The sequence below is a fragment of the Mauremys reevesii genome, linkage group 5 (assembly GCF_016161935.1).
Source record: "Mauremys reevesii isolate NIE-2019 linkage group 5, ASM1616193v1, whole genome shotgun sequence".
Classification (NCBI taxonomy): Eukaryota; Metazoa; Chordata; order Testudines; family Geoemydidae; genus Mauremys; species Mauremys reevesii.
In genome coordinates this window covers 96,888,244-96,960,332 of record NC_052627.1, presented here as the reverse complement: position 1 = coordinate 96,960,332, position 72,089 = coordinate 96,888,244, and positions in this window count along the sequence as shown.

Here is a 72,089-nt window from a genome sequence, read left to right as displayed (position 1 = left end):
CCATCCACATCTCCACCCCCTGCCCTGATCCCCCCGCACCCCAACCCACTGCTCTGAGTGCTCCCACACACACATCCCAGCCCCTGAGCTCCTCCCCCCCGAGGGGGGTTGTAATACGACAGTACCTGTAAGAAATTTAAGTTACTTTTACCCTTGCTGGAACCCCAGACCCACAGTGGACTGAGCGGGGCCAGTGGAAGGCTGAGAGGCTCAGCCCGCTGCTGGTCTGGGGTTCTGGCTGCCAGCCCCCTTGCCAGCCGGTGTCCAGACTTCCGGCCCCACTCAGCCCACTGCTGGCCTGGGGTACCAGCAGCCAGCCCAGGGCTCTGCTCCTGGCCTCAGCCACTCCCTGCTGTGGTGCACATTGAAAAACTCAGCAAGGAAAAGGATCACACTAAACTGATAAGACTGGCATTTTAATTTTATTTTAAATGAAGCTTCTTAAATATTTTAAAAATCCTTATTTACTTTAAATACAACAATAGTTTATTTATATAATATAGACTTATAGAGAGACCTTCTGAAAACGTTAAAATGTATTGCCAGCACGCGAAACCTTAAATTAGAGTGAATAAATGAAGACTCGGCACACCACTTCTGAAAGGCTGCTGACCCCTGGCCTAGACCATCCCCGACAGGTGTTTGTCCAACCTTTTTCTTACACCTCCAATGATGGGGATTCTACATCCTTCCTTGGAAGCCTATTCCAGTGGCTCAACTATCCGCATAGATTTTAGGAAAGACTTTCTAACTAGCCTAAATGTCCCTTGCTGCCGATTAAGCCCATTACTTTTTGTCCCATCTTCAGCAGACATGGAGAGCACCTGATTATCCTCTTTATAACAGCTCTTCATGTATTTGAAGACTATCATGTCCCCGCACCACCAGTCTTCTTTTCTCAAGACGGAACATGCCCAGTTTTCTTTTTGGTTTTAAAATTTTCCTCAGAGGTCAGGTTTTCTAAACCTTTTATCATTTTTGTTGCTCTCCTTGGACTCTCTCCAGTTTGTCCACATCTTTTCTACAGTATAGTATGGCACCCAGAATTGGACACAATACTCCAGCTGAGGCCTCATCAGTTCCAGGTAAGGTGGGACAATGACTTCCTGTGTCTTACATACAACAATCCTGTTAACACACTCCGGAATATTAGTATTTTTTTTGCAATTTCATCACATGTTGACTCATTCAATTTGCCATCCAGGGTAACCCCCAGATCCCATAGGGGGAGGGATAGCTCAGTGGTTTGAGCATTGGCCTGCTAAACCCAGGGTTGTGAGTTCAATCCTTGAGGGGGCCACTTAGGGATCTGGGGCAAAAATTGGTCCTGCTAATGAAGGCAGGGGGCTGGACTCGATGACCTTTCAAGGTCCCTTCCAGTTCTAGGAGATTGGTATATCTCCAATTATTACCTAGTACTGCCACCAGTTTGATGGTAGTACAGTTGAAAAAGATCTGGGGGTTATAGTGGATCACAAATTTGAATATGAGTTGACAATGTGGTGATAACCAATTATACAAGTGACTCATGGGGAAGTTTGGCACAGGACCTGCACCTCCTAAAAGAACTCCTGGGGCAATAAGGAGGAAAGGAGATACCTGTTGGTTCCCAAACTTCCTGTGAATGCTGTTGTTGCCAGAGTGAAGAAGGAGGCCTGCATACAATAAAAGCAGAGTGCTGGTGGGGAGGGCATTGAGGAGAGTGTTGTCTTAAGTTCAGATGACTTGGATAAATGGTCCATTGCTTGGATGCTTATGTAAACCAGAACCCTCAAGAGATTCAGAGTTTATCCCTCTGTGCGGTTTATCTGGACCCATTATCCTTTGTACAACTGACTTTTTTTTAAGGAGTTAAAATGAAGGAACAAGGTAAGTCTGCTCCAGATGTGAGCCATGGAAAGGTTGGATGCTGGAGGCAGGGGCGGCTCTACAAATTTGGCCGCCCCAAGCAGTCATGCCCGGGAGGCGCCCCGAGCCGCGGAAGCAGCGGACCTCCCGCGGGCATGACTGCGGAGGGTCCGCTGGTCGCGCGGCTCAGCTGGACCTCCCGCAGCTGCGGGCGGTTCGCTGGTCCGGCGGCTCCGGTTGAGCTGCCGCAGTCATGCCTGCGGGAGGTCCAGCCGAGCCGCGGGACCAGCGAACCGTCCGCAGTCATGCCTGCGGCAGGTCCGGTCGTCCCCGGGCTCCGGTAGACCTCCCGCAGGCATGACTGCGGCAGGTCCGCCGGCCCAGCCTGCCGCCCCCCTGGGAAAGGGCCGCCCCAGGCGGGTGCTTGCCCCGCTGGGCTCTAGAGCCGCCCCTGGCTGGAGGTAGAGCAGAGATCCAAAACATGGCACCACAGAAGCTGCTTCTCTATTTTAGATATTTTTCCTTTCTGAAATATTGATGGTAAGTGACTTTTAAGCAGCTGGGGTCCAATGGCTTGAGGTTCTAAAGCACACCTCAATTTGTTTTAACTTGTTCTTTTGGATGTCTATGGCGATTAGTCTGTTTACAAATTGTGTGTTTTAATAAAAAGGATCTTGCCATCTTGCCAACTTGATTGGCAGTTGTGCTCTATGACTATGAATGGGAGCAAGAGGAGTGGAAAGGTCTGCAGTAATTGTCCTTGTCTATTACTTCTACATCTTCTTTTTGTATCAGAGGATTATAAAATTGAAATCTGTCTCTCTGCTCACTTCATATGGGAGTGGAGTTCAGTGAGGTAACCTGTAGAAAGCATTTTATTTTTTTAGCAAACTAAAGGATTCATCAATGAAATCACTGACATTCCCTTCAGCAGAAGAATCCATTTGTGTTGGCAACCTTTGTGGATAGGTTAAAAGTGAGAAGATTTGGGGAAAGGAGGCGGTTTTTTTTTTTTTCCTTTACAATTTCTAAGAGAAATTAATTTGTCAACTTGCTTTGGATCCCATTGACACCATGTTTTTGATTTATACAATGAAATCTGTTAACAGCCACTAAAGAAATTAATATTTTTCAGGCCACTATAACAGGTGGCTGCATAATGCAGCGTCATTAATATTCTCCCAGCTTCTGAACATTATAGACTTAACGTGTGGGTTGATTCATCATTTGGCTTTCAACAGGGTTGAAATTCACCCCTGTGCAAAGGATCAGCCCTAGGCCTAGGAGTCCTTAAGGCCTCAATCTAATGAGATTTTAAGTAGCTTGTGGTAGGCCTTGTACTTACTTCCTCTGCATGGGTGGCAAATTTCACCCTAGGAGAGTAGTAAATAGACACAGATCCAGGAAACTGTATTCTTGGTTTATTTCACTGACAAGTATGTTATAGTGTTTTAGTGACCCCTCCCCCCCACCTCTTTCAGTACACAGGATGACTGTTTTTCCAGAGTAAGTCCTTGTTGGATGCATTGCAGAAAGAGGTAAGGGTTGGGATTTAAGAGGGGTTTAAAAGAAAAGGACATAGTGTCAGGGAGGCTATTCCAGGTGTAAGGAGCAGCACGGGGAGGCTTTGCAACTCAAAGACCCCAAGAAGGAACGTGAGGCCCTTCTTCCACATTCCACATCAATACAGAAAATTAAGATCAAAGGGGCTCTTTACCCTTAAACTCAAAGGGAGGTTTCTCTTGTGCATTTGAAGACAGCAATTTACTTTGCTTTTCAATTAAATTTAATTAGCTATTGTTGAAACTTAAGCATTCTGTCTGACTGTAAGCAAGCAAATGAGTCTAAACCTCTTCTTGCCTTGTCTGGTGGCTACTGATGTGGCTTTGGTTTAGCAAACTGAAGAGCCTACACGTGTCAAATTGCCACTTGTTTTCAAGCCAGACTAAAGTATAATTAGATAAAAGAAACACCAAAGGGGACTAATTCCTTGGGTGACTGCAGACAAATCCAGGCAAGCCTCTGATTCAAACTGTGTAGTGCCTACTTCTCCACCCCACTCAGAAACTTCACGTTTCTGTAACCAGTGCAGGGTTCACCATTCATAGAGGTGTATTTTGCGGCACTTAATATAATGTTGTAATAAACAAAGAAGTACTTCATTAGATGCCACAAGTGGTTGCTGTAGGTGTTTTACTTTCAGGATTTTTGCACTGGACAGCAGAAACAAACAAATGGCTGTGCTGTCTCTTTACGGGCCCTAATGTGAAAAAACAGACTGCATGAAAGCAATTACCTGTGGCTTCATTCACTAGTAGAGGAAAAGCATCTGATATTTAGGAATTAAAAATATATTGCCTAGTTCTTACCACACTGCTTTTTTTTTTTTCCAACTTCCTTGGCTAAAACGTGACAAAATTGGGTTGACCCATAAATATTTGCCCGCAGAGCAAATAAGTTTGGTTAGTTGCAGTTTTTCCAAGGATTCCTGCAGAATGGAAAAGGGAGCCAACTGAGAGGGAGATTCTTGGGTTTTCCCTTTACCTTTGGGAGGGTCCCCAGACTCTTAACCTAAGAGGAAAACCTGTAGGCAAGATTGACTGTCTTCCTGGCCTGATGTATGTTGTGTCTGTCTGACTTGTGACACCCAGTAATACTGTATGCCATGAGCAGAGCTGAGCAAATAATCCACAACAAATGCAGCTAGTTGGAAAATTTCTTCCACGATGACTTTGAAGCAAAAATGAAACTCAAATTTTGTGAGTACCTCAACCCATTCTGTTACCAGAGCTAGCAAAAAAATGTTTTGCAATTTTTGTCTCACTTTGTGGTTCTAGAAAAACTGTGGATAGAAGACAGTCATGGCAAGCTTATTCCTAATTTGGAATGATCTAGCAGCAATTATTTTGAATTTTTTTAAATTAAAGGCCAGCTATTTGAAATTTGAGATGTGGTGTTTTGTTGTGACTGGGAAAACAAATCACGTTATGCTGTTTTCTGTTTACTGATTGAATTCTTCCAGGGAAGTATCTCATGTAAATGCTTATGAAAAGCAAACTTAAAATTCACTTTCAGCACGTATTCAAGTGTATAAGCTTAAATTCACTTTCCACAAATGTTAATACCCAATTGTACTGGCTTAACTGAAAAGTAAATACAAAAGTAAATACAAAAAATACAAAATACAAATACCAGTCAAGGGAATTCAGACAAATATTGGTGTACATCTATTTTTGAACTATTTAGCCAGTTCTCATCACAAATGTGGGACACTGTCTGTAAATGGGAATAGGGAAGGGCTAAATTTTCTCCTTTGCTCTGTTGGCTGTGGCCAAAACTCAATCTGTCTTCCAAAGTCTTTAAAACATGATTTGAGGACTTCAGTAACTCATCCAGACATTAGGGGTCTATTACAGGAGTTGGGTGGGTAAGCTTCTGTGGCCTGTAATGTGCAGGAGGTCAGACTAGATAATCATGATCGTCCCTTCTGACCTTAAATTCTGAGTCAAAGTACTATGCAGAATTTTTTTTGTTTTGTTTTGTTTTTTGGCTGTGCAGCAATTGAACTGCCAAGGAATATTTTTTTTTTTGAATCCCTGAATTTATCTCCAAATATTTATATGATCTAGCAAGAGTAGGATGAACACTCATTCATCTTAAAGCTATAGCCCTACCAATGACTGGAGGGATTGATGAGCCACTGCAGTTGGTTCAAACTGTCCAGATGCTTGAGAAAGAACATTTAAAAGCATTCCAGTTTTCACATGGTTCAGTTGGCCCGTAAGACACATGAATCCCTATGTTTTTAATGCTGACTTTGGGTAGAAGAAAATCCAAATGTACTGTGTGCTACCTAAGCTATGTGTAAGCTTTGAAGTCATTGTTTAGCCCAGGGGTAGGCATAGCAACCTCTGCCACGCGTGCCGAAGGTGGCATGCAAGCTGATTTTCAGTGCCACTCATGCTTGCGCGGGTCCTGGCCAACAGTCCGGGGGACTCGGCATTTTAATTTAATTTTAAATGAAGCTTCTTAAACATTTTAAAAATCTTATTTACTTTACATACAGCAATAGTTTAGTTATATATTATAGACTTATAGACCTTCTAAAAATGTTAAATTGTATTACTGGCATGCAAAACCTTAAATTAGAGTGAAAAAATGAAGACTCGGCACACCACTTCTGAAAGGTTGCTGAGCCCGGTATAGCCCATGAAAAATCCTAGAATCATAGGCCTGGTGGGGACCTCAAGAAGTCATCTTGTCCAGTCCCCTGCATTCATGGCAGGACTAAGTATTATCTAGACTGATAATTCTCAACCCACGGCCCACTTCCCAGGGCCGGCTCCAGGCACCAGCTCAGCAAGCAGGTGCTTGGGGCGGCCAACGGAGAGGGGTGGCATGTCCAGCTCTTCGGCAGCAATTCAGCGACGGGTCCCTCACTCCCTCTCCAAGCGAAGGACCTGCCGCCGAATAATGAAGCAGCGGCAGTAGTGCCGCAGATCACGATCGTGGCTTTTTTTTTTTTTCTTTTCTTTTTCTTTTTTTTGCTGCTTGGGGCGGCAAAAACCCTGGATCCAGCTCTGCCGCTTGCAGCCCAATCAACACACAGCTGTGGCTCATGTGACATCCTCAGGGCCATACAGGTTGTATATATATTGTGTGTGGATGCAGCCCACATAACACACAGAGAGCTGTATTTGCGGCCCACAATGGTAAATAGGTTGAGAATCCCTGACAGGTGTTTGTTTAACCTGCTCTTAAAATCTCCAATGATGGAGATTCCACAACCTCCCTTGGCAATTTATTCCAGTGCTTAACTACCCCGACAGTTAGGAAGTTTTTCCTAATGTCCAACCTAAACCGCTCTTGCAGCAATTTAAGCCCATGGCTTCTTGGCCTATCCTCAAAGGCTAAGGAGAATAATTTTTCTCCCTCCTCCTTGTAACAACCATTTATGTACTTGAAAACTGTTATCATGTCTTCCCTCAGTCGTCTCTTCTCCAGACTAAACAAATCCAGCTACAATTCCTAGCTTCTGATTTAATATTCATTACTATCAGCTTCCTGTTTCTTCCACTTGTTATATATGATTTTATTTATCAATTATAGATGCCTTCAATTCCTTTCTAAACCAGGTCAGTTTTTTAACCAATAGTGCCTTCTTCCTTGACTGTGGGATGATGGTGGCTTTTTGGACTTCTAGTAAAGTGTTATTAAACAATACCCAATTATTTACATTCTTCTGATTAAATTCTTCCTTCCACTGATTTGACTCAGAATTGTTTTCAGCTTTGTGAAATTAGTCCTTTTAAAAGAGGTTTATGTGTGTGTATTTGTGTACACATACAAATTGTTTCTATCTTCTTCGTGTTATGAGACTACAGATTAAGGGTTTTAAGAATAAGATTTTATTCAGGCAAAATTCCCCTTCGCTTTCTTGGGATTCTAGCCTAAGTGTGGATTTGAGAGTTGGGCCTTATTTTGGTGGTCTTTATAATATGGTATCAACAGGAGTCTGAGGGCATGACTGATAAATGAAGTACTTTCCCAATATGTACAGTACCACTGAGTACAATACCTAAAGAAACGCAACTACTTGTTGACATTCTGTGCACTGCATAGCACAGAAAGCACAAAGGGTACTGAAAGATTATTGTAGCATGAGTTGACTTTGGGTAATCTCCAGATGTTTAGATTATAGAATAAAACATTCTTTTATAAAAATGACCTTATAATATACTATGTTTAATCTACTGATGCCACAAATCATGTTTGATTTGATATACACAGTTGCATTAGGCCTGGTCGAAATTTTCCATCACAACTCTTTTTTGATAAAGTGAGTTTTCACCACCAAAGTTTTTCACCAAGAAGTCTTTCTTCAGGATATTGACTTTACAGGGTTTTGGTGTGTTGAAAAGTTTTTGGTTTTCAGATAAGATCTTAAAAGTTTAAATTCAAGCGTACTGACGCACTGTCTCATGGGAGTTGTAGTTCATGTCCCTCGTCTCTCTTACAGTTTGGGTTCCCAAGTTGGACTACGTCTTCCTTGTTGCATTATGGCCAAGGACATCTATGATGCACTGCGGTGGCTCAGCCAGAGGGGAAACTATTATGCACCCGGGAGATATATGCACCTGGCCAGAGAGCCTGGTCTACAGAGGAGAATGGCAACATGGTGTAACCAAATTACAACTTCCATGAGCCAGCACCATAGCATTTCCAAATGGTCATTTTCAGTTTTCAGCCAACTCCTTGGTTTGGGGCCAGAAAATTTTGATTTTTAGATTATTTGCCAACAGTCAAAATTGTCCATGGAAAATTTCAAAAGATTAAATTTTCAGCAGAAAAAACCCTCCCTTTTCTGATCAACTGTAGAATGAACTCTTGTAACATAAAAACACTTGTTTTTCTAAGAGACAAACATCAAATCAGTTCGCCATTACTTTGCTTTACCTGCTAAATATGTAAGTAAATCTGGCTAGAAAATGCAAAGCCATTTAATAGTAATTATGGGATGTATTTGCAAAAAAAACAAATATCAGAAACTTAAAATTTAGGAAGAAAGGATAACAGCATTAACTTAAGAGGATGTGTGGAAAGCACTGTGACATTAATGTCCTCAGATCAAATTGTACATTATTCAGCTTCCTTTAAAAAAAACTACTGCAATATAGCCTACTCCGTGTGGACATGTCTAGATCCATTAAGGTCAATGGAGTTACATGAAAATGCACTTGGCCCATGTGTTTACATACACATTTTCATTTTATGACACTTAATTTCTTTGATAAATTGGTCTTTAGGTTGGATAGGTTAGTAGATTCCCTTTTTCCATCTGGGAGGGCTTTGTAGACATTTGTCCCTGTTACCACCTTTAATAAAATACTGGCATGTACTATTGCCGCTGCATGCCTCAGACAATTGCTTAAATCACTTTTGTCTTACCTCATGACAGTGATTAAGCTGAATGCAGGATCTGTTCCAGCCTTCATTTGCAAGAAAATGCTTCTGAAGGAAAAAAGTCTTCTTGATACACCCGACCAACCAACCTGTGATGCCTTGCTTGGGATACTCAGAATTGTGAGCTCCTGTTTCACTCCTCTCAGCCTCAGCATGGCTGGTGCTAAGCTAGACCTTAGCTCGATGACCCACTGACTTGTCTGCCTTGCTTGTCAACTGTTCAGGATTCTGTCAGCCCAAACCTTGCCTTGCAGGTAACAGTGAACCCCAGTTCCTGGGTTCCCCAGAGATACCTCTATGCAATGTCCAGTCCCTCTCACGGGATGCTCACAAACATGACAAAATTTGCTGCCTTTAAAGAGACAGAGCACACATCAGTCTGTTTGGCGAGCTGAAGACTCGCTCTCCAGATGGCTTTGTAATGAAACAAGAATAAGTTTATTAACAAAGAATAGAGATTTAAGTGATACTAAGCAAGAGTAAAGGAGACAGGTCTGATTACAAACAAAACGAAACGCTTTCTAGTGACTAAAATTTAATTTCAGCAAGTTACTTTTTTTGTTTGTTTGTTTTTATTTTGTTTGTTTAAGTAGGTTTCTCATTGACATTGTCTCAAGAAACTCTTACCTTCCAGGCAAAGAGGATTCAGCTTTCAAAGGGTGCTGTACCTTATCATTCCCCTCAATGATGAATAACTAAAATGTTTCCCTCCCCACCCTTTAAACTACCCAAAAAGTGTCTCTGTTTCAAGAGCCAGGAAAGTTTCCTGGGGTGTAGATTCTGTCCCCCGGTTTGATTAAGTGGTTTTCTCCCCCACTCACTTAACTTTGTTCACCTTCTGTGTTAATGTATTTGCTTTGTCCTCTGGCTTACAATGCTTGACCCAGACAGGTGAATACGCAGTCCCTTGTCAAGCCAAACTTGTTTATTGAGTCTGCCCCCAAAACATATTTTATGAACATATCTCCAGTATGTATGCATAACTCTCTACAGATCATGCATACATGCTTCACATAATATTCATGACCAGCATGTTGCCAGTTTACATATGATATTTGACATGACACCTTTGAGTTATATATTATGACAACAGCCTGGCAATGAGTGGGAGTTACAATATTGGTGGGGGTTGAGGGGGAGACCTTCTACCAGTTGTCATTGGTGGGCTCCCAGGGTCACACAACAATCCCATTTCAACTTCCAACACAACTTTCTTCAATTCCAGCATTATTTCCAGATTTAGAAACACACACACGGTGATTGGCAATATTTAAAATGTGCTAAAAGCCATCCAAGAAGCCTGAAAAGTGGCATCAGACTGTATGATCATACGCTAATCCACTAATCTTTTTGAACATTCTTTTATTTGGGCAATCTTCAGTTATTAAGTTTGACACATATTACAAAACTGATTATTACTGTGTAGTCAGCTAATCCTCAACTTGAGGAAGGATTGGTTTTTCCACTTTATTAAAACCTGTCTACATAAGAACTAAAGCTCTTTGTTTCTAAGAAATGTAGGCTGTACTGTGTTTCAGTGTTGATACAGATCTGATATTAAAAGACGGATAGACTTACAAAACTAAATACTGCATACTCTGGGCCCAAGCATGAAAAACAACCAGAGATTTTAGCAGAAGCAGGATCAACCTCTCTGTTTTAACATTAATATGGTTTGGTTAAAAATGGTTGATTCATAAAAAGAATGAAATATAAACAATTAGATTAACATGTCAAAATCAGGCCTGAAATCTCAGGGTAAGAAGTTCTCATTTAAGACTGGCAGAGAAGCTTTATTTTGATACACATATACCTAAAAAATTGAGCTATACAACAATACAGGAATAACTGAGGCCTGGGCTAGCCTTTCTTTCATTTAATTAACAACTTCATAGGCTGTGGGTTTAGACTAGAGCTTGTGAAAGGTGCTTGATCTGAAAGGACCAAGAATGAAGAACTCCCTTCATCCAGGTATTGCATAAGCAGGACCAGTCCAAGAGTCTCATTGAATGACAATCTTTAGAAATAAGAGACCAGCTTAATCATACCAATTCAGCTGTTGGTCTGTTTGCCAATAAAGATACCAATTTATGTCTAGGGTGGCAGTTGTTCTTGTGACCTGGATACTTGCCCACTGGGAACCAGACTGAAATAATGTACCAACTCACTTCATGTAGACCACCTAACAGCAATGCAAAAATAAGATTAGTCACTCAGGCCCAGATCCTCAAAGGTACTTAAGCTCCTAACTCTCATTTATGTCAATTGAAGTTAGATATCTAAATACCTTTGAGGCCCTGATTCAGTAAAACATTTAAGTATGTGCTTAAGTCCCATTGGAGACCTTTAAGCACATGTTTAAAGTTAAGCACATTCTTAAGTGCTTTACTGAACAGGGGATTCACTCCTGATCTGGAGTGGATCTGTACCAGTGTCCAAAGAGTGATTGATCACTTCTGCAGGAACCTTATTTTAGAGGCACTGCAATGCTCCATGAAAGCATGTTTATTCTCCGATGAACACTGCATCCAGGCAAAATATACTTCTGCCACTCTGAAAGGCTGTTTTGTCTCACTAGGTTGGACGCAACTTGACAGCTGGCCCTAGAACAGGAGAAGCACTTGGATTAAATGTACGATGATTGGCAAAGGAGCAAGGCATTTCGAGACACAAAGAGTCAGGAATAACCCAAATAACACCCCTATCCTTAGCACAAATAGAGAGTCTGGGGTTTACTGTGTGTCTCACATGAAATGCCTGATGATCTGGAATCCCTGATTTTTAGTCACAACAAAGTGTTGTCTATAGAAATTATTAGCTAGTTCTGTTTTGTTGTAGTGTATTAGTGAAATGATTGGCACTCTCCAGGCACAAATTACTGTCCTTACTTTGGTTATAAAATATTACAACTGAAACTTCAAAGGTGTTAGGCAAGTATCCAGGATTGGGTCCACCTTTTCGTTAGGAACAATCTCTTTACCAACTTTCCCTACCCCTACTTGCAATGGCCCAGATTTTTAAAAGTAGTTAGGTATTGCTGCACTCAGCATCACAACGCCTAGCTGATTTAAAAGCCTAAATCTCATTTTCAAAAGGGATTTAGGAGCCAAAACCTCACTGACACTGAGCACAGCAATGCCTAAATACCTTTAAAAATACCTTATGAGATAAGCTTTCCCCACCCTGAATTGCACCAATAATTAAAGTTGTTGGCTAAATACATCCCATACTGCTGCTTAGATTGACCTAATTTGTGCTTGGCAGACTCAGTCAGGAAAGTCAGTCAGTGAAGAATAAGATACTGTGTGTTGCTGTAAACAACTCAATACAACAAATATATCTAGAGAGTGAGAAATATTACATATATATATTATGTTTTATTCTGAAGGTAGACAATATGTAAAATGATGCCTAATTGTTGTTAATCTTACAATAACTGCTTCCTGAGGAAAAATAAAAATCAGGTTTAGGTATACACATTCTACAGGACTTACTGTGTGTGTAGTGGGATATCTGTGGGGGCCGGGGGAAACTAAATAACTTGCTATCTATCAGCTACAGAGCATCACTTTACAATTTACCCTGAGCAAGGGGTAGTATGTTGTTGATCTACCACAAAAGCAGTCTCCAAAACAGGGAGCAAGTGAACTGTGTTGGAGCTTTGCTTAGTACAGTATGTGTCACCCAGGGCTAATGACTAAGGCTATGATTTAGTCATGGAGGTCGCAGAAGTCACGGAATCCGTGACTTCCAGTAATGTCCGTGTCTTCAGCCTGCGATGGTTGGGAGCTGCAGGATCCCCTGCCACCTTGGGGGAGAGGGAGCTACAGGGTACCCCCGACACCTCTGGTGGCTCCCAGCACTCCAATCCACCATGAGCAGCGGGGGAACCCCATAGTTCCTGGCCGCCACAGGGTGACCCCGGAGCTGCAGGCGGTGAGGAAACCCCGCAGCTCCCAGCTGCTGCAGGCAGCTCCTAGCCCCTGCGCAGCTGCCCCGCTTCAGGTGGGTCTGGGGACCCACAGATCCTCATTTTGTCACTGATATTTTTAGTAAAAGTCACGGACAGGTCATGGTTTCCACTAATTTTTCTTTTTTGCCTGTGATCTGTCTGTGACTTTTATTAAAAATATCCATGACAAACGCTTAGCCTTACTAATGACAATCTAATTCTGTGCCAATCAAGGCCCTGATCTCTGCACCCACACAGAACACCACTGAAGACTGGCCTGTGCAGATCCAGTTACATGATTGCAACCTAAATTTCAACTATATTATTTGCACATTACACTATACCAGGGGTAGGCAACCTATGGCACGCGTGCCGAAGGCGGCACACGAGCTGATTTTCAGTGGCACTCACACTGCCCAGGTCCTGGCCACTGGTCCCGGGGGGCTCTGCATTTTAATTTAATTTTAAATGAAGTTTCTTAAATATTTTAAAAACCTTATTTATTTTACATACAACAATAATTTAGTGATATATTATAGACTTATAGAAAGAGATCTTCTAAAAACATTAAAATGTATTACTGGCATGCGAAACCTTAAATTAGAGTGAGTAAATGAAGACTCGGCACAACACTCCTGAAAGGTTGCTGACCCCTGCACTATACTATATGCATCGTTATCACCTCCAGTCCAGATTTATTGCAATACACCATCTACATCTGAAGATCACTTGGAAACTTCAGTTAGAACAGAATGTGATTTCCAACTATCCTAGTGCTTCTCACATGAAGCATGTTACACCTGTGCTCTGTAGACTCTGCTAGCTTCAAGTTTGATCCTGGCACTGCTCCAGCTATTTTTAACCTGCAAAGCCTCTTATGTATAACTTATGTCCTTTGTTAGATTCAGCTGCCAGGTTAGAACATAAGGTGGGCAGGGGGGAGGGGAGGTTGTGCCTAAATGGAAAGTAAATATCAGTTGGCAAACAAAGCTTGAAATTGTCAACCTTCAAGTTATGCTGCAAAACCCCGCATATGTGCTCAGGCTTTTCTTGTGGAGGGTCTCAATTTTTTTTAGTGTTGTAGGTAGGGCTGTTGATTAATCACAGTTAACTCACGTGATTAACTCAAAGAAATTAATAGCGAGTAATCATAGTTTTAATTGCACTGTTAAACAATAGAATACCAACTGAAATGTACTAAATGTTTTGACTGTTTTTCTACATTTTCATATATATCGTATTCTGTGTTGTAATTGAAATCAAAGTGTATATTTTTTTATTACAAATATTTGCACTGTAAAAATGATAAACAAAAGAAATAGTATTTTTCAATTTGCCTCCTACAAGTACTGTAGTACAATCTCTTTGTCATAAAGTGCAATTTACAATTTATAGATTTTTTTGTTACATAACTGCACTCAAAAACAAAACAATGTAAAACTTCAGCTCCTAAAAGTCCATTCAGTCCTACTTCTTGTTCAGCCAATTGCTAAGACAAACAAGTTTGTTTACATTTACAGGAGATAATGCTGCCCACTTTTTATTTACAATGTCACCAGAAAATGAAAACAGGCATTTGCATGGCACGTTTGTAGCTGGCATATAAGTGCCAGATATGCTAGACGTGTGTATGCCCCTTCATATTTCAGCTACCCTTCCAGAGGACATATTACCATGCTGATGACATTAGTTAAAAAAATAATGTGTTAATTAAATTTGTGACTGAACTCCTTGGGGGGAGAATTGGATGTCCCCGGCTCTGTTTTACCCATGTTCTGCCATATATTTCATGTTAAAGCAGTCTCGGATAATGACCCAGCACATGTTGTTCATTTTAAGAACACTTTCACTGCAGATTTGACAAAACGCAAAGAAGGTACCAATGTGAGATTTCTAAAGATAGCTACAGCACTCAACTCAAGGTTTAAGAATCTGAAGTGCCTTCCAAAATCTGAGAGGAACGAGGTGTGGAGCAAGCTTTTAGAAGTCTTAACAGAGCAACACTCCAATGCAGAAACTACAGAACCCGAACCACCAAAAAAGAAAATCAACCTTCTACCGGTGATATCTGACTCAGATGATGAAAATTAACATGTGTCAGTCCGCACTGCTTTAGATTTCTATTGAGCAGAACCCGTCATCAGCATGGACGCATGTCGCCTGGAATGGTGGTTGAAGCATGAAGGGACATATGAATCTTTAGCACATCTGGCACATAAATTCCTTGCTATGCCGGCTACAACAGTGCCATGACAATTCCTGTTCTCACTTTCAGGTGATACTGTAAACAAGAAGTGGGCAGCATTATCTTCTGCAAATGTAAACAAACTTATTTGTCTGAGCAATTGGCTGAACAATTTTACATTGTTTTATTTTAGATTTTGGGGGCGAAATTCTACATTTGTAAGTCTAACTTTCATGATAAAGCGATTGCACTGCAGTACTTGTATTAGGTGAATTGAAAATACTATTTCTTTTGTTTTTTACAGTGCAAATACTTGTAATCAAAAACAAATATAAAGTAAGCACTGTACACTTTGTATTCTGTATTGTAATTGAAATCAATATATTTGAAAATGTAGAAAACATCCAAAATAATTAAATAAATGGTATTCTATTATTGCTTAACAGTGCCATTAATCACAATTAATTTTTTTAGTCACTTAACAGCCCTAGTTGTAGGGTGTTTTAGTGGTTTTATTGACCCTGTGTCAGCTTACCATAACTTCTATTTTTTACTGTGGTTTTTGAGCATTGTGACTTAGTTTACTGATACATTTTCCTTCCAAAATATAAACGGACCTAGCTTTTGGACCTGTACCATTGATATAGCTAGTGGAATTCGTAACCCCAGGAAATATTCCTCTTATGACTTAATGCTCCAGTGCATGCAGCAAATAATAACAAAGTCACTAAACCAGAAACAATGTCATATGAGAATTTACCTCACAGAAGGGAGCTTTTAAAAAAAAAATGCATCTCCCATGGGCCTGTAAATCCTGGATGTGGCTCTAACGAGCCCCAAATCCCTCCATCTCTCCCATATTTTGTGAGCTTGACAAAGGTATTAGTCAAGTGGGATCTTATTATTTCTTCAGTGCTAGTTTCAGCTGATCCCCTAGGATTTTCCTTCCAGTGCTCCAAGTGCTGCACTAGCCCTGCATACCCTGAAGCACACTTGTTTTCCAGCTCAAAACATTGCCAGGTAGCTGGCCATAGCAGAATGAGGCAGTGAAGGAAAGCTGTCCACAGACAGCGCATTATCTGAGCAAGTCAGAAAATGATTTCAGCGGTTCAGTGATTGTTCAAGCTGTGTAACTGGATTCTGGTCTCTTGTATCAAGCATTTCATTTTTTGGATATTTAATAAAAATATTTCATTTCATTTCACCCTCATTTTACTTTTGTTATTTGTTTAATGACTTACTGGCTCATTATTGGGCTATAAAGGAAAATCACAATGAGATATTTATCAGACCTGAGACCTAGAGTACATATTCTTAGTGGATACATGAAATTCTAGAACTAAAATAATAGTACTTTAAACTTTTAGTTCAGCTCTGTCCAGCCTTTCTGCTGGATATACAACAGGCAACTCTTGTTTTAAGTTCATCGTTACACAGCTCAGGTAGAATTACAGTACTCAGAGTGCAGGAGAGATAGATATACTCTTATTCTCTAGTCAAACAGGAGAGAATGAGATAACTGCTCCATGTCTGGATAGTTTAACTCAGATTCTCCAGTAGGCATAGCTAATCAACTGCATGTACATAGCAACTCTACTTTTCTTTATAATTCTGCCAGGTATAGTAAAATGTAGAATGACAACATTTGCCTTCCACAGCCAAATTACTTTCTAGTCATTCTTAATATTTCAATAGATTTTTCCACCCTGATTGGGTTCCCAGAGGACTCTCAATTTTCCCCTTAATAGCTAGGGAATAATGCCACACTGTTTTTCTGCCCTTGAGTAAATGCCAAGATGATGTCAGATGAAGGCTAAGTATTTTTGAATGCCAAAAGTTCTCATTTTCCCTACCTACCTGATGCCTTACCTTCCAGTCACAGATAACTGTTATCTCCCTGTCAACATGTGGGGACAGGTAGGAGTTCTTCCCCTCCCAAACAGCCTCCTGTTCAGTGTCCCATTAGCTTTGTCAACCTTTCAGTCTGTCTGGGAGGGATGGATGAAGCATATATTGTTACTTCTTTATTATTTCAACCCACTACTCTAACAGCACTAGACCTCTGATTGCCCCTTCTGGGCACCACTGTCCAGTTGTGGATCACATTAAGAGCCCAGCAGCAGGCAGGGCAAGTGGTTGGAGAACAGATATTTGATGTTTACCAGTTCATGGATACAAGAGTGGAAACCCTCCATGAAGTGCTTTGAGAGATGGCCTGTTTTCAGTTAGTGCCTCACAAGTTGGCTAGTTTAAACCTTCATAGCACTTTTTCAGTTAACCACTCTGCCATCCCTATCAGAGGTACTGGGCCTGCCTCTGGCAACTGCAGAGAGCTGAGGTTCAGTGTTGAAATCTGGAAAAGATGTTCTAAAATGTTGGGTAGTTGGGGTAAAACTGAGGCATTCCTAATGCTGAACAAACTGGAGAAAGCATATGCCTGGCCTTTTTTCATCTCCTCCACAGTATTTTCCATCACCTTGAAACAAATTCATCTGGGTTCATGATGGGTCCACTTTAAATAAAACAAAGCTGTAGACATTCCCATTCCTTTTATGCAGCTGAAATGCCAAGGGAATCAATGCTGAACTGTCACAATCTTACTCATGGCAAATACCAGGGAAGTCAATGGGACTGTTAATGGAGTGCAAGGTATAACTCGATGGGCAGAATCTGGCCTTTCATTACTTGTTAATCAGTTTAACGGGTTAGAAGGTATTTATTTACTGATGTTTTGGTCACAGTTGGCAAGAAAAGCAATATGAACAAGTGATGTTATGCAAAAATGGTACAAGGCAGTTGCAATCTCTAGAAAGGTTAGGTCTTAATGGTGATGGCTAGCACAATGGGCAAAACTATTTTCAGAAGCTTTCGATCCATTGTTAGATGAGGTGGGTACTGTAGTGATAATTGGGCCTACAAATTTACCCTCACTGAGCTCAATTATTTAAAAAAAAAGTATGACAGTTCATAAGATGTCACAATAATCTGTAATAACAAATTTTGATTGGGGAACAGGTACAAAAGGGAGACAGACTGGATTAGTCTAAACAGAAAGGCCAAGTGATAAAACTCAAGGATTGTATTAAGATCATGCTTGATAAACAAGAAAAGCATGGAACCAGAAATCAAATCAAAACTGGGCCAAATTAGTGGACAAAATGAGGGAATGGGCTGTTCTGCCCACCATTCCTTTTGTGGGCCCTTAAAGAGACTTTGGGGAGAAAAACTTTCTATTAGAGCAAAATTCATCTTCATTACTGCCACCCCTACAGTCTCCTGGGACCCCAGACCTTCATCATCCTGACCAGACAGGGCCAGAGAGAGTGAGCCAGATGACATTGCCACCTCTACTGGAGCTCCAGCTGACTCCAAAAATGCCACCTGGGATAAAACTGAACTGGATTTTAACTGGATTTTACATTATAGCCCATCTCAACTTTCTTCTTCTTTTCCCCCCAAAAGGACAGTTATGATCTTTGATAATATCTAAGAGACTGTCAAACAAGGGGATTTTCCTTCTAAAAACTCTCTCCAGCTAAAGGAAACACAGGATGTTTTAAATAAGGCTTTCAGTTTAACGCTTCATTGTAAATGCTTTAACTTTGTGTTGCTGTAATAAAAGGATTTTTAATGGTGTGTTTGCCATTGTACTTAGCAGGCTGAGGTCTCTATATACCAAATCCTGAACTTTGTTTCCAACTGTTTAGTGTTGGATGGTGACTGGGTTATGTTAACATCTTTGGCCCACATATTCCATCTAAATTCATACAACAGTACATACTTGTCCCCCTTCTAGGAAACTGGACAGTTATCCAGTGTAACTGATTAGCTAGCAGCAACCTACTCTACTTTCTACTTTTGGAAGCCCAGAAATTCTACTTTTTCATCTTAGACCAACAGGTCGGACTCTCAGGGCCAGAGCTTTAGCTGGTGTAAATCAGTGTCAATGGAATTATTCTGATTTACACCAATAAAGGCTCTGGCACACAGCTACATTATTTTAGGGCCATATGCTGCAGACAATTACACATATGTATAAACTTACTCCCATGAATAGCCCCAAGTTAGACACATGCATGTTCATGTGTTTGTGTACTCAGAGAATGTAGAAAATGTAATCTTCTACAAGGATTTATAGGTGTTAATGCGAGGAGTGACTTTTATAATCTGCTAGTCTGACCACCTCCATATGCAGGCCATAGAATTTCACCCAGCAATTTGTTCAGAAAGCTCAATAACTAGAGATCAGGTTCACACAAAAGTTATCTTGGATAACTGTTTCTTTGTATAATACAACTGTATGTATTATGACCACGAGAAATTACAGCAAGAAGATGACAAAACAGAGCCCATATTTTGAATAAAATATCCTCCAACCCATAAGTAATCCTCAAGGCACTGTAAACCTTTTAAAGCATGAAATAAAACTATTTTATTAAATGAGAATAATTATGGTGCATTGATCTGCCCTTTCAATTAAATGGAACAGCCAGAAAAACAGTCTGCGTCCACCAATCACCTGATAGGGTTTTCAGGCTGACCAAAGGGGTCACCTGACAAAGGGGAATTAAAGTCTATTAAAGGTATGGGTCTACCTCAGAGTAGGCTCTGTCTTTCTCACTCTCTGACCAGAAGAGGAAGAGAAACTGTGCTGAAGGAATGAGGTCCAGGAGCGAGGTCTCTCAAATCCCAAAGCAAGCTCAAGAGTGTTGAGGAATCTGAGGCAGGGAATGGTATACAATTATTTCTTACATTTGCGTATATTTTGTGTTGTCTAAAGAGTGATTTTGCTTAGAAATCCTTTGCCGGGTCTGTCTATTTGCTTCAGCTATCATATGTCCCTGAAGGGGTAAACCATAAATCAGAGTACCCACAAAGGTGGAGCCCCTGAAAAGGGTATGCTTAAGCTACTGGGCTGTCTGGGGGAGGGGTCAGCACCAGTCCTGAGGACTTAGGGAAGGTGGCCCATGGAGTCCCAGTTAGGTTAAGGGATTCCAGATGGAAAGTCTGCACCCAGGAAATGTGCCAGAAAGGCTGATGTCAGAGACCATGCTGGAGCCTACTCAGACCAAGAGGAGCTTAAAAAAGGCACGCTGGCCCAAAGTGTGTGTTTAGGCACAGCAGCCTGGTGAGTGTCCAGCAGGGGGAGCCTGACTAGGGCTGGGGCATCTACCCATTTTATTCAGACTAAAAATCTGAACATTAAGGAGACTGAAAATCCCACTGTTAAATTACGGTTGACCTTTGAGTCTATTACTTGTAGCATAATTTTTTACTTACATTGACCCTTTCATTTCAAAGGATCCTGTGGCATTTGATGAGTTTTGAGCCCCATCCCACAAACACTCGATTATGGGACTAGTCCAATAGAAGGCAGTAGGACCACTCACTAAATAAACTTTGGTGCTTAAGTGTTTGCAAGATCTGGCCCTTTGGAACAAAAGTGTGTGTGTGTACCTGATTTTGAAAAATGCAAATGCCTGCCTTCCCATTAAAATATAGCTGGACTAGTTTTAAAACTACGCAGCAACACTGCATAACAGGTTCGGACAGGAAGTATATTGTATCCAACAGAGATTGCAGGGAGGACTTAGGCAGAGGAGTTAAATCTTCCAGACTGGAATTTGGTTGAGCTAACATACCTATACACCTTCAGAGTAGTTAGGACTTTTGCTTCATCCCATAAAGAGGATAGAGGACGTAGATTTCTAGGTTTGAGCCTGGGGAAACTATGTGGCTGTCTGGACATTTGAACTTTGTGCAGCCCCTCCAACACTGCTCCAAGGGCCTTCTGCTCTACCTGGCGACACAGTTCTGTGAGGAGCCATGCTGCTCCTCTGGCTTCCTGCTGCACTAGCACATCCACCTCCCATTCCACCCAAAGCTTGCTGCCCATTGAAACTGTCCATTTTAACACCCACTGGGATTTCCACCAGAGAGGTTGAAAAGGATAATGTAACATCGAGCATCTGTCCTCTGCTTCTGTGCCCTCCTCCAGGGCCACAATGATCCAGGCAGGCAGGTGGCATCTGGGGAGACTTTTGTGCTGTGAGGGAAAATGGGGAAGATGCTCCTCTAGTTCCACTCCCACCTTTTCTTGTTTTCACTGGTCTGAACTAGTTGGCCATTGTGCTACTTTCATTCCCCCTGCCTCTAGACACTCATATTTTAGTGCATGATTTAAATGTGAGACGAAAAAAAACTATGCAAGAAAATATATAATAGCTCTTCTGAACAATCATGGCTTATTGGGTGCACATGGATTTTGCTACTTTGTACAAGTCATACATCATTTACCTGGCAGACCATAATGGCCTAGAACTCTAATCCTTTTAAGTGATTACTTTACAGATTGTTGATCTGACTTCATGTCAGGCTGATCATGATGCATATGCATTTAATCCATGTTCTCCCACCTGAACATTGCACAGAAAAATCATCCACCAAATGCATCACTTAAGGGATAGGGTAAGAACGTATGAGTCACCTTTCTGAGTTAGAATATTGATCCACCATCTGATTTCTTGCTTCCAACAGTGGCCAGAGCCTTCATTGACTTTATTTTACTATTGTAATGTTCTTTAAAATCAGATTTAAAAGCACATAAGGGGCTTATAACATCATCAAAGTGCCTAAGAAATTAGTCACTTTTATTATTGGCCTAAGCCTAAAGTTGTGGCCACAGAAGTAACAGCAAATTTAGCAGCAATATACCTCTCCATATGATAATTATACAGCATAGGAGGATACATTACACCATTACACCCACCAGGAATCACACCCAGTCCCAACATCTCACATAGTTAGTCATTGTCACATTGTTGTGCAACCAAATAAAAATTGGGGAATGGAAAGAGCCAGAAGTGAGAATAAATGAGTCCTCAGTGTTTACTGAGTGGGACATTAACAGGATAGCAAATTGATGAGGGAAGGGGGTATTTCCTCCACCTCCTTTTCCAGTGGCTGTACGCAAATGGAGATCAAGAGAACCTTCAGTGTGGCTCATTCTGTCTTGTAAAGGTTCAATACTGCAGACACAGGTAAGACTATGCAAGCATTGATTTCAATGAAAGACTTACAAGCAATAGGAACAGGTTTCTACTCAAAGAAGGGGGCATTGCTGATATTGAGCGCTTACAGTATAAACAGAATTTTCTTTAAAACATAAATTACTATAGAGAATAGGTCAAAGGATTGTCACCATTTGAGCCATGCTATTTTTATGCAACTGTTTGATTGAGAGTGTTTTTCAAAACAATTCTAATGAAATTTAACAAGCTGCTGAAAATTTTCAGTAAAATCTCAAATTCTGTGTATTTTTAGTTTCACTGTTATAATATTGTGACGTGAAAACCATAAGGTTTACCCAGTTATAATTGTTGATAATTTCATTGTTTCTGTACTCTGTGTTTGCACTATGAACTTCCTTTATGACTAAGATATTAGACAGCCTTCTTTAAGAACAATGACCATAATAAAATATTAAGGTACCACTAACCTCTCATATTTAGTAAGTCTCAAAAGTATGAGGGAAAATAACAGAAAACTCTCTGTGTAAATACGGTAGGGTGTGGCAAGTGAGATGGAGCTAAACTGCCTTAAAGGGGCTACAGCTGAGCCCAGAGTCAGGGCCAGAAGAAGCAAACAGGGATGAATAAAGAGGAGACAGGAGCCGGGGGGGTAATAAGTGAGATGCTGCAAGTTTTTGTCATAGAAAGGGTAGGACCAAAACATGATTCAAAATATTGTGTATATTTTTTGATAACTGGAAACTACAGAGGACATACCTGTGTGGGACAAGGATAGAAGAAGGTTCAGAGAGCTGATCATTTTCAGAGGGTACAAAAGACACCCTTAGTGTTTCAGTGTCTGGGGAATAGGTTTTTAAAGCGGTATGGGTTTTACAATGGTTCTGCTGACACTATGAATATTTGTGTGTCTCCGCGTGCCCATGTGATGGGAAGAACATGTAGTAAGGGTGGCATATCAAACCTGTGTAGGGTATGAGACACATTTCTAATCTTTCCCTTGGAGCCAATCAAATAGTATTACACTCGTGGTAAAAGAAGCAGAAGCAGGAGTGAGGTAATAGTTTGGCTAGTTGGTCAAAGGTGAAATCCCCCTCTCAAACAGCTATGGGAGAAAGCTGGCATAGGACAGTGTGGGACTGAGGAGAGACTTGGCTATAGTGTGTAAGGCTTAATTCATATTTATAAAATGCTTTGATGTCCTCAGATAAAAGGTATTTAAAACTCAAATAGTTAATGGGTGGGCTTGTCAAAAGAGCATACAGACATAGGAGTCCCAGCAGCATCTAAATTACGTAGGTGGCTTTGAAAATGCCTCCCAATGATAAACTATCCATTCCACTATTTTTAAAAGGTCTTTCGTGCTACTCAGATATTGCATTATTGTATACATTTGTTTTTTATGTCTCTTCCTAATTGAAAACACAGCGACAGCATGTTTCTATATATGTTGTGCAATCATAAATTTGGGATTTGCATTTTCAAGATTACCAGACAGTAAAAAAAAAAAAAGAGACAGTGATATTCCACTACGCCCAGTCCTGCCCAACAGAGACAATATTGCACAGACACCTCCAGACAATAAGGCTACCACGCCTCTTGCCTCTAAGTGAAACAATTAACATGAGAAGGAATTAATTGCATTTCAGTTTGTGCTTGCAAGCCAAGTGTCTTGGTGAAACTGAAGGTGTTCTGCTGCTGTCTACCTTCTGCTTTTATCAGTGCTTTTTTCCAAATGCTGAACAGCTTCAAATTTAGGGAACCAAAGTGGTTCCAGTGGCTTTGACCTCTTTATCCAGACAGTCTTTTATATGTGGATACAGGACTACATATCCACACAGTGGGACTAACTCTTGTCCTGTTAAAGTAAATGGGAGTCTCAACAAAGATTTCAGTAGAGAAATGCCAAGCCCAATATATCCAAAAAGCTGACCTGTTAAAACAATGTGGACTATTTTACACAGTGTTAAAATGAGACAATCTTTATTTCTGTCCCGTATGCCCATTTTTATATATTCTAAATCTCACTGCTAGACAGGCCATCACCCAACCTTGAATATACAAGTCCTCCTCAGCAGAGGGCCTCTGCCCTACCACCATCTTGCGGACTCCTTTTTCTGCTGGGTATTCAAACACAACAGTAGCAATGTGTCTTTTTTCCACCATCAGCTGGTGAGGAAACACACAGCTTAGCCTGCCTGAACATTGCTATGTTTTTGGAATGAAACTATAGACACTGAAGAAACACCAGCTGATGCAACATACAACAGGCCACCTGCTGACAGACAGACCATGACAAGGGCTACCATGCTCTGTTCATTACACTGGCTCCCTACTGAATTTTGAATCAAGTCATCTTCAAAACTCCCATCTTTCCCTCTGTGACCAACACCCTCCATAGCAGCTTCACCCGCAGGTATAATGGAACATTTACTGGTAATTGGTCCATTTTCATTTATCTCTCTCAATGGCTGTCCCATAGGTTGTAGAGCCATCATCTTTCAAAGCTGAAAAATACCATATACCTTACTGCCTTCAGGACAAAATGCAAGATCTATCTTTCTGGATGGCATTTCCATAAATTTTAACAATTACCTTTTGAAAGGTTAACAGGAGAAAAGAGAGAGCGAATGTATAGCTATGTGGAGACACCCATTTCAATCTATGTATATATTAAGATGCTCAGGTACTATGGTGACGAAAGTGATACAAATACCTAAGTGGATAATTAAGAGGCACTGTCTCTTCTGTAAGCAAATACTCTTTCTGTTTTGTGAATAGGCAAGGAGAAGCTTTTTGACACCCCTAGCTGAGGCTCAATGTTTTGTTTCTTCTCACAGCCAGCTTCTTCCAGCCAGAGGCCAGGGCTCCTGAGCTTCATCGTGCACCTGATTCCAACAGAAAGTACAGAAGTGGGAATAGAGCCTACATTTATAGATACATCGACTCCAAGGACAGAATGGACTATTGCAATCACTTAATCTGACTTCTTGTGCAACACAGGCCATAGAATTGCCCCCAAACAATTCCTAGACCATATCTTAGAAAAACATCCACTCTTGATTGTAAAACGTCCAATGATGGAGAATCCACCACAACCCTTGGTAAATTGTTCCAGTGGTTAATTACACTCAGTTAAAAATGTACACCTTATTCCTAGTCTGAATTTGTCTAGCTTTAACTTTCAGCCATTGGATTGTTATACCTTTCCCCATTAGACTGAAGAGTTCATTATTAAATATTTGTTCCCCAGGTAGATATTTAGACTGTAATCAAGTTGCCCCTTAACCTTCTCTTTGTTAGGCTCAAAGAGCTCAATCTGTTTAGCTTATCTCTAGAATGCATATCGTCCAATCCTTTAGTCATTCTTGTGGCTCTTCTCTGAACTCTCGCCAATTATCAACATCCTTCTTGAATTGTGGGCACATGAACTGGACACAGCATTCCAGCAACAGTTGCACCAGCGCTAAATAGAGAGATGTAAAATAACCTCTCTACTCATACTTGAGATTCCCCTGTTTATGCATCCCAGGATTGCATTAGCTCTTGGCCACAGAATCAAACTGGGAGCCCATGTTCAGCTGATTATCCTCCACAACTCCCAAATCTTTTTCAGAGTCATAGTCTGGGGGACTATTCTCAGAAACATTCTGCATTCTTTGTTCCTAGGTGTATACATTTGTTTTTAGCTGTAATAAAACACATTGTTTGTTTTGCGCTCAGTTTATGTACCAAGTGATCCAGATCACTCTGAATCAATGACCTATCCTTGTCTTTCTGTACCACACACCCTCAACTTTTGTCATCTGTGAACTTTATCTGTGGTGGCTTTGTTTTCTTATAGATCATTGATAACAAAGGTTAAATAGCGTAAGTCCAAGAACCAATCCCTGGAGGACCACACTGGAAACACATCTGCTAGATGATTCCCTGTTTATAGTTACATTTTGAGACCTATCAGTTAGCTACTTCTTAATCCATTTACTGTGTGTGATGTTAATTCTATATTCTAGCTTTTTAATCAAAATGTCATGCAATACCAAGTTAAATGCTTTATAGAAGTCTACCATGCCAATGATATTACCTTTATTAACCAAATTTATAATCTCATCAAAAAGAGGCATCAGGTTAGTCTGACAGGTTCTATTTCCCATATATGTGTCTTTAATTAATTATCTTACTCTCCTTTAATTCTTTATTATCTGAGTCCCATATTAGCCATTCCATTATTTTGCCCATTATGATTCCAGGCTGACAGGCCTATAACTTCTCAAGTCATCCCATTTTAAAAAGTGGCACAATGTTAGCTTTCTTCCAGTCCACTGGAATTTCTCCAAGTCTCCAAGACTTACTGAACATTAGTGGTCCAGTGATCATATGGTACCAGGCTTGATATCAATATGATTTCATCATATGGAAATCAGGTATTTCAAATGAAAAGATAAAAGCACTAAATCTGTTCTGGTTTGATTTCAGGCAGAAGCCAGGCTCCTCGTCATTTGATCACTTTGGTTAGATAAGTGCAGAGTGCAAAGCACTTCAGCCCACCAAGATTTTTTTTTAAATTGAATAACAAACCAAAAAAAGCTCCTCAAAGCTGATGTTCAAGCAGTTTTGGAAATATATATTGTTACATAATCCAATCAAATATCCCTGTCATTCCAGGTTCTGTAAGGCCAGAGGAGAAAGACCATGAATCTGAACTGTAACTGAGTAGCTCAGAAGTTGTTTAAGGAGTAGTCCTGTCTCCTCCCAACATCAGCATACAGCTCTACCTGATGCCACAGAGGAAAAGGAGGGCAGACTTAGATCTAGAAAACTCTTACATCACTTATAATGACCTTCAAAAATGGCATGATATTAATGTATGGGTTTACAGCTAGGTCAAACAGGGTTACAGCAGCATGTTTGAAAATTGTAACCTGTGTTTCAAGTAATGATGGGTAAATCTACAGAAGGTTTGGCAATAAAGGGCTAGCTTCACGAGGGACTTTGCTAGTTAAAATGGCATTTAGTGCCACTGAGATCCTCAGAACCACTGCTTAGCTGCTGCCCAGCTCTGTAGACACTTGAAGTCCCTAGACAACTACATTTCCACTGTTAAAGTTCCTGGGGCATCCATGTGTGTACTGGTGAGCATGTGCACAACTGCCTCAGTCTAGGCACCTCATGCCTAAGCCTCAGTGGGATCAAACTAAGCATTTCCTTGCCTATCTTAGTTGCAGGGACTGATCCAGCACTTGCCTAGCCCTACACAAAACTACCACAGGAGGAGTAGTTCAAGGGCTCACCTAGGATGTGGGAGTCCAAGGTTCAATTTCCCCTTGTGCAAGATGTGGAGAAGGAATTTGAACTTGGATCTCCTCCCCTTTTAGGGTGGTGCTTTAACTACTGGGCTTTGGGGTATTCTGGGAGCAGGGGTCTCTCATTTGCCTGCTGATGCTGTTCCACTATGTATAAATAATTAAACATGCATTGGAGCAGGGAGTCTGGAACTTGTCTCCTCACTGACGCTTTCTGCCTGAATGCCCCAACCAGTGGTCTATAATCTCAATCTCACACTCTCTCTCTCTGGCCCATTGACTAAAGCCTAAGTACCTTTGTGGCTCTAGCCTAAGGCACCCAACATTTCGGAGGCTTCTCCTAACCATATATGAACTAGACAACCTCTTCAGTCTGCGAAATTCTCCATGAAATCGCATGAGGGCAAGCTTTCTTGTGAGACTTCTGGTACCGCCTGTTTTCACTCGGATTGAAAATGTTGTGAAAACAGCCTGACTTGCAAGCTCTTGGCACTCATGATCCCAGGTCCAACAAGAACCAGAGCGCACAGAAGTACACACCAATGAAAATGATGAAATTTGAGGAGAACGTCTTTAAACATTAAAGACCTTACACCTTGACCAGTGAATCTTCTGTGGCCACGGAGGCGAGAGCAAAGTTAAAATGAGGCTGAAGATAAAAGATGAATGTCTAGGGTTTGGGCTCCCTCTCCCCACAAAGTATGTACTGAAGTATGTAAACCCTCTACAAACCATTGATAGCAATGGGAAGGTGCCTTTGGGTTACATGGGCTTTGGATCAGCCTAAACGATGCCTCATGACTTCATATTGCAGTAAATGGGCTGCCCATGTTCATTATTAAAAAAGGGAAAATAACACTAAAATCTGTGTAAATGTGCACTGAATTTTATTTTAAAATTTCATTTGTACTTTATTGATTGAAAATCTCCTCTTCCCTTATTTCTGGGGTTCCTGGATCCTCCCTTTTTTTGCTACCCAGTGTCTCAAAGCTGGTAATTAGAGGTGCAGAAAGCATAGAAACAGCAGTTCCACTGATTTTATTTTGCTTGTCTGAAAGGTGTGGTGATGTCTGGATGATCTGAGCAATTTCTACATTATTTGGATCAAATACATTTTATAATCGTCAGTACCAAATAAAATTGACAGCAGTTCCCTTGGGCCTAATCCAATGCCCACTGATGTTAAAGGGAGTTGAAGAATATTTTAGAGGCTCTGAAGTTTGATGCCTTCTCGCTGACTATAGGAACAAAGCGTCTGAAATTCAAGCAACGGGAGCAAAACTGCAAAAATTGGACTACATAAGTGCAGAACAAGAGTAATTTCTGTCCATCTTTATTATTCTGGACCCTGCACTATAACTAATGCTGGCCAAAAATTTTAATTTGAAACTTTAGTAAATAAAATGTTTGTGAAAAGATTATTCAAAACTTTCATTTTTTTATTGGACCTGAACATTTTGAAAGTTCACATTTTGGCATCTTTCCCTTCCCTTTCCATTTTTTCTTTACTCGTTTTTGAGACAGCACTAAGAAAAATAAAAGGAAAAGGGGGAAAAATGAAAAGGCAAAACTTTGAACATTCAATTTTTTTCAAAAACATTTTTAAAATTTAGCAAAGTTTCCATTTTGAACTCTGCAAGACAATTTTGAAATTTTAATGAAATGATTTTACAGATATAACTGAAGCTACTGCTCTTTCTTACAACCATTTTGTGCTTCTGAGGTTTCTGTGTGTAATTAATGCTCAGTTGAAGATATTAGAGCGAAGATGCTTGTTTTGTTGTGGAAGGGGAAATTATAACTGCTTCAAGCCAATGTGGTTTTCAGGTGGTTGTATAGGATAGATGATTTTGTTTGCAACAGAGTTGAGCCATTTGAAGTTTATATATATAGGTGTTTCTAGCATTAGCTTGGATACGATGAGGGGAAGTGGTATTTTGCAGGTAGCTAGAAAAAAATTGAGTATTATGAAGGTTACTTACCAAACTTTGTGAATTTTTATACCATGAGCAGTATAAAGCCACAGTGGTAGAGGTAATATCTTTGACTGGACCAATTTCTGTTGGTGAGAGAGACAAAAGTTGGTCCAGTAAAAGATATTACCTTGCCCGGCTTCTCTCTAATATCCTGGGACTCACATCCTGGCGCTGCAAAAACACTACAGAGTACTTTACTGTATTCTGTACAAGTTCTCAACAACAAAAGCCATTTCCCACTTATTTAAATTAAAAACAAAAACAAAAACCTTCTAGGTGTTTTTTTCTGATTTCCAAAGTCTATATTAGTGTGTTTGGTCAAATGGCCTTAGGAGTGCATGAAGGCCACATGGGCAAAACATTAGCAAGTTATAACCCACTTTGCCAAGATGACACTAAGAAGGGTCACAGCAACTACAATATGTTAGATTGAGGAAAATTATTATTTATTATGCTGTATCAGACACAAAAAAGTACAATCTGTAGCATGAAGAACTCACCCTTGAGAAGTAAATCATGGGGAAAACTGGACGCACTGTGAAATGTGGAATAAGGCATAACTTGGAGTATTTTGTTTATATTATTGGCACTGTAGAATTCTTTGTACTCTAAACAAGATCCAAGTTCACCCAGATTTGTTCAGAAATGTTGGGGGCACATGTTGAAAGCGAGGCCTTCACTTGTGAGCACAAGTTACATGTACATCTACTTGTATTTATATCTTGCAGATATCTGTGTATGCCAACACTGGCATGTGCACTTTATTACTTACCAGATAGAAGCAGTTAAAGGCCTCAAACACAATTGGGCTCCCATTGAGCGAGGCCCGGTACATAGTAAAGAGAAGCCCGCAATGGATTACAGTTTAAAAAGACTAGACAGAAAATGGGGAGGGGGGATAATATCCCCATTTCACAGATAACTGAGGCACAGAAAGATTAGGCAAGTCACTTACTGTCACAAAAATAATCTGTGGCAGAGCTGGGAACCTATATCCAGATCTCCTGAATGTCAGGGGCACAAACAGAACTTTCCTAAAGAGGTGGCCCAGGTTACCTGCCAACAAGCCAAGCTCCCATGCAAGGCAATGGAAAGTCTTCCTTTGACTTCAGTGGGAGCTGTATCAGGCCCATAGTCTTTGTATGACTGTCCTTAATTCTTTTGGTACATATATTTTGATAGAAACTGGTAAATACTTAAGCTTAAGCTATTTCATTTTTAATTATCTATCTATTCAAGCTTATTACCCCTTTCACAAAGTCTGGAAAGTGTAAATTATACCAATATTTTGGCTAATGCATTCTAATATATCCAGCAATACAAGCACTAAGGGCAAATTTTAACAAAGTTGAAGCCCACTTTGCATTCTAAAATGTACGTACAATTCTGCATCTATATTTACATGTTTAATAGCAACAACTGTGCATAGACATCCTCATTTGCATGCACAAATGACCATTTGGGTGGCTACATGTCCATTTGCATGGACAAATGCTATATTTGTATTAACAATCACAGCTTCATAAAACACAGAAATGGAGTCAATACATTAAAGGACCATTTTTTTACATAACCCATTTTGTACCTATGACTAAGGGCCGCAGAAGGCCTCCTCTAGTATTTCCCAAAGACTGTCCAAGTGCAGCGTGAGATCAGGGTTACCAGAGAGAAAGAACTTTCGCCGTGAACCATTTCTGGATTTTTTTTTTCCTTTTGCAATGTGTGATGTTGCTGAGTCATGTAGCTTGGATTAGATTCTGACCCTAAGGGTGTGTCTACACTGCAATTAGACACCCCTGGCAGGCCCATGCCTGCTGATCTGGGCTTGCAGGGCTTGGGGTAAGGAGCTGTGTAACTGTGTTGTAGACACTGAGGCTGGAGCTTGAGCTCTAGGACCCTGTGAGGTGTAAGGGTCCCAGAACTTGGGCTGCAGCCCAAGCCCAAACCAGCGGTGCTTAAATGTTGGATGTAGGTGCCCAAAGCACCAGTTAGGTGCCCAAGACCCTTTGTGGGTCTAGACTTCAATAGTTACGTTTTTTGTTTTTGAGACTTAGGTTTCTAAATCACTTAGGTAGTTTTGAAAATATTACCCAGGGGGCTCTATCACCATACACATGCAAAGTCATAACTAATGTCATCCAGGAGTGTCATTTTATGGGAGGACAGGGACAGAGGCATCCCACCCCCTTGCTGAAAACTTAGGGACAACATCTTTCTTTTCCAACTTTCAGTCCCCGTTCAAGAGCAAGGTTTGAGGAGAGAGCAGTCTGACAGCTGAGCACAGCCTCTAACAATGCTCAGTCTTTCCCTCCTCCGCTGATCAGCTGCTGAGCGTAATGGAGAAGCCTTTGCTCACCAGCACAGGATTGAAACTTTGAATGGTTGTCTTGAACTAAAAGGTATCTGTTAACACTCTTTATTTGCTTTAATATTTGGGACCCACCGTATCCTGTTATACTTCTATTAGGAAGCCTGCTTGTACTAATGGGGCCCTCTCTTGACCCCCTAAGAAATGCCTGAAAGTGTTTGTTTGTGGTATGGAAAACAATTCCTAGATAGTGAATAAAAGATTCTCCATCACCACTTTGGAAATCAGTTCTTTTCTAGGAATTCTGTTCATGGAGAAAACAACACCACTGCCACTGATATGTTCTTCCTTGAGGCGTGGAGACTTATCATTACCTAGAATAACTCAGGGCTGGATGACCTAGATAGGGGACTGAGGCTAGATGACCTAAGTTAGATTCTATCACTGTCTATAGCTTGTGGCATGTTTGGGGGCATAGTGATGGAGGGTCTGTGCTCTCTAATAGGAAGAGGCTGGGAGAAAAGGCTGGGAGAACACACAGCACTGGTATAAGAGTTTTATGATTTTGGAGGAAAGAACATGAGGTCCAGGCCCCTGGCTACAGCCAAGAAGTCCACAACACAGTTTAGGAAGAGAGGCTCAAAGGCAGCTTTTGGCTCCGTGTATCTTGGGCCAGCTGTGTGCTGGGCTGGCACAATTTATAGAAGCCTGACAGCCAGTGGATGTGTGGGATAAGAAGTGAGTGAAAGAGTAACCGAGGAGGAGCCAGAGGAAAGAAAAAGGAAAAAAACCTGGAATAACCTGAAATAATGGAGAAACAGTGAGATGAGATCAATATTGAATATTTTTAATGCTGCTTGAAATGCTGGGTTTGGCACTTACATACCACAATCAGGGCCTGGTCCAGGCACCAGAGTAGGAAGCAGGTGCTTGGGGTGGCCAATATAAAGGTGCGGCACTCCGTCTGGTATCGGGGCGGCACGTCCGGGTCTTCAGCTGGAATTCAGCGGCGGGTCCCTCATTCCCTCTCTTCCTCTTTGAGCTGCCGCCGAAGTGCTGCTGAAGAGGAGGAGAGGAAGTGAAGGACCAGCCGCCAAAGAAGCAGCGCAATTCAGCTGCCGCTGATCAGCTTTTTTTTTTTTTGCCGCCGCTTGGGGTGGCAGAAAAGCTGGAGCCAGCCCTGACCACAGTGTTAGGCATTTTAGAAATACTATAGTCAGAAGGCTAGGTTAGAGAGAGATGAGAATATTGCCTCCTGATCCTTTTTGTTTATGATTTTTGGTCAGTATTAGAGACTCTGAAAGTAATTCATAGTCTTCAGGTTTGTTTTGGTACTTGCATATGATTGATTACTCATTATTATTTGTATTAAAGTAGCACCTTGTGCATCAGCCAATAATTTAAGGCACCATTGTACTAGGTGCGGTCTATACATGCAGTAAAAAGACACTCCCTCTTCCATAGAGCTCACAATATAAAAACACAGCACAAAAGAGAGATGAAGCAAATGGGACCTGAGGTTGGGGAAGAGGATGAGGTACCAGTAAAGCAAGCAAGTGACCATGAAATAAGCCCCTCTATCTGTCTAACCATTGTCAGTGGGGAGTACTCTGTGGACAATTCTGACAGAGGTGAATCTTAAAGAAGGATCTGAGGATAATAAAGTATTGGCTTTGCAGACTTTGCAAAGAGTTGGGTGCGGCCAGGGAGATAGTATGGAGCTGTCTGAGAGAAGATGACGACAAAGGCAGGGGTAACATCATTGCTTCAACTAGGTAGGGAGGAGCTAAATTGTGAGGGGCCTCAAAGGTGAAGACAAGAATCTTGTGCTTGATGTGGTGGAGAAAGAGAGGGTGATTGAGGGATGAAGCGAGCAGTGATGAGCAGTGATGAAATCAGAGTGAACAGCTGGTTGTAATGGTCAATATGAGATTTGATTATGAAGGCCTGGGCTGGAAGAGCCTTTAGCTGTGTAGCCAGAGGAAAGGCTCATCATAGAGCTGTGATGTAAGAAGTAGTGGTTAGATTTAGATATACACCAAATGTGTCCTAGATGGCACCCAGGCAATGGGCCTGAGTAATTGGGAGGAGAATGGTGGCATTCACTGTAATGGAGAAGGAAAGAGAGAGGAGGGCTTGAGGGGATAAAGATCAAGAGATCAGATTTGGTCATAATAAGTTTAAGTTAAACAGCTGGAAATTCATGAAGAGGAAGAGCCAGGAATTGAAGTCAGAAAGGAAGGCAGCCAGCTAGAGCAGTGGGGTGGGGGTCAGATGTGTAGTAAAAGATATAACAACAACATGGAGTGCAGGGAGGAGAGAAGAGTTAGATTAAATGTGGCTCAAACAAAGAGCAAAAAGAGGAAAGGAGAGATGTGGCTGGAAGCCTCAGGAGCCATTAACACTTAATGGTGCTACTCAGTATTCAGCTTCTGTTTTCTGTGAATGCTGTCACATGGGTTCGCCTTCTCTGCTGTATTGCTGTATGTATTGCTCAGTTTGGTGTGTATCTTCAAAAGCAACAGCTCTGTACAGCTGCTGCCATTGGCCTCTTAGGAAAAACAGATCTAGAAGGCAGCCATGAAATGATGTGGTACAAACCATACACCTCCCATGCTTGTAAAGTGATGCTATTGGACAATGGTCAAAGTGTTATTTGTTTAAAGCAAAAGCATTATAGAATTCAAGATCAGAAGGGACCATTATGATCATCTAGTCTGACCTCCTGCAAGATGCAGGCCACATAAGCCGATCCACCCACTCCTTAGCAAGCGACCCCTGCCCCATGCTTCGGAGGAAGGCGAAAAACCTCCAGGGCCATTGCCAATCTTCCCTGGAGGAAAATTCCTTCCCGACCCCAAATATGGCGGTCAGCTGAACCCCGAGCATGCGGGCAAGACTCTCCAGCCAAACCCTCTGGAAAAGGTTATATCATACCATTGACCCATTGTACTATTGTACTATTGTACTTCTCTACCTACGCTACATTGATGACATCTTCATCATCTGGACCCATGGGAAGGAGACTCTAGAAAAATTCCACCATGATTTCAACAGCTTCCACCCCTCCATCAACCTCAGCCTGGACCTATCTACACGGGAGGTCCACTTCTTAGACACCACGGTGCAAATAAGTGGTGGTCACATTAACACCACCCTATACCGAAAACCTACCGACCGCTATGCCTACCTTCATGCCTCCAGCTTCCATCCCGGGCACACCACAAGATCCATTGTCTACAGCCAAGCACTGAGGTACAACCGCATCTGCTCTAACCCCGCAGACAGAGACCAACACTTAGAAAATCTCCACCAAGCATTCTCAAGACTACAGTACCCACATGAGGAAATAAGGAAACAGATCAACAGAGCCAGATGTGTACCCAGAAGCCTCCTACTGCAAGACAAGCCCAAGAAAGAAACCAACAGGACTCCACTGGCCATCACATACAGTCCCCAGCTCAAACCCCTCCACCGCATCATCAGGGATCTACAACCCATCCTGGACAATGATCCCACACTTTCACAGGCCTTGGGTGGCAGGCCAGTCCTCGCCCACAGACAACCTGCCAACCTGAAGCATATTCTCACCAGCAACTGCACACCGCACCATAGTAACTCTAGCTCAGGAACCAACCCATGCAACAAACCTCGATGCCAACTCTGCCCACATATCTACACCAGCAACACCATCACAGGACCTAACCAGATCAGCCACACCATCACCGGTTCATTCACCTGCACGTCCACCAATGTAATATATGCCATCATATGCCAGCAATGCCCCTCTGCTATGTACATCGGCCAAACTGGACAGTCTCTAAGGAAAAGGATAAATGGACACAAATCAGACATTAGGAATGGCAATATACAAAAACCTGTAGGAGAACACTTCAACCTCCTGGCCACACAATAGCAGATTTTAAGGTGGCCATCCTCCAGCAAAAAAACTTTAGGACCAGACTCCAGAGAGAAACTGCTGAGCTCCAATTCATTTGCAAATTTAACACCATCAGTTTAGGACTAAACAAAGACTGTGAATGGCTTGCCAATTACAGAACCAGTTTCTCCTCCCTTGGTTTTCACACCTCAGCTGCTGGAACAGGGCCCCATCCTCCCTGATTGATCTAACCTCCTTATCTCTAGCCTGCTTCTTGCTTGCTTATATATACACACCTGCCCCTGGAAATTTCCACTGCTTGCATCCGAAGAAGTGGGTATTCACCCACGAAAGCTCATGCTGCAAAACATCTGTTAGTCTATAAGGTGCCACAGGATTCTTTGCTGCTTCTACAGAACCAGACTAACACGGCTACCCCTCTGATACTATTTACCAGTGTGGCACTTAATTGACCTATTGACTAAGCCCGTTATCCTATCATACCATCCCCTCCATAAACTTATCTAGCTTAATCTTAAAGTCATGGAGGTCCTTCGCCCCCACTGTTTCCCTCGGTAGGCTGTTCCAGTATTGCACTCCCCTGATGGTTAGAAACCTTCGTCTAATTTCAAGCCTGAATTTCCTGACTGACAGTTTATATCCGTTTGTCCTCGTGTCCACATTAGCGCTGAGCTGAAATAATTCTTCTCCTTCCCTGGTATTTATCCCTCTGATATATTTAAAGAGTGTAATCATATCTCCTCTTATCCTTCTTTTGGTTAAGGAAAACAAACCGAGCTCCTCAAGTCTCCTTTCATACGAAAGGCCTTCCATTCCTCGGATCATTCTAGTGGCCCTTCTTTGTACCTGTTCTAGTTTCAATTCATCCTTCTTAAACATGGGAGACCAAAACTGCACACAATACTCCAAATGAGGTCTCACCAACGCCTTATATAACGGGACTAGCACCTCCTTATCCCTACTAGAAATACCTCGCCTAATGCAACCCAAGACCGCATTAGCTTTCTTAACGCCACATCACATTGCCTACTCATAGTCATCCTGCGATCAACCAGGACTCCTAGGTCCTTCTCCTCCTCCGTTACTTCCAACTGGTGCGTCCCAGCTTATAACTAAAGTTCTTGTTAGACATCCCTAAATGCATAACCTTACACTTCTCACTATTGAATTTCATCCTGTTACTAATACTCCAGTTTACAAGGTCATCTAAATCTCCCTGGAGAATATCCTGATCCTCTTCCGAATTGACAATACCCCCCAACTTGGTGTCATCCGCAAACTTTATCAGCCCACTCCTACTCTTGGTTCCCAGGTCAGCAATAAATAGATTGAATAAAATCGGACCCAAAACCGAGCCTTGAGGAACTCCACTGGTAACCCCCCTCCAACCGGACAGTTCCCCCTTCAATACTACCCTCTGCAGTCTCCCCTTTAACCAGCTCCTTATCCACCTCTGGATTCTCATTTCGATCCCCATCTTTTCCAATTTAACCAGTAATTCTTCATGCGGTACCGTATCAAACGCCTTACTGAAATCCAGATATATTAGATCCACCGCATTTCCCTTGTCTAAAAAATCTGTTACTCTCTCAAAGAAGGAGATCAAGTTGGTTTGGCACGATCTACCTTTCGTAAATCCATGCTGTAATCTATCCCAGTTGCCATCGGCCTCATGCTCCGGAACCACTCTCTCTTTTAAGATTTTTTCCATGACTTTGCATACTACAGATGTTAGACTAACAGGCCTATAATTTCCCGGGTCACTTTTTTTCCCCTTCTTGAATATAGGAACTACATTAGCTAATCTCCATTATAGAGAGAGTAGATCTTAACACAATAAACCAATGCACAGACCTGCCTCTCCCTAAGGCTTGCCATTCCTTGGATTGGGAAAGGCCCGACATCTTCAGACTCCCTCCACAAAGCCTCTCGCTGTCCCACTTCTCTAGGCTCCCGGCCTGGCAAAACAAGTTTTTGCATCTTCATCGGGCACAGGATATAGGATCCATTAAGCTAATAGCTTCCCCCATTGTCTTTCAAGTGTATACTGGGATGTTTTTATCTAGGGAGCCATTGTGTTGCCTGACTGCTTGTTCTTCCCTCAGCCTCCAATAATAACATTCCACTACCCCAATATAAATTATACAGTATCTCAATAACTAGGTTACATGTCAACATTCATAGATTCTTACATAGCTGCTTCCCATCTATCATAACCTCTTTCGTTGATTCAATGAGAAAAGTGACCTTTAGTAACATCCATTTTATCCTCACTCCCTTTTGATACATTTATAGTGTATGATACTTACAATCTCTTAGTTGCTGCATTTGTACAATGAGTTTTCTGCCTATGCTTGAGAAAGCCATGTACACAAATCTTCCAATGGCTGCACTCATCCTGACCTACTTATATAATATCACTTCTGTTCTGTTGTTTGTAACTAGATGGAGCATGCACAAAATTGGTGTTCTTTCCCTTCTGGAAAGGTTCTGTATAAACCCTTGTGGGAAATAGTTACAAAAGAGAAATTTTACTAAGATGGAACATGATTTGGTGATAGATCTGAAATGATTAACCGTTTTTTTGGAAACACCCAGTATAGGTTTTATAGGTTTTCCTTAATTCAAGAAGACTTCTGCTAGCAGGTCCAGGCAGAGTGAGAAGCAGCCAGCATGAGAAAAACTGCCATCTTGCAAAGTTTTTGTAGCACTGGCTCTATGTTCTTGAAATACAGCCAGCACCCTATTCCATTCACTTTCAAATGTTCTGCAGCTGTTCTCTTAATAACTCATGGTTGATGGATGAGTATAAGTTTAGACAGCTTTGTTTGATAGCCTAAGGGAAAGAGGGAGGGAGAGAAACAAGTATCAGCAAATAAGTTGTGCAAGAGACAAATAAAAAGAATTGGATAATAGAGGATATATTTAAAGTAGGCCATCTAGACTGTTGTCATTACCACTGAATGATATTGTTTAGCAGTATTTCACCAGTTGAATACTGCACAATCCTACCAGTGTTTTCACTGGAAGAGATACTGATGAGCCTAACACAGAAGATAAGCACGGTCCCCTGCTAGCGTTCGGAGGACCATCAAGAGTGAAGAGCAAACATTTCAAGAAGCTGCCTTTCTGAAGAGCTGCTCTCTTCAGTCTTGCCACCTGCTGCCATTTTGAGGTTGAGTAGTAGCATCTTAATACTTAAAAGTGGAGTGTGCCAAAATTTCCCATTTCCAACACTGGGCATAGGGATTTGTCCACCTCTGAAAGAAAACTGATAAAGGGAATGTTGACTAATAGTGCAGAAAACGAATTATTGTTTATAGACCCTTTCATTATTACAATGCAAACAAGTTCATCACACTGTCAAAGATATATTTGAAGTTTGTTACAAATTCCTCTTGAAAATATCACTTGGATTTCCTGTACCCTTTTTAAAAAAAAGTTGATTAATAGAAACATAGAAAAGCCTTTCCTGATATATTATTCTTTCCAGCCACTAATCTATTGTTACTGCCATTCTCTCTCCTTACATTTCTCAACAATTTCTTGTATTGTGACCCCCCAAAATATTAACAAAGCATACAAAAAAGTTGAGTCTTTAACTTTTAGTTTTCTTAAAATGGAACTGGTCATGTTTGCAGTTATGAATGTATGGAAGAGACATGAGATTTTTTAAAATAACAAAACACAGCTGAAGACAGATGAAGATGGGCAGGCTGTGGCCACTAAAGAAAAGACAACTGGGAGGAATTTTACACAGGTTGATGTTTAAAATCAATGTCAGCTCCTCAACATGGAAACTTTGTAAGATACCTCTCAAGATCCAGCAGGTCCAACGGAGTGGAGAAAAATATGGGACACACAGGTGGATGGCAGCTCAGTCCAACTTCAAAGAAAATCATGCTTGCCTGCAAAGTGTTCTCGAGCCATCCAAGGAAGACAGGCAATCATTGTTGGAGATTCAGTACTCAGAAGAATCAAAAGAAGATTCTGCAAGGGATAGAGCACAGTAGGACAGAGTGCCGCATTCCCAGAACCATCACATGAGACATCGCTCTGATTGGCTAGGCTTCGGAAGTCAGTGGGCAGGGATCCACACATGATGGTTCATGTCGGCACTAGAGACACTGCGTTGTGGGATATCTTGCAGATAGTAGATAATTTCAGGGAACTTGGAACCATGCTGAAGAAGAATGTCCAAGCAATCTTCTCTGAAGTCCTTCCTGTCTCATGAACAAAAGACAAGGCAGAAGTTTCTGGATGTCAACTGCTGGTTAGGTAAGTGGTATATAGAGTGGAGGATTTGGGTTTTGTGGAACATTGATCCATCTTCTACATGTGAGAGGAGACTATGTAGTTTGGATTGCCTCCACCTCAGTAGGAGGGACAGTGGTCAGGAGGGCAGTGCTTAATTTGTCACAGGGCTTGCCAGGACTGAGCCTCGGCACCTCTAGGCTTGGCAGTTCTTAGCCCCAGCACCTCTGGGCTTGCTAAATCAATTATGAAAGTAAATGATTGCTTAAGCCCTGGCTCATCTTTGCTTGAGTCCTGGCACCTCTTTCATTACAAATTAAGCACTGCAGGAGGGGATTAAAGTAAGAGCAAAAAGAGGGGGATTAAAAGAGGGAAGATATGGGTACTCAGCACAAAACTTAGATGTTGAGAACAAAATAATCAAGGGACCAAAGCCATGAAGAGAAGAAATTATTGAATTGCCTGTGTCCCAATGCTAGTAGCCTGCTTAAGAAACAAGAGGAATTGTAATTGCTCATTTATGAGCACACATTCAATTTAGTTGGTATTACTTAAACCTGGTGAGATGATTCACACTATTTAAATGTTAAAACCAATTATTACAACCTATGTAGGAAGGATTGCGTAGCAAAAGTGGGGGAGGGCATGGTACTCATGTCAACAATGGCATTGCTTGTTTCCAAGTCACTGATAACTCGGAAGACAATGATTTGAATGCTTACTGTTCAATGTCCTAACAGATAAACCACAGGATGGGACACTAATTGGTGTCTGCTACAGACCACCAAATCACACTAGGAATCAGGCTAACCGCCTCCTTATGCACCTATCTACCATGTATTGGGGAGCAGGGGAAAGCTGCGTGATCATGGGGCACTTCAATTCGCACGATGCATACTGGAAGTCTCATACTGTCAGTATTGAAACATCCTTGGAATTTCTAAATATTACAGGTGACAATTTCCTAGCTCAAAAAGTGTTGCAGCCAACATCAAATAAGTTCTAATAAATAATGCTCCTAACAGATAAAAAGGAAGTGACCACAGAACAAAAAGTTAATGGTAGCTTAGATACAAATGATCACGAGTTGATCACACTTATCTGCAAGCAAAGTCCAGACCAGTAATAATATATATTTATACTTGGTGCTTTTAATAAAGCCAATTTAATAAATCTGAAAACAATTATGAGCCAAATCAGCGGGAAGGAATAATTTAATTAGAAAAATATGAATAATAATTGAGAATCATTTAAAAACACCACACGCTCACAGTCGAAGAAGGCTGTACTATTTAAAAATGTAACCTGGTTCTGAGGGGAAGGGAATGCAGATGTAAAAATATAAGTATATATGATAAAAGAAAGGGGGAGTTGGTAGGAATTAATTTAAATGAGAAGTTAGTAATTGTAAAAAAATTGACAAGGGAAGAAAATAGACACAAGGTGAAATCTATGGCCAGCAGCACTAAGGACAATACGAATTTTTTAAAATATATCAGGAACAAAAAAGAATTCTAACAATGGCATAGGTCTGATATTAGATGGAAATGGTAGAATTATAAATAATAATGCAGAAAAGACAGAAGTGCTCAATGTCATGCTGTCTGGCGTGGTTTATGAGTCTGAGTGTCAATCTCATGGCAGACTGTCAAAAAGCAGGACAGACACCCTAACCTGATTGTATGTTCTATTAGATGTCACCAAACCAATAACAGATATGAACTCCTGGATCATGGTAACAGTCTTACCATGGACAGCCTTCTTAGGCTTTCCAATCAAGCTTTCCACCCAGGCAACTAAGTGATAAATGGTCACTTGCACCAAAAATCACAAAATATTCAGATTACTCCCAGTCCCAAGAGACCAGTCACTTACCCCATATCAGTTTGTACCAAAGATCTCACACCAAAGACTATGCTGTAGCCAATTCTACAGTAAACTAACAAAGGATTTATTAACTAGAAAAAGGAAGTGAGTTAGTTACAGATTAAAGCAGGAAACATATAAACACAATTGAGTCAGTCTATGGTTCCAAAAGGTGACAGATGTAATCTGTCCACTGAATGTATTTTAAGGCTAACCTGGTTGACCTTGGGGATCTTTGCTTTTCATTGGTTTTATGTTTGGACTCTTCCGAGGGCCAGTGCTAAGAAATGAAAAATCTTTACCTCAGCTATCTTTATGTTCCTCTTTCAGAATTCAGGCTGATGGGGATGTGTTTTCTCATATATAGCATCTTCATGAGCACAAGAGGGGCAGCCTTTGTGTTGTGATGTTCCACAATGGCCCATTTGGATTCAATAGTCCTTCCTGATGGGCAGGGGGATCCACTCCTCCTGTCTGAGTTCATAAGTTCAGAGCAGGCATTTTTACAATTATAAAGCAAAACTTTCATATTACCATAAAGCATTGGTTCTCAAACTGGGGGTTGTGACCCCTCAGGGGGTTATGATGTGGTTGTGTAGGGATCGTGGTGCTATGAGTCCCAAGCCCCTCCAGCCAAGCATGGGGCTGTGAACCCCAACCCCCTCCAGTGCAGTTCCACCCTGAACTCCACTCCACCTCCAGCCCTGCTCCACCTCCAAAGAAATGGTGCCAAATAGAAGTTTTCCCAGTGCACCGTTTTTCCTATGGCCAGCCCTGGGACTGAGACAACAGTAGAGGACTTGATTGTTCTGCCACTGAAGAAGTACTTTATTATTTAACAGTCAGACACACAAGCACATTTCTCCTGAAAATAATGGCCACCTCTACTGCTAAAAAGCAAAAGTGGCTCTAGTCTTACATTAAACACAGTTTTACCAGCATAGTTACCTCTGGTATTGAAAAACCACAATGTGTCAGTTACTGCGAAGTTTTGTCTGCTGAATTGATGACACCATGCAAACGGCAACGCCATCTTGAAACTAGACATCCTGAGCATAAAAATCAAAACGTGAATTTTTTTCAAATGCAGAGAAGTGACAAAAAAGCCAGGTTTGATGCAGATGGAAGTTTCCGACAACAAACGTTCTATGCTTACGTTGTGTTGCTATGAATCACCCTTACCAAAACGCCGCATATGATAGGTGAGGAGCTTGTTCTTTGCCAGCATGCAAAGATATTGTGTTACTTATGCTTGGCAGTGATAGTGCCAAGAAGCTGAATATACTTCCTGTGTCAAATAATGCTGTGAAATATGCATTATGAATATGTGAGATGTCTGATCATATCAAAAAACAAGCTGTGCATGAAATTAAACATTCTGCTTTCAGTATGTTCAGCCTGCAACTTGATGAAACTACCGATGTTACTAACTGCGCACAACTGATAGTACGATATCTTAATGTTGAGGATTTTAAGGATGAGTTCTTACTCTGTGAACAACTTGAAACAACTCCAATAGCACAGGCCATTTTCAGTAAGGTGAATGCCTTTTTCAAAAGGAATGGCATTGAATTGAAAAATCTTTGTGGTATCTGTTCCGCTAATACTCCAGCCATGATGGGTACACCGTCTGGCTTTCAGCCAAAGGTAAAGTGTGTGTCACCTAATGTGATTATCACTCATTGTGTAATCCATCATCAAGCCCTAGCAGCAAAGACATTGTAAATGTTCCTTAATGCTGTGGTGGATGTTATACGAATAGTGAACTACACATGCTCTGAACAGTCCTCTCTTTTGAGAGCTCTGCAACAAAATGGATGGTGAATACTAAGTTCTGCTTTTCCACACTCAAGTCCGATGGCTTTCTAATGGACATGCATTAAAGTGAGTTTTTATACTTCGTGAAGAAATGGTGGAGTTTTTCCTGCAAAAATAATAATGAGAGCTGAACAAAAAGTTCAGTGACAAGAAATGGCTTCTCTGTTTGGCATACCTAGTTGAGATCTTTCATAGCCTTAATGACCTCAATCTCTTGCTTCAGAGAAAACATTCAACATTAATAGACCTGATTAATAAGATCAGAGCCTTCCAGATGAAGTTGGATCTGTGGTGCAGGAAGTTGAACACAGACAGATATGGCATGTTTCTGACACTTTCCTTATTCAGCGAGGAGGAGGAAGTCCAACATTAATAGTGCTCTCAAGTCAGCGATCAGCGAACATCTGAGAGCCCTTCATGAAGAATTCTTGCACTACTTCCCAGTGCTACCAGAAGAACTTCATTCCCTGGTGAAGAACCCTTTCAGTGTGATGGCTGAGCAGTTACCTGCTGAGGATAGTCACACACAGAAACTGTTTGTCAACATGATCAATGATGATGAAGTAAAAGCAAAATCCACACTGCTGCCTCCAAACCAGTTCTGGTGCTCAGTTGCAAGTGAATACCCACTGGTGTCTGAAATGACCCTGAGAGTCCTTCTGCTGTTTCCTACTACCTACAAATGCGAGAGTATAATCACAATAATGATGAAATCTGGAAACTGGTTTGATCTGAGGATGACATCAGATGTGCCCTGTCTAAAACAACACCAAGAATAAAACTTCTTGTGTCAAATAAATAGCATCATCCATCTCACTGATTTTTGGCTGCTTCTGGTGATTAACTGTTGTCTTAAGTATTAAAACAAAATTCTACTTTAAAAACTTTTCTGCTTATAACAATAATTTGACAAAAATGTTTTAGTCAATTTAAAAGCAGTGAGAAAAAGTAAATTCATTTTAAGCAATAGAGTTTAAATTTAACATTTAACATAGTGTTAAATATAAAAATGTGTTTTTAATTTCTAAGGGGGGTTGCACTCAGAAGCTTAGTGTGTGAAAGGGGCCACCAATACAAAAAGTTTGAGAACCACTGCTATATAGCATGGGATACGGACACTACAAGTAAGATTAATGCATGCGGCCACTTACAAGCATTTCATAGAGTCTAAACCCCTCCTTACAAGTCTCACACCTATGAAAAATAGTACTAACATACAGGTTCCAGCCATGAATTTCAGTGCTCGGCTGACACTTACAGACTTGGCAAGAAGCTGGCACCTGGTCTAACAGCATGCCACTCAATAAATATTTCTGTTTTGTAGTTGGGGAGAAACAGACACTATTATCTCATCATATGATACGTCTTTCCAGTCCACTTGTATCTCAGGAGGAGGTAAAACAGAAGCTACTATAGTCAGACATTTTAAAATCAGCAGATTCAGATAATTTTCATCCCAGAGTTTTAAAAAAGCTGAGTGAGGAGTTCAATGGAGGGATAGCTCAGCGGTTTGAGCATTGGTCTACTAAACCCAAGGTTGTGAGGTCAATCATTGAGGGGGTCATTTGGGGTTGGTCCTGCTTTGAGCAGGGGGTTGGACTAGATGATCTCCTGAGGTCCCTAATAATCTATGATTATATGCTGTTTTTCAATAGGTCTTAGATCACCGGGGACTGGAAAAAACCTAATGTTCTGCCAGTGTTTAAAAAGGTAAACTGCATGAGCTGGGTAATTATAAAGTTGTCAGCCTGATGTCAATCCTGGGCAAGATAATGGAGCTGTAGATATGGGACTTGATTAATAAAGAAATAGAGGATGTTGTAATTAATGCCGATCACCATGGATTTATGGGAAATAGAGCCTGTCAAACTACGTTGATATTGATTTTTGATGAGGTTCCAAGTTTGGTTGATAAAGGTAATAGTATTGACATATAGTTAGACTTCTGTAAGGTGTTTGACTTGGTGCTGCATAACATTTTGACTTAATTTTATGTCATTCAATTTTTTTAACATGGTACATTAATGGATAAAAAATTAGCTAACTGCTCAGTCTCAAAATGTAACTGTCAATGGGGAATCATCACTGAACAGATGGGTTTCCAGTGCACTCCTTCTGGAATCGGTTCTTGGTACTATGCTATTTAACATTTTTTTAAATCAATGACCTGCAGAAAAAATAAAATCTTCACCAATAAAGTTTGCAGATGAGACAAAAATTGAGGGAGTGGTAAATAATGAAGAGGGCAGGTCATTGCATCTGGATCACTTGGTAAATTGGGTGCAAGCAAACTATATATTTTAATACAGCTAAATCTAAATGTACGCATTTAGGAACACAGAATTTAAGCTATACTTACAGTATGGGGGAACTCTATTCTGGGAAGCAATGGCTTTGCAAAAGATATGGGGGTTGTGGTGGATAATCAGCTGAACATACAATCCTAGTGTGAGTGCTGTGGCCAAAAAAGCTAATGCAATCCTCGGGTGCATAAATGGGAATCTCGAGAGGGGTAGAGAGGTTATTTTATTTCTACATTTGGCACTGGTGCAATCAGTGCTGGAATACTGTGTCCACTTTAGGTGCCCATAATTCAAGAAGGATGTTGATAAATTGAAGAGGGTTTAGAGAACAGCCAAAAGAATGATTAAGGGATTAGAAAACCTGCCTTCTCATGATGTGAGACTATCCAAGGAGCTCAGTCTATTTATCTCAGGGGTTCTCAGACTTTTGTACTGGTAACCCCTTTCACACAGAAAGCCTCTGAGTGTGACCCCCCTTACACATTAAAAACACTTTTTTAATATATTTAACACCATTATAAATGCTGGAGGCAAAGTGGGGTTTGGGCTGGAGGCTGACAGCTCGTGATCCCCCCATGTAATTACCTCGCGACCCTCTGAGGCGTCCTGACCCCCAGTTTGAGAACCCCTGATTTATCTTAACAAAGAGAAGGTTAAGGGATGATTGGATTACAGTCTATAAGTATCTATGTGGGGAACAAATACTTAATAATGGGCTCTTCAATCTGCTAGAGAAAGGTATAACACGATCCAATGGCTGGAAGTTGAAGCTAGACAAATTCAGATTGCAAATAAGGCATAAATTTTTAACAGTAACAGTAATTAACCCCTGGAACAATTTACCAAGGGTTGTGGTAGATACTCCATCACTGACAATGTTTAAATCAAGATTGGATGTTTTTCTAAAAAATAAGCTCTAGGAATTATATTAGGGAAGTTCTATGGTCTGTGTTATACAGCTGGTCAGCCTAGATGATCACAATGGACCTTTCTGGCCTTGGAATGAATAGATAAATAGATATGGTTTAATTCCATGTATGAACATGTTTATAGATTCGTGGTCTGTTCCAGTATAACCCCCAGTGAAATGCTGAGCACTTACAACTCCTTTTGATAGCAGGGTGGGCCCAATACTTCATATAATTAATATACATTTTTCAAAAACCACAAGAACAGCTTTCACACTTTGTGAGAAGACCTTCTGCTAATGGGAGGGTAAATAGCATACACGGCGCATGCCCAATCCTGTACCTGTTGAAGTCAGTTGGAAAAGTCCTATTGACTTCAGTAGTGGTCAGCAGGGTCTGGCCCTGTATGAGTTGCATATAAGAACTGCAGGAAAATCCAGGATGTATGCGCAGATAGCAGGGTGCTCAGAATAGGACAATCAGAGACAAAGGTGCAATACTGCTCCTGTCATATACTTCCACTGCTCGTATTATTGTTGACGGGGTCCATATTTAGCTTGCTACCCTCTGAAATCAATTGTATCTGAGTAAGAACTGCAGAATTTAGCCCCAAATTTCTACATTTGCTAAAGAAGAGTTTTAAAATTATAACATTGTTTATATACCATACACCAGACCATACTGTATTATACTGTGGGTCAGTCACAATCAAGCGAAACTGTTATTAATCTTTCTTCATTTGGCTAGCTAGACAGCGGTCAAGCATTCTTATACCCATTTAACTGATGGGGATACTGAAATAGAGCAATTTAGGCCGAACTTAAAGTCAGGCTACTTATTCAAATTCCTAAATATATATTTAAATGCCTAACCTTAGGCACCCAATTTTGAAAAATTTGGCTTAAGTGACTTTTGCCAAAAGTCACAGGAGTCTATGTCAGAGTTGGGAATAGAAATCAGTGCCAAATAATACAAGTAATTATAATTCTGCCTTCCAAATCTACTGAACTGGTGTCCATTGAAGCAATAGATGTTAAGCCACTCCTGATGTGCGGCCAGTAGTAAGCCAGGTACCAATATGTGGTTGTTTGCAAGTATATTTGCTAACATAAACAGGCTCATGCAAACTGCTGAATCCAAGAACATCATGTGAATTCAGCATGATCCTGAGAGGAGTTTGATTATGTAAATATTGAACAGGTACAATCCTGCTCCTGTCATAGAAGACAGCATGCTTTTTCTAGGGAAACCCATGTGTTCACACTAGCAATGTTAAATATATAACATACATTAGAGGCAACCATAATATTTGGTCACAATAGTGAAAGTAAACATTAAAGAAATTAGGGGAGGAACTACCAAAAGTACATACAAAAGCCTTATTTTTATTCTGTGAGTATTGGTTGGAAACTTATTCTTTCAACAAAATCACTGATATGCACCAGCTATTACTATGTCAAGTTAGAAAAATGAAAGGTAATTAAATGACTAGGGAGCCCTTTTCATGCTCTGTAAACCAGAATGGGGCTCTTTGAACTATCAATACACAATTCAGTGCGGCCACAGATGCCAGGCTAGATTTGCTTTGAAGCCTAACCACTGGCATGAGGAGTGTGGAGCTGTAAACTCCTCCCTCAGCCAGATAAGCACATTGAGAACAGGTATTTGTAGATGAGAACCATTGACAAGAAATTAAGCAACCCTAAAACAACTTCAAAATCCATCCTGAAAAAGGAATTAAAGTGTACTGATCGCTAAGAGACTGCATCCCTACACAGGCCTCGCAGCCAGATTGGGCACTGCTCAGGTTATGTGGGCTAGGTAGCAGCTGCATAGTCACTAAATGAATGTTACAACAGCCCAGTGTCTCAAATAGCCTCCTAGCCATTTAGATAACTGGGCCTTACTGAACAATTTCACATTAATAGATTTGTGTGTGTGTATACATACATTATATGTAAGTACACACACATATGCATGCATACAGACTCCCTATTGTATGTATATATGTGTCTGTATGTATATTATATTTCCGCTGCTTCTTCCTTTCTTTCATCTTCTACCCTCTCCTATTCCACTGGTGTCTCTCCCTTCAATGTCTTGTCTTCCCGGGCCCTTCATTTCAGTTAATTTCCACTGGTTTCTTTTAACAACAACAACAACAACAACAACAAAAATCGTGGCACTAACTTGACATGGCCAAACAATCAATTTCTATGTTCCATCTCCCTCCTGCCCTAGTGTGACATACCTACTTAGACAGGCGGTTATTGGGGGCAGGGATTTCTCGTACTCTATGTTGCACAATGCTGAGCACAACTGGGGCCCTGATCTTGATTGAGGCCATAAGACCTAGCATAATTCAAATAAATAATAATAACATGACAGCCTGTCCTTAATGAAGATATAAAATCAAAATTACCAGTGTTACAGGGGTTTGCAAAACTGGAGAAAAAAAGATGGAAACACCATAAGCAGCTTATTAAACCTTCTGGAACTCACTGTAATAGCATGACCATGAACTAGTCTCTTGATGGTTTGGTGTCTCTCATTCTTTCTGAACATACTTCAAAAAAATCCACGTGGCCTCATGGCTACAATATATGCATAATAATTACACCCACAGAAATAGGCCTACCAATCAGTTCTCTGCCCACTGGTGTGATTAGCGTTTGAGAAGCAAGTGAGAATTCTTGATCCACAAGACAGGGAAGACTGGGCATAACTGAGTCCCCAAAGGATTTGGGAGTGAAAGCTTATACCCCTGCTGAATCACACACATCATCAGGTGACAATTACATGAATAATAGAGACAATCATGCTAACTTGTAAGAGAGTGCTACATAGTGTCTGGGGATTGGTCTGGGGATTGGGCCTGCTTTGAGCAGGGGTTGGCCTAGATGACCTCCTGAAGTCCCTTCCCACCCTGATATTCTATGATAGTAGTGTGGTCTAGGACTTAGTGCATTGGCCTGGGGTACTGGCATCTTGGGTTCTATTCGTACCAGGCTACTGATAAAAAGTGCTATTTAATGTTATTAATAGTGGCCACCATAGTATGAATTAGCACAAGAAAAGGTAGTTGAATTGTTACAGATTCACCTTTTTTTGGATGTTGACTTACTTTTTGTGTAATATAAGATAATGACTTCACCATACAGATGAAAAATCAAAATGTTATGTGGAAAATATTTTAAAACAACCCACAAGCCTCACATGTAATAGCGTTTGTATGGAAGGCTAATACATGTAATACATGCATGCACACATATAGAGTAATTGGATGCCTAACATTAGGCTTCTGCATCCATACTTAGGCACCTAAAGAAGTGGTCTGAGTTTTCAAAGCTGCGGGGCACCCAAAGATCCTCAGTGATTTAATGCAGCGCTTCTGGGTGCTTAGTGCATTTAAAACAAAATCAGGCTATATATTTGGTGCCTAAATATGGATTTTTAAGGGCCTAACTTTAAGCACACATTTAAAAAAAAATCTTGGGCACAGAGTTGAGAGACTGCAATACAAAGAGGGTTTTTTTCTTCTTCTGTTTGTTGTTGTATAACATACTGTGTGCTGTACAGTGTATCACGCAGTACACGTGTTATATGTATATTTACACTTTTCAACGAACCTGAAATTAATGTATTTGTTCACGTACAATACACTTTAAACATAACTAAATTGAGTTTCTGCTTTGAAGAAGCACAATTAAGGGCCTAGTCCTGCAAAGCCTTACCCAAACCAGTGGAACTACTCAGGTGAGAAAAAGGTTACAAGAAAGAGTTGGAAAGGTCAGTTTATTGGTTGTGTTCAGAATGCAACTTTTAAACATTTAATGCGATGAACCAGAGTGTTTCACTGAGTAATTGACTGTCCTGTTACACTACAGTGCCCAAATTGCTGAAGCCTGTGAGCAAAAAAGTTGTGATCGTGTAAGGTGCTAAGCATTCCTGCAAGGTACTAAATGGGTCCAGATGGGACTTGCAGACACTCGGCACCAAGCAGGATTCAGCCCTAAATGCATGTGCACAATTATGCACTATTTGCACAGTCAAATACAAAAGTATGCATGAATGTGTACATGCATTTTTCACAGGTATACCTCCACCCCTGGAAAATTAGCCCTTACACCTCAAAAGTTAATTGATTTATGAGAGATTAATAGTAGCACCTAGTGGTTTATTTATAGCATTAAAATGCTTTCAGATCATTTTCATCTAGGCCAACCCCTGCTCAAAGCAGGCAACAAATTTTTATATAAATTTCTGCTTCAAGAAACCTGTGCAAGGAACCAATTCTTGCTGAGATTTCAGCTGTGAACTGTCAGATTCGAAGACAATATTTCTGCCACTTATTTGAGTTATAGAAGAGTTGGTATCAGCTCAGAGGATTAGTATGTTCATATTCCCCATCAAACCTTCAGCAACAAGTGGGGAAGACTGCTCTGTGGCACTGACACTCCCATTGTAGGTGGTTTTTTTTTCATTTGGGGCCCAGTCCAGCTCCCATTGAAGTCAGTGAAAGTTTGCCACTGCCTTCTATGGAAGCAGATTCAGGCCTTTGGTGTATTAGTAATAATACTAATGGCATTATATGCTGTGACTGGATTAGGGGCTGCAGCTTGGAAAATAAACATCTTGGTTTTGCCGCAGTGTTTATCTTCAATAAATACCTCAGCTTTGCCTGAACAATTATCTCTCTGCAGCAGACCATTTTCCAGTAGCAATGTATAATTCCATTAACATTACTGCTTCAAATATATCCTCTTTGTGCTGAAAAGAAAGCTGTTGTGTTTGGGAAATGTTAGTGGCCTCATGTATTTTTGGAATTAAAGCAGCAATTAAATCATTCAGACCTCATTCTTCCTCCCAGGGTTCATTTTTGCATTTCTTGCTTCACACAATGATTCAAGCTCTCATGACCCATGAGGAGATTGCAAAGAGATTTGGAAAAGAGCTTGGCCAAAGCACATTTTCCAGCAATTCTGTGCCAGCTGTTACTGCGAGTGATAATAACTGATAAAGGTTAGCAACACCAACAGTCTCTACTGAATCTGTTTCAGATTGACACTGGGAATACGGGAATACACGGGCAGGCAGTTTACATTTTGGGTGGGTTATTTTTAAATGACTACGTGCTATTGTTCCTAATGATAATTGTTAAATATTAACATAGTGTTCACATTTAAATCTGATTGCACACAAGTCAGGAATACAACCAAGAGTTAATAGATGGTTTAAAAAAAAACTGTGTAAGAGGCACTTATACCCTGAATGTAGTTGTGTGTGTGAATATCCAGGATAGTAGCATTTGGACAGAGGCAAATTTTGGTTATACATAAGTCACTGTGTCCTTCTGTGCCTTGTATAAAGCCAAGTATACAGTACAGTTACCACTTAACAAATAAGGCAATGTATAGTGAGACAAAGTAACTGGGACAGGTTCTGCTCTCATTTTCATCAGTGAAAATCCAAAGTAACTCCATTAAGTACACTCAGATAAATGAGATCAGAACCTGGCTCACAGACTTCGGCAGGGATCTCAAGTAGTAGTGCCTCTCTGATAGAAATGGTTGCAGTGATGGAAAGTGACAGAAGGGGGCTGGTAACTGCCACACCATGCAAAAAGGGGACGCTGCTGGGTCGCAAAGCAAGTATGGACTCTGCAGCCAAAGAGTTCACTGATTAGTAGCTCTCTGGAGAATCTGTCACTGGCCAAACTCCTATGAGCTTGCCCGTTTGGCAACCACAGCCTCCCCCTCCCAATAGAAAACCCAGGAATGGCAATGGTGAAAACACCACCTGTCCTCTAAGGGGGTAGTGCTCCTTACACCTGCCTGTGGCACCTTTATTGAATCTGACCTTGCATGGAGTTGATTCAAAGCCCAGTAGAGTCAATGGAAAGAGTCCCATTTATTTGAATATGCTTCCTGTCACGTAACCCTATATCAGGCTCACATGACAGAAATGCAGGAATCCTCCTATGTATATGCTCCTTTCTAATGTTACTTTTATTGGGTCCCTATTATTGATGTGTGTTTACAAAAGGTCAACCAAAAATACAGATAATGATGGGACTGAAACAGTGTGGACCAATTGAAGAAAAAATACAATGAATATTTTGGATCGTGTGCCTAGTTATAAGGCTGCACTTTCCTGCAAGCCCAGGTGATTTGCTTCATACATCTCAGCGAGATGCTTCGTGGAGATCTGGGGGAACAGAACCTCCACATCTGGCACACAGCCCCATGGAGCTACTCCATGGCCACTGAAGCAGCATATGTGGTCCCTGACCTCCCCTTCTGATGTGAATCTGTATAGTCATGGGTCTGCAGAATAGCCCCACCCTGCATATTGTCTGCCTCCTAAACTGCCTGTTTCATAGTGTAGCATGAGCCACCACAGAGCACTGCTCCACAGCATGCAGAGAGAACAGCAGAGTTCCCTTCTGTGGCTTCTCTGGGTCACGGACCCAGTGTAACTGCATTTCTTTCTCTGCCTTTGAAATCCTCTGTGACCCTACTGTAGGATTTGGCAGTAAGAATCATAACTTCAAGCCAAATATGTTGTGGAGGTGGTTTGCAATCTGTTCTATTTGAAACCCTAATAAAAAGGAAATTGCTACTACTTTGCCTTTGTGATTTAAACATGATAGTATGCTGAACACAGCATAATAGTAATTAGCAACTATTAGAGAGTTTCAGACATAAGCACTGCTGCCTTGCAAACTTGCAACTTCTTCACAAACAGGATTTAGCTGGAGCTAGTCTGGTGGGAACAGCAAAGCACCAGCCCTCTAGGGAATTTCAGCCCTATCAGGCGAAAGCCTCTTCTGATTGGCTGCCTCCTGTACTTGCTCACCTCCTGAGGATGAGCAGCCAATCAGAGCTACTACAGGAGGCAGGCAGCGCTTTCCCCCAGGATCCCAGAGGACTTTTGGGGTAGGGAATAGGGAACAGCTGATACCATTCTCACAAAAGGGTAGGTGAGTGGAGGGAACAAAAAATGCCCAGCAGGTCGGGGGAGGGGGCTCTGCTCCCTCCTTCCCCTTCCTCTCTTATGAAAAATGGATCTGACACTCTCTGCTTCTGTTCCTGCCCCCAAGCCCTGCAACATCAGGGGAGGGGTGAAAAATCCCTGGAGTTGCTGCCACATCCAGGCCTGAGAAGGGGAGGAGGGGATCCTGCTGCAGCACTCCAGGCCTGAGAAAGGGGAGCAAAGATACCCCCCAGGGACTGCAGTAGGAGGGCTGAACTGATGAGGCAGAATTGATATGGTTCATGGGCGGAAGAATTTATGTGGGGGTTGCATCACTAACTGCTGAATGGGGGATGGATAGGTATGGGGGTAAAGGGGACACTGAATTAATTAATTAATTAATTAATTAGAATTTTGGGGTTTGGGAGAAGCTGGAAGCTGTGCACCATCAGGCAAGCAAGGGATTTCCAAAAATAAAAAATAAAAGACCAAAACAGAAAATATATTTTTTTAAAAAATCTCATGATTTTTGGGCCTAGTTCAGAATATCACTGAATCCTTAACAATTAGCATTAAAAATCCTCCATGGCCACTTTTTTCAATGTTAATAAAGTGTAAGCAATAACACTTCACCTCTCACAACAATTGTCAAGGAGCCAGTCCAGATTAAGTATCTGCCCTGATTACTGTAATCTCCTCTATTTCTTTAAAGAACAGTGCTCCAGTAAGAATCATCTTAAGTGCATTGACCTCCTCGGAGAATAATTTTATAAACTGTAGCACAAAGTTAAGGTACTATCCCATGATGCTTATTAAAGCTTTGAAAGTTCACTACTGTGTTTACTTCCCTTCCTACTCTGTTGTCCACTTTTGGGGATGGGATTTATTTCAATGCAGTGTGGGCTTTCCCACCCCTGATCTCCACCTTGAATGGAAGGAACCACTATCTTTAGAACATTCAGCAAGTCACCAATACCTTTTCAATATGCAACTCCATTGACTTCAGTGTAGCTGGGTAGGGTGGTACAGAATCTGGCCCTAATCTTTTAACTGTTTTCCTTAGTGGTCAAATTATGCTCGCAGAGAACTGTTATGAACACATTTCTGTTACCTGAACGTGTGGGGGGAGGGGCACTGATTTACACCCTGTCCAAACACACTGAAGTAAATGGGTTGCATGTCAAATAAATCAGCAGAGAATTTGGCCTTTCGCTTTCAATATATGCCACAATAGTCCGGTTACTACAAAAATTGATATTGATACCTGACACTTGGAGCTTAAAGTACCCAAAATGAGCTGCAGCTTTCAAACCATAATACCATGTATTATTTTTAGAGTATTACTGAGTCCTCATGATGGATTTGCCTGGAGTAACTTTTGCTGCAAACCCTGAGAAAGAAGTGAGGAAGGGGATTATGGAAACATAAATTTCCATTGGTGATAAGTTCACATCTGTTTTGAACTGTGAAATGGCAGATCATTGTGAAATCCTCTAAGAGTGTCCCTTTTAAATACCAAATAAGCATAGCACCAAAAGCACATAAAGAAATAATTGAAAGACTCTGGAGGGAAGCCAAGAGGACATGGCTAATGTTTCACCTAATCTCTCCCCCTCTACTCCTACAGTTTTGCCTGCATGACATGAACTTCAGAGCTCCATCAGGCAGCTGCTTCTTGACTGTTTGCACTGTCTGGCCTGTTGGCAAAAGAACAAGAACAACAAAGAAGCTAAAAACATAAAACTGTGAGAGATTAGGAACTATGTGCCTGTGAGGATAAAGCACTCACCTTTCACCAAGGGGGCTGGAGTTAAAGTCCTGCTTGAGGTCCTGAGAGGACAAAGCTTGGAAGGCTCAGCTTAGTTCTCAGTTGGCATCTGTCATGTCACAAAGCTAGCATGCATAATTTATGCACATTTGGTTGTCTGTTCAGGAGAGGCCCAGGACACTCACGTGATAACTGAAATACCATACACGCCTAGAGATGGTGGTTCCTTCAATTCAAGATGGGGGTAACTGGTAGCACAGTGTGGGAAAGCTTGCATTGCATCTTGTGGGTTTGTACCTGTCCTGTGAATAGGAAGGAAGATCCCAAAGCACTTTGGTTTCCTGGCCTCCAGTCTTTTGTCTTTCACATGCACAATTCTCTTATTTGCACACACATGCACACATACACTCAAATATGAACCTTTCCTTGGCCATTAAATAGGCACTGTTTGAATAATCAACATACTTACTAAAGCTAATTTTCTGGAAGCCCTCTCTAAAAGCCCAGTTCTGCAACTCTTGCTTACACTGAGCAGCACTCACTTGTGTGATTAGTCCTATCCACTGCATGTGTTGCATGTGTAACCAGTTGCATGTGTAAATGCTGCTCAGTGTAAGTAAAGTTTGCAGAATCAGACCCAAAGTTTGGTTGTTAGTTCTTCATAGTCAAGGTAAGTTAAAAATGAAGTTGACAAACAGAAGTACCAAAGGGAATGTAAAAGCGGCAAAGAGTTCTGTGGCACCTTATAAACTAACAAATGTATTGGAGCATGAGCTTTCGTGGGTGTGAATACCCACTTCATCGGATGCATCTATGAAAGCTCATGCTCCAATACATTTGTTAGTCTATAACAGGGGTAGGCAACCTATGGCACGGGTGCCGAAGGCGGCACGCAAGCTGATTTTCAGTAGCACTCACACTGCCCAGGTTCTGGCCACTGGTCTGGGGGGCTTTGCATTTTAATTTAATTTTAAATGAAGCTTCTTAAACTTTTTAAAAACCTTATTTACTTTACATACAACAATAGTTTAGTTATATATTGTAGACTTATAGACAGAGATCGTCTGAAAATGTTAAAATGTATTACTGGCACTTGAAACCTTAAATTAGAGTGAATAAATGGAGACTCGGCACACCACTTCTGAAAGGTTGCCAACCCCTGGTCTATAAGGTGCCACAGAACTCTTTGCTGCTTTTACAGATCCCGACTAACACGGCTACCCCTCTGATAAAGGGAATGTAGCTACTGCATCTTCAAGAATTTGGACCTCTCAGATGCTAATGGTGTTAATTATTGATTGTTCTTAGTTACCCCAGTTTAAGTGAAGCTTTTAGGACTGATCTTACCTGACCTTAAAATATCAACTGTAATTGCATCATATGTTATCACGGGATGCTGCAGGAGATCCCTAGGGTTTTTCAGGTGACTTAGAAAGGGACTTTAACGGGGAACAAATGAGAAAAATATTCCAAATTCTAAATGAAAAGAAACAAATCATAAACCTTTACAAGCTGCTGAGCAAATCCTGAGGCTTAAATAATAGATCATCAGCATGCTGGACTTGTGACAAAGTCCCCCGTGTACCAACAGAGAAATAGAGCTATGGCAGAGAAAGCAATAAATCCAGGAAGTGGTAGAGGAATGACACACAACAAATTACTCTTCTTAGTAGGTATGCATGCACCAATTTAGAAGAAATAAAACCAACCCAAACCTTTGGTCAATATTTGAACCAAAGTTGAAATCAACATTTTTGGGGGGTGGGGTGGGGAATGGGATTTGAGAAAAGTTTCGGTAACTTTTTATCCCATTGCTTTTCATTTTGTTTGGCAGCTGAAGTCAAAGTGATGAAACAGTGCAGGAAAGGAAGTTCTTGTGGTCTTTCTGGGCCAACCTACAGCAAAAAGTACCGGCAATCCAACCATAAACAGGAAGTGTTGGAAATCTTTTGAGAGACTTTGTCCATGCAAAATTTCTAGCCCAGTATTGCAGATGTGGGTAGATTGTGACATACAGCCACCGAATCCTATTTGTGTTGGTGCAGAAGTGCACTGCACTAGTGTGAGCACTGGGAGACATTGTGGCTGGAGCTCTAGAGAGTATCACCACTGTACAGTCTTTGCAGATGATATAGCATCGTGTCCTGTCTGCATCCACACAGACCTTATCTGGAATACTGTGTGCAGTTCTGGTCTCCCATGTTTAAGAAAGATGAATTAAAATTGGAAGAGGCACAGAGAAGGGCAACTCAGATGATCAGAGGAATGGAAAACTTACCTTATGAGAGGAGACTTAAGGAGCATAACTTGTTTAGCTTGACTAAATGAAGGCTGAGGGGGGAGATGATTGCTCTTTATACATGCAGGAGAGGGATAAAAACTGGAGAAAGAGCGGAGTTTTTTAAGTTAAAGGCAATGTTGACACAAGAAGAAATTGATGTATACTGGCCATTAACAAATTTAGGCTTGAAATTAGATGAAGGTTTCTAACCATTAGACGAGTGAGTAGTGGGGACAAAAAAACCTAATTTGTTTCAAGACTGAGCTTGATAAATTTATGGAGGTGATGATGTGATGAGGTTGCCTATAATGGCATATAGCCCACCCAGGACTGCTATTAGCAAATATTTCCACCAGTCAGAGATGGGGCACTAGATGGGGAGTGTGACGTTATTGACATGAACTGTGACCGTATAGATCATTGTTGCAACCAAGGTCTTATAGTTGCACCAAATCTTGTACAAAGGAGGTCAAGTAAGGTGTCTATGGCAAGGTTGTAATTTGCTTGTTATGATTATGCTGTCTGTGTGTATGTATCATTTTTGTATTTGAAGTTATGAATATTAGCTATGTACTTACATCTCAATGTGTTTGATTCTAAGTAGCCTCAGTGAAGCATTTGGTCAGCTTCCTGAGAAAGGACTATTCTCAGTAAGTGCCCAATCAAGAAACACTTAACTGACAATGGACTTTGGGAGATGCCAAGCCACAGCTGAGCTTTCCTGGGAACGTTCAAACTAACGTGTAAACAATGGTGTCAGCCTGCAAAAAGCTGAATCCTTCTTGGACATGTGACTTGCCCAGGTGGCTACAAACTCCAGCTTGTTGCTGTGACTTTGCACTGAAGAACAAAGGGGTTTCCGCCCACAAGAAAGAGAATATAAAAGGCCTGGAAGCCTCTCCATTTGGTCTTCAGCTGGCTCAAGAGTTGGCCTCCCCACCCCAAAGAGATGCCTGAAAGAAACTGGGACAAAGGACTGTAACAACGGGGGTGTGAGTGATTGCTGGATCCAGGCCATAAACCACAATGTTGGTCTGAAAAGGATTGGGCCCAGACTAGGAAGGAGTCTAGTCTGTGAAAGAAGCTTATTGGAACATCTCTGAGGGTGAGATTTACCTGTATTCAGTTTCCTACTGTATTGGGCGTAGACTTGCATGTCTAGGCTTGCGTGCATAGGGGTCCCAGGCCACATGCCACCGCCCGCTCTCCTCCCCCCCCCCCCGCACCAGCGGGGTCCCGGCAACATGCCACTGCCTGCCCCCCTTAGCACCCATGTCGTCTTCGAGCTTCCCCCCACCGCCCCCGATTTAATCACGGGTATATAGTACAAGTCATGGACAGATCATGGGCCATGAATTTTTGTTTACTGCCCGTGACCTGACCATGACTTTTACTAAAAATACCCATGATTAAAACAAAGTCTTATTTATAAGCATCTGAGCCAAGCTGCCAAACCTTTTGAGATTTGCCTTTCACCTTTTCTTGCTCTTTCTCATCTCCATACAAACTTGGAGATTAGGGGCAAAGTACACTGCACTGCTCTCTATAGTGCCTTCATTTTTTCACTGTCTTTGCATAGCAAGAGTTACTTCTTGTTAGAAAAAAAGACATTATATAGGTATTTTAAGTACAGTGCTCTATTATTCATTAAGATTAGCATCACACTTTAATCACAACCAAAGTCCTTATCTAACCCTCTTTGCTCAATACCAAAGAAAATCACATCAATTTTAAACTAAAAAATTTGCCATACCCCATCAAACCAGTGCAACATCCCTTCTCAAACAGTGGCCAGTACCAGATGCAGACGAGGAAGATGTAAGAAAGCACACTATGGCCAATAATAGAATAACCAGCCTATTGGTGGAAGTTACTTTCTAACCTCCATTATACCCGAACCTGAACCTGAGGTTTATATCCTGTCTGTATTTTTCCCTGTGTAATGAAGCTGAATGTTCTTATTATCCATAAAATTGTCTAATCCTTTTTGGAATCCTAATAAGGTCTCGGGCTTAATTATATTGTGGTATAGGTCCCAGAAATAATTATGCGTGATGTAAAATTTCTATCTGTCTATGGTATTTATGTGACCCCCCACCACTGTAGCAGCTGAGTGTCTTACAGTCTTTAATGTACTTATCCTCACCACACACCTGTGAGGTAAGGAAATGCTACTATCCCCACTTTACAGATGGGGATTATTGGTTTGATTCCCAGCTGGGATGTCAGTATAACTCCACTGACTTCAATGGAGGTTTGCACCAACTGAGGATTTGACCACAGGAATTCAAATTATGAAATGCTGTAGTGAAAGAGAAAGCATTTAATGAACTGCACATAACCTAAAAATGGGAAGAACATTTGTAGGCCCTCCCAGTTGGTGACCGAGTGCCATGGTGTATGGTTTACTACAAAGAGGAAATGGGTGGCGTGAGAAGTATAAAGAGTCCAAATTATAGAGTGTTTGTAGGCCCTATTTAGGCTGCCTTTCTAGATGGTGTCTGGCATGGTAAAGAAAAGCTTCTTATATACTATCCAAAGAAGGAACAGAGATCAAACAAAAGACTAAATTCTGCTTTTATTTACACTAAAATAAATCTAGAGTAACTCCATTGGTTTTAACAGATTTACTCTGGGAGCAAGAGATCCTCCCAGGCTCCTTGACCCATAAAGCAAAAATTTTTTACTTCAAAGGTGACCTGTAGGGGAAAAATCTTTGGGCTGGCATGTTTTTTCCCTTCTTTACAATGTACATGGAAGGCCTGAAAGGTTTGGTGGTGCTCCACTTTTTAAAAGTTCCCCGCCTTCCCCTGCTTGTTTTCCACACTCAGAATTGAAATGTTGTCTACCCTGAATATTTTATGGCTGACTATAGCACTGGTAGGATTACAATGACACATATATCAAGGAAGTTAAAGTGACCCCTAATGAACTGAGAGACCGTTTGAAAATGTTTTCTTCCCAGTCAGTTGTTTGTTTTTGTTAAAGTTGTATCGTATTTAATTCAAGCAAACTTTTGGAAGAAAAACTACTTTTTAAAAAATATCCAGCACCTCTTCCTCATCAGCTAGGGGCTGCAAAAGCTTGAAAAAAACAGTTTTGAGATTGCTGGTGAGCAATGGAGAAAAGCCAGGGACGACTAGACTTGACATTCTTCTTGTTACTTTGCCTTGTGAATTTTGTTCCTAAAATGTAGGATCTGCACTTTGTTCTGAATAGTTTACTGTACACTCTTAGAAGAAATTGTACTTTAGCGAAATACAGTATCCAGGTTTCTACACTAAGATTAGTGCTTGTACATCATCCTATCTTATGGATTTTCAGTGGTCCATCAGAAGCAAAAGGACTGGATGGTTTCTTTGTTTGTTTTTTCTTTTCTATCCATAAACATCTTTTTCATCATTCTTTGCTTCTGAGTCAATAGTCAATATATAAAAGTGTTCTGTACAGGATGTAAGATTAGTAATGGACTAAAAGAAATAATTCATATTCTTCTGTAGAATGATTATCTGCATACATCTGTCCCAACAGCTGATCCTGAGCTAACTTTTCTGTATATTTTACAGCTTTCAGAAAACTCTATGTGCACCATTTATTTCTTCACCAGAAGAGAGGAACTAATTTGCTCCAAAGCAGACTGGTGAACCTCAGGTTGACAGTGCAAAGACTGAAGGAAATTAAAACAATGGAAAGGAGAATCTTCAGAAATAATTAAGTAGTTGGGAATTGCAGTTAGAACTCAGCCTTACGGATCAGGGAAATCACCACTAGTAGTTAAAGGGATCAAGCAAATCAAAAGGACATGGACAAAACTCACACTGTTGCCACAATTCAATTGGTGAAACAAGAAAGTAATTAGAGTTTGAAAAACTTTTGTTGAGCAGTGAAAAACATTTGGTTTGCGGATGTTGTTTTCTCTCTCTCTCTCTTTTTCCACTTTTTCCCCAGGAGAAAAATGGTTTTATTGTTACAGCTGTATGAATCTCAGCTGCTCCGATTCAAAGGGGGTTTGACGAACTTTTTGTTTTCAGCTTGCAGGATACTGCAATTCCATGTCTTGTAATTAAGGTTTCAAATTAACCTAACAAGTCAAAGTAAAGCTCATAAAAGATGCTGAGTTTTTGGTTGAAACTATGGGAATCATGCAATATAGCAAGCCTTTTATTAAATCTGGGCTGAGTTTCAGGTTCAAAATGAAACTAGACTTAATTTAGAAAGGTTTGAACAGTTTTCTGTACTTCCTCACTTATACTGATTTACACCAGTATAAGTGAGATCAGAGTGGTTCTGATCTCACTTATACTGGTGTAAATCAAATGCAACTCCAGTAAAGTCAATGGGCATGTGCCGATGTGAAAACGTTGTAGGTGAGATCAGCTTCAGGCCCCGTGTTTTCAGATAAACAAACGTGCTGCTTAACAAATTGCTCTGGAAGAATTGCACTGAGACAGCAGTGTTATATTGCTTTTGGGAAATGGCCATCTTGCTTTAGACACGACAACAAATTTTACTACATAATAAATACAGAAATCCAGAATTTTATTACAGTTCAGGCACCTTCTGGAGCCTTAGTTGCTCTCAGAGCTAATTATTCCTGCACATTATTATGTATGACTTCTTGACTGTATGAAGGAAAAAAGAAACAACAATAACCCTATACCTCATCATTAGCATAACAAAGATTATTGCAAGACTTTAATAAAGTCATACAGGTTATCTTTTTGCAAAACCTGAAAATATCTCTGTGTGTTTACATGTCGTTAAGACAAAAAACACTGTTCTCAGATAAGTTGATATCCCCAGTAAGGAGTCTCTGAACAGCTTATCCTTCACACTGAGGGGAGGAAACCTGAAAGAAGGGATGACAAATTGAAAGGTACAGTATTCTAATGCTGTAGGTGCATGCTATCAGAATAAACATACAGAAATGCTTTCCCTGCTGGGCCCCAGCCCAATTCCTCTCTTCCTCCAGAGACCAGTCTCTCGACTGAATTGAGACATTTTTATGGTTTTTTGACTAGTTTGCAAAATAGGTGGAGAAGAAATCATAACCTGCCATATGCCATTCATAAAATAATGGTGATATTGGCAAACATTGATTAAAAGAAATCACACTGACAATGTGTTTTCAGTTTTCCATGCTTTGCTATAACCTTTTTCCAAACAGAATTGCTTAGGAGTACATGACAGCAAGGAAGTAGGGATAATTTTTTAAAAGGGACTTCATCAATTCATAGATTTTAAGGCTAGAATCAACCATGATGGATCAGCTAGTCTGACCTCCTGCTTAACACTAGCTAAAAAATCTTAACCAGTTCAAAAACTGCAGACAGTTTTGCACTGAATTTTTCATAACTCAAGTGCCTGCTTCTGATTTTCTCACACTGCTTTTATGTTGCTGTCACTACATAGGGCTTGATTCACCACTGCATTTCTCCAGGTTTATTTCCCGGACTATGCAGTTTGCGCACAGAACTCAGAGGTTTTATGCATGCAATAACTTGGTGATGAAAAAGTGCACACATAAAATAGCTTGGGAGTTCAATGTTGTGCATGTAACATTAGAAACCAAGTTCAAAGCCCTTTTGAAAATTTGGCATAACAAGGCTGAGGAAGAGAGCTAGAAAGCTGATGAAAACAGGGAGCGTAAACAACATTTAGTACAAGGCTGAAAGTGGATTATTATGCAGTGGTACTGTGTATAGCTAAGTCTTTCTCCCAGCAATCCAGCTTAGTGGTGTTGGAACACAGATCCCACACAACTGATTGTGGTAGCACACTGGTCAATGCTTTGCTTATTCTCTAAAGCCTCGATGCACAAAAGTTGTTAGGTATCTAAAGCCCAGTTTTGGCTCCACTGCAATGCACAAAAGAATTACCTAACCCAACAGCCAAAGCAGATTTAAGAATATCCTAATCTTTCCTTTTTCCTCATATGTGTGTTGTTATGGACAGAGCTGGTCAACTTATTTGCTGTGAGTGACTAATATCCTTTGTGAAGTTATCCCTCCTTTCTGTTTGTGGCCTAGCCCTTGTATTTGTTTTTCATACTTTAAATATTTAGCCACAGTGGGAGGTCACTGGGCCAGAGAGAAAGAGAGGGAGAGGATGACTCTGTAGCTCAGGAGCAGATTAAAAATCAAACAAGCCCCATACAGCAGCAAGATGGTGTGATGCCTTCTGAGAGGTATTAATTACTGGATACCTAGGGGATGAGTAGGGCCCTATCAAATTCACGGCCATGAAAAACGCATCTGGTCTCTCCCTGAAATCTGGTCTTTTGTGTGCTTTTACCCCTTACTATACAGATTTCACAGGGGAGACCAGCATTTCTTAAATTGAGGGTCCTGACCCAAAAAAGAGTTTCAGGAGGGTCACAAAGTTATTTGGGGGTGGGGTCACAGTATTGCCACCCTTGCTTCTGTGCTTCCTTCAGATCTGGGCAGCTGGAGAACAGTGGCTGTTAGCCGGGCACCCAGCTCTGAAGGAAGTGCTCTGCCAACAGCAGCGCAGAAGTAAGGGTGGCAATACAATTCCATGCCATCCTTACTTCTGTGCTGCTGCCTTCAGAACTGGGTGGCGGGAGAATGGTGCCTGCTGACTGAGGGCCCAGCTCTGCAGGCAGTAGTGCAGAAGTAAGGGTGACACTACCATACCACGCCATCCTTACTACTGCGCTGCAGCTGGCGGCGGCTCTGCCTCCAGAACTGAGCTCCTGGTCAGCAGCTGCCACTCTCCAGCTGCCCAGCTCTGAAGGCAGTGCCGCTGTCAGCAGCACCGCAGAAGTAAGGGTAGCAGTACCGCAACCCCACCTACAATAACCTTGTGACCCCCCCCAACTCTTTTATGGGTCAGGACCCCTAAAATTACAACACCGTGAAATTCAGATTTAAATAGCTGAAATAATGAAATTTATGATTTTTAAAATCCAATGACTGTGAAATTGGCCAAAATGGACTGTGAATTTGGTAGGGCCCTAGGTATGAGGTAAGGCTGGTCATATAAAAAAATCACTTTGTGATATTTTCATGAATAACTATGCTGAGTTTGTTCCACAGTTATTTGGGGGAATCATATTATTCCCTGTTTCCTGTATTTGAATGTCTGCTGGTTTAGTCACATAAATGTTTGTCCTAAAATGTATATGGGAGTATTGTTAATCATTATTTGCTATTCATTATTCACTTTATGTTATACTTCTCTTTAAAGAGGATCAGCTGTCCAATCAGGGAGCAGACCCCCTGTGACTTAGATGACCAGCCATACACCTGAAGAAAAAGTCAAAATGAACAGTCTGTAAATGACCCGCATGGTGAAGCTCATGAAGCCATTCATGGTGTGAATGACAAATACATGCCTTAGGTCACAAGCAGAAAGGAGGCTAACTTCATAAAGAATATTAAATAATTTGGCAAATAATTCGACCAGCTCTATCCATGGCAACACACATGTGAAGAAAAGGGAAAGATTAGAGTCCTCTTACATCCTCTTTGGCTGCTGGGAGAGCAGAAGAAAGAGAAGGAGCACACTTAACCAGTATCCAAGGGCCAGAGCCCCTTCCTGACTGGCTGGGATGAGGAGAGTTCCTCTGTGGCTTTATAGGGAAGGAAGAGGTGCAATTTGGCACAAGGGATGTGGTTTGGCCAGTGAGATTTAGTGTGGCTTTGTCAGACTAAAAGGCAACGATATTGGGGGGAGAGGGGAAAATAGCACAACTGTGAGTGAATGAAAGAAAGTGTCTGATGGACAAGCAGTCATAGGGTAAGGGGCCAAGAGTTTGGATTGTGGGAAGTGTGAGAGTGGGTGAATAAAGGAGATTAGGGTTCTACTCTAGAGATTAGGGATTTTGTGATGTGGAAGTGGGTGATCATGAGGGAAACGGGGAATTTCATGGCAGCTGTAAAAAAGCCTTGGAACCTCTAGTGCAGATTGCTAATGAACAGTATAATAAATTGGGAATACTGTGGATGTGGAAAGTGATGCTTGATACTATCCTATTAATCATACCCCACTTCAAACCCTATTTAAATAGGCACTTACTATAATACTATTTAATAAAATAGTAGATTAGTCCACTAGACATTCCAATACCTCCCCAAAGCATTCTCTATCCATAGAAATACACAATGAAGTCTATTTAATATAGTCTTCATTTCAAACTGAGCGGAAGAATTTAATAGACTGCAGCCTTTTGTCTAAAGGACAAAAGCAGAGGTCTTTGTAAGGCTGGATACTCAGGAGTCTGCTTTTGGTTGGTACTTAAGGGTCTGTATTATGGTCACGGAATTCTTCTTGGGAAGTGCTGTACATAAAAAAGACCATATAGTCTATTACTTCCTGCAATTCATGAGAACTCTTTCCATGTGCATAAAGGTCACCTTTCATTTATGTGCCACATCTGTTTGTGTTGCTGGAAGAGAGTGCCCTGAAAACACATCAGATATGAAAAGTCAAGGGAAAGTGGAGAAAGGATGTCCATTGTAGTGTCCCTCGAGGGAGGGCAGAGACAGGACATTTTATGAATAATGAATATTAAGGAAATTCATTATTAAGGTCACTGGATGCAGAAAGACCTTGTCATTTTCCCTGGCTCTGTAGCTCTCAGGCTGACTAAATACAGTCTGTGCTGCCTACTGGGTGTCTCTAAGTTTTGGGCCCGGCCTGATTGATGGGTATGTTGACTATACCACAGACAGGCATCGAATTTCCCCTGAATGCCTCTAAAATAGTTAATGAGGTAACCGCAGACACCTGGAACACAGAAAAGTGAAGAGCACAGAAATCACTTAAATGATTGTCTGGGGTTAGACTAAGCACCCATGAGAATTCAGAAGCAAAAATATATTGAAATATGATCCTTTGCCCTACCCTGACCTGTAGGGAACTGCTACCACATCCACTGGGAGGGGACCCTTCATAGCCATGAAAATGGGAGCAGGATTTTACCCCCACGGGAAGTAGACATTAAGGGTACGTCTACACTACGGGATTATTCCGAATTTACATAAACCGGTTTAGCAAAACAGATTGTATAAAATCGATTGCGTGCGGCCACACTAAACACATTAAATCGGTGGTGTGCGTCCACGGTCTGAGGCTAGCGTCGATTTCTGGAGCGTTGCACTGTGGGTAGCTATCCCGTAGCTATCCCATAGTTCCCGCAGCCTCCCCCGCCCGTTGGAATTTCCGGGTTGAGATCCCAGTGCCTGATGGGGCAAAAATCATTGTCGCGGGTGGTTCTGGGTACAGCCTCACCCCTCCCTCCCTGAAAGCATCAGACAACCGTTTCGCGCCTTTTTTGCTTGGTGAACTGTGCAGACGCCATAGCACAGCAAGCATGGACCCTGCTCAGCTCAATACCACAATCGTGGATGTTTTAAACACCTCGCGCACTCTCGTGCAGTATATGCTGAACCAGGACCTTCAAACCGAGGCGAGGAGGAGACGGATACGGCAGCGCGGCGATGACAGTGATGAGGACGTAGACACAGAATTCTCTCAAACCGTGGGCCCCTGCGCTTTGGAGATCCTGATGGTAATGGGGCAGATTCTATCCATTGAACGCTGATTTTGGGCCCGGGAAACAAGCACTGACTGGTGGGACCGCATTGTGTTGCAGGTGTGGGACGATTCCCAGTGGCTGCGAAACTTTCGCATGCGTAAGGGCACTTTCATGGAACTTTGTGACTTGCTTGCCCCTGCCCTGAAACGCCATAATACCAAGATGAGAGCAGCCCTCACAGTAGAGAAGCGAGTGGCGATAGCCCTGTGGAAGCTTGCAATGCCAGACAGCTACCGGTCAGTCGGGAATCAATTTGGAGTTGGAAAATCTACTGTGGGGGCTGCTGTGATGCAAGTAGCCAAAGCAATCACTAAGCTGCTGCTACGAAAGGTTGTGACTCTGGGAAACGTGCAGGTCATAGTGGATGGCTTTGCTGCACTGGGATTCCCTAACTGTGGGGGGGGGGGCAATAGATGGAACCCATATCCCTATCTTGGCACCGGAGCGCCAGGGCACCCAGTTCGTAAACTGGAAGGAGTACTTTTCAATGGTGCTGCAAGCACTGGTGGATCACAAGGGACGTTTCACAAACATCCACGTGGGATGACCAGGGAGGGTTCATGACGCTTGCGTCTTCAGAAGCACTACTCTGTTTAAACGGCTGCAGCAAGGGAATTACTTCCCAGACCAGAAAATAACAGTTGGGGATGCTGAAATGCCTGTCGTTATCCTGGGGGACCCAGCCTACCCCTTGATGCCATGGCTCATGAAGCCATACACAGGCAGCCTGGACAGTGGTCAGGATCTGTTCAATTACAGGCTGAGCAAGTGCAGAATGGTGGTGGAATGTGCATTTGGCCATTTAAAGGCGCGCTGGCGCACATTACTGACTCGCTCAGACCTCAGCCAAACCAATGTCCCCTATGTTATTGCTGCTTGCTGTATTCTCCACAATCTCTGTGAAAGTAAGGGGGAGACCTTTATGGCGGGGTGGGAGGCTGAGGCAAATCACCTGGCTGCTGATTACGCGCAGCCAGACACCAGGGAGATTAGAAGAGCACACCAGGAAGCGGTGCGCATCAGAGAAGCTTTGAAAACGAGCTTCATCAATGGCCAGGGTACAGTGTGACTGCTGTGTTTGTTGATGAACACCCAACCCCCTTGATTGACTCATTCCCTGTAAGCAACTCACCCTCCCCCTTCGAGTACAGCTTACTTATGCAAATAAAGTCACTCTCATTTAAAAATCATGAATTCTTTATTAATTCATTATAAAAAGAGGGAGAGAAGTAAGGGTGTGGTTTGGGAGGAGGATAGGAGGGATGGAGAAGGCCATTAAAAAAATTTCACAGTAATGACAGCCTTCTGGTTGGGCTGTCCACCGGGGTGGAGTGGGCGGGTGCACGGAGCCTCCCCCTACGCGTTCTTACACGTCTGGGTGAGGAGGATGTGGAACATGGTGAGGGTTGAGGGTGGTTATACAGGGGCTGCAGTGGCACTCTGTGATCCTGCTGCCATTCCTGAAGCTCCACCAGACACCGGAGCATGTCAGTTTGATCATGCAGCAGCCCCAGAGTTGCATCCCGCCACCGCTGATCTTCCTGCCGCCACCGCTGATTTTCCTGCCAGTCTTCCTGCCGCCACCTCTCATCTCGGGTGTCCCTCCTGTCCTCACGTTCACTGGCATCTTTCCTGTAATTTGATACCACGTCCTTCCACTCATTCAGATGAGCTCTTTCATTGCGTGTAACTTCCATAATATCCGAGAACATTTCATCTCGCGTCTTCTTTTTCCTCCGCCTTATCTGTGCTAGCCTTTGGGATGGAGGAGGGACGCTTGAAAAATTTGCAGCTGCATGAGGGAGAGAAATATTTAAAAAGATACATTTTACAGAACAATGGTTATACTCTTTCACAGTGAAAAGCACTATTCACCTTACATAGCACATGTGATTTCCCTACAAGGTCGCATTTTTCATCTTAATACTGAGTGCCTGCAGCTCTGGAGTTACAGATCTCACAGACACAGGTCCAGGCATCAGAATTCAGCTTGCATGCGGCCATGGTAAGCCACTGTCTTTCGGCTTCTGTAGTGATTTACCCCTCCCCCCAACGCATGGCTAATACCACGCTAGCTCCCTGCTAATCAACACCATTCCCACCCCCCCACCTACTGCGTGGCTGGTAGCTTGGGGAAGATCCCCGCTGGCCAAACACAAAAAAGATCATCGGCATTTCACTCCTCCCCTCCCCCCGCTTGGCTACGTGAAGGAAAGGATTTTTTTTAAGCTGCTGCAGTCCACGAACCCAGTAGGAAAATGGCCATCCCCCTTACTTAAATTCCTGATTTTTAACCAGGTTATCCTGAACGATATCACTTTGCTGAGGATAACACAGCGAGATAAAGAACGGATGCTTCTTGAATGCCAGCAATCACCGGGACCATACACTGCTATGCTTTGCCATGCAATGATACCTGATTACTTGCTACATGCATGGCATGGTAAAGTGTCCTACCATGGTGGGCGGAACAAGGCTGCCTTGCCCAGAAACCTTCTGCAAAGGCTTCTGGAGTACCTACAGGAGCGCTTCATCGAGATGTCCCTGGAGGATTTCCTCTCAATCCCCGGACATGTTAACAAACTTTTCTAAGTAACTATACTGTCTGCGAATGCATCCCAAGTCCTCAGGGCAAATCAATCATTAAAAAACGCTTGCTTAAAAAACAATGTTTGCTATTTGCAAAGGTACACTCACCAGAGGTCCCTTCCATGGCGTCATTGTCTGGGATAGTTGCTTGGGAGAGCTGAGAGGAGGGTAATTCCGTCAGGGTGAGAAAAAGCTCCTGGCTGCTGGGGCTCACGGAGTGCTCTCTGCTAGGTCATCCTCCTCTTCTTCATCTTCATCTTCCCCGTCTGCATAATCCTCAGACATGGCAGAGATTACAACCCCCACCTCGGAATCCACGGTCGGGGTGGGGTACTTGTGGGGTACACTAACCCTATTCCGATATGTTAATCCCGATATTAGCGCTACTCCTCTCATCGGGGAGGAGTACAGAAACCAATTTAAAGAGCCTTTAAAATCGATATAAGGTGCCTCCTAGTGTGGACGGGTGTGGCGTTAAATCAGTTTTACGCTCCTAAAACTGGTTTAAACGCCTAGTGTAGACCAGGCCTCTGAGTGGTTAGAGCCACAACCCACAATATTTAACCAATCCCCTCAATAACACCTGAGAGACTGAACCCATCTCCACCGCCAAGAGCCCTATAGATATTTCGGGGCGGGGAGGCTGGAGACAATGGCTAGCACAGTGTATCCCAGGATGACATGGTGGTTGAAGAAGTGGAATTGGATGAGGATGAGGAACAGGGACATCCAGTGGCATGACGAACCAGGACTTCTTCTTAACTCCAGATGGGTCTAGCCAGTGCCAGCACTCCGGCTGAGTGGCTCCATCAGATAAGGAGATGAAACAGGAGGTATAAGGAAGACATATTCCATGAGGTGCTGTGATCCTCTGATGCTTCGGATTGTGAGCAGAGATCTTGGAGAGAGGCTATCAATAAGGAACTGTGTATGGATAGCCAGGAGAGGCAACAGAGGCAGGAGCAGGTGATACAACTGCTGCAGGACCAAACAGATGTGCTGAGGTCCCTGACTGAACTGCAGATGAAACACATCCATGCTCACCACAGCCCATACAGAACTGCCTTCCATGCCTTGAATAAAAATGTACTTATAGAAAGATACAGAATCTTTATTTGTCTCCTGCCAGCAACTCTTTAAGCAGCCAAAGGCACATTCGACAGTCATTCTGCACCTACTGAGCCTGTTGTTGAAGTACTCCTTGCTTCAGTCGAGGTTTCTGCTGTAAGGCTTCATGAGCCACGGGAGCAAAGGGTAGGATGGGTCTTCAAGGATCACTATTGGCATCTCTACATCCCCGACAGGAATCTTCTGGTCTGGAAAGAAAGTCCTTGCTTGCAGCTTTCTGTACAGGCCAGTGTTCCTGAAGATGCATGCATCATACACCTTCCCTGACCATTTCTGCTGATGTACTCTGTTGCAAGGTGGTCTTGGGCTAAAATTGGGATATGCTTGCGTGCCATCTATCGCCTCACCACAATTAGGGAATTTCATTGCCACAAAGCAGATCACTATTTCCCACACATTACCCAGAGTCTTAGTCCTTCATAGCAGCAGGCGATTAATGGCCATACACACTCGCATCACTACAACCACCATTAGGGCAGCTGTCATTTTGGTGTCCTTGCACCGGAGGGCAGGGGTAGCACCGCGCACAGTTCCAGGAAGGTGGCTTTGCACATCTGAAAGTTTTGCAGCCACTGCTAGCAGGGGCGGCTCTACAAATCACGCTGCCCCAAGCAGCGCGCGCGCCGCGCCGCCGGTCCTTCGGTCCCCGGCGGGTCCCTCTTCGCGGTTGCTGTTGAGCTCCTGGCATGCTTGCGGCGGCAGGTCCACCGGAGCCCGCCGCCTACGCGACTCCCCCGCAGGCGCCCGCGGAGGCGGGGAGAGGCGGGACCGCGCGGACCACGCCCAGGCATGACTTCGCGAGTCCGGCGCTCCGGCCCGTCGGTGGACCCGCAGGCAGGCGCGCCGGGCTCCACGGCCGCCCTCCCCGCCCCTCCCCCCCGCCCCCCGCCCGGCCCCAGGGTGCGACTGCTAGTCATCCCATACCTGCATAACAATGCTATCCCACCATTCAGTGCTTGTTTCCTGCAACCAGAACCAACCGTCCACCATGTTCAGCTGCTTTGTGAATGCCAAAAGCAATCTTGAATTGTTTCTTTCCAGGGGACACGGAAGAGCACACACCACGGAGTTATTATCAGATTTGCAGCTCGTGAAAAACTACAGGATCAGCCATGTTGTGTTCATAATGCTCATCACAATACTGGAGAGCCGTTCAGGATCCATGTTTTGAGA